Source organism: Vigna unguiculata, chromosome 7 (assembly GCF_037176805.1).
Source record: "Vigna unguiculata cultivar grain cowpea cultivar isolate G323 ecotype 2 chromosome 7, ASM3717680v1, whole genome shotgun sequence".
In the NCBI taxonomy this organism is placed as follows: Eukaryota; Viridiplantae; Streptophyta; class Magnoliopsida; order Fabales; family Fabaceae; genus Vigna; species Vigna unguiculata.
In genome coordinates, this window is record NC_140798.1 from 7,449,062 (window position 1) to 7,521,150 (window position 72,089).

Genomic DNA, 72,089 nt, shown 5'->3' on the forward strand with positions numbered 1-72,089 from the left:
AATATTGCTGATTTTGGAGTCTTTGAAATACATGATTAAGCTCTTGATAATTTCAAGTAACTTCTAATGAAGCATTATTGGGTTATGTGGTAAGTCTATATCAATTTTAATGTTCCTTTGGATTAGTCACATGTGGAGAATTGGTTATTGATGAAGGCATGTTTGTCAATATTAATTGCATTGATGCATAGGATCATGTGCTTAAATCGTTAAAGTGCTGCTGCTTATATTTGTTTGAGCATGCGTTATTCATAAGTTAGAATTGAATGTTAGCATGGATTTAAAAGGGGAATATATATCTATATCTATATATATATATATATATATATATATATATGAAATGTGAATGGATTGATTTTACTTGTTCTGGGTGCTTAAAAACCAGTATTGCGCAAGTACTGGTGTAGCGCTTGGCAGTGGTGTTTGACCGCCAGGCGATTGCTACAAAACCAGTAGAGAATTGAAGTGTGTAGCGCTTAGCGATAAGGGTTGTCCCACCATGTGATACTTGTAGAAACAAGAGCATCAAAGGCGCTTGGCGCTTGGCAACACGTGTCCCCCGCCAGGCGGTCTGGAAGCCTTTGCGCTTGGCGACTCGTGTGGTGCGCCAAGTGATTTTTGATGAAGCAGACATTGTGTTTTGCTTGCTTTGGTTGTGCGTGGTCTACGAGACTTTGGGCGAGATCTCAAGGGTCAGATGCTGGAGTATTCCTGGAGTTGTGGCTCAGGATGGAGGGTAATACGAGCATTCTTTGAGTTATGGCTCGGAATAGCGAGTGTTCCCGCATGTGTTCTACAAGTGGTGGCTTGTAGGTTAGACAACAACGATAGCTTAAGATTATCAACCAAAGACGTAGAACATGGATTACATGGTGGTCACCATGTGTGATGAGACCAACAGATGAAGTTCCTTTAATGTGTGTGTTTTGTTATATAAATTGTTGCATATGTTTATATTCCTTTAACTCACCCTATCTGCGTGTGTTTGGCGATGATCGTGTACGCGGTACATGGAAGCAGATGATGTTGCAGGTGGTACTGGTGGAGCGTAGAGCCGGAGCGTGGGTTAGTTGGGAAACTTTATGGCAGCATTTTATCATTTTTATGAGTTTTAAGGATTTTCTTGTAATCATTTGAATTACAGAACTTGGCTTTATAATGAGACTGAGTTGATAACGTATTGTGTTTAATAAATATTTGGATTGGATTTGGTTTTATCAGTGTAATAAAGTCTTAAATTCTCGCGGGTTTTGGGAAACGATTTATAATAAATGAAGTATTATTATTATTATGTTTTTATTTTATTATTTAAATTCGTAATATCTGGACGAGATGTTACAGTTTGCATCTATTCTACAAGATGAAATACTTCATTTTTTGAGATCTAATGCTTATGAAATCATGTTTTTTACTTTATTGTTAAACATATAATTAGAACTAAATATAGGGTTCGTTGAACTTTGTTCTAACACTACCTTCACATAGCTTATAGTCCTTGTGGGTCAAAGTGTAAAATGACCTACTTCATCCTATGACCCGTATTTTTTTTATCTCATTTTATTGTTTTGTATAATTATTTGTATGTTAAGTTTGACTAAATATATTTGTTTCATGATTTTATCACATTGTTTCCATTATTTCCATTAAATATGAATAAAATAAAGAGATAAAATAGTGAAATGAGTTATCTTAGATTGTGTTCTATTGGATGGAATTACTATTCACACGTAATAGGAACTTATGATTTGAGGGATTTTTTTTGTTCTTTAGTATTGAATGAAAAGCAATGCAAATAGTGGATTTGGGAGATTCAACACATTATGACATCTCTCTTCTACAAAAAGATTTACGAGTGTGATTTCAATAATTTTAGTAAAATAACCTCATTTTATTTTATTGAAATAAGGTTTATGGCAACACTCTCAACAAGTAAATGGAATCGTTTTCGTTTTCGATGGATCTAATTCCAATCTCATGCATATTATTTTTAATCGGTTATTTTTCCATTTAATCTATTCCAAAGTTCTGAAATTCACATATTTGTGTGGCAAGAAGTGGTGATCACTTCAAATATACTATATTCTTTGTTTATTCCTATTAATAATTATTTTTAAAAATTTTATTCATCAGAAAAACAAATTTGTAAAATAATTATAACTCATAAAAATATCATTTCATATTATTTTTAATATCAAAGACAAATTTCAACAAACTTTTCTGTCTACTTTATTTCCAAATCCATTTCATTATTACTTTCGAATCCTTTCAAAGAAACAACAAATATAATCATCAAATCTATTCAAATTTATCCGCTCCTCTCCCTCGGTTCAATCTTTACGAAATAAACATATCCTTACTCTGTATTTCGAGAAGAAAGGGCCAATCCCATATTGCAATGCTCATAACCCTACCCAAAGTTGAAATTTATTTTCTGGGAATTGTATCTGTAGCGGGAGAAATTGAAGGTTTAGAAGCGGTGATCCAAACCAGAAGCATGGTATATGATAGTAGTGGGTTGGTTTGGGTAGCCCATAGCTCAAAAAGCCTCCTCCTATTAGCAATTCCAAAACTTGGGACCCCTTTAGAAATGACTGTTTGATGGAGAATTTGGATGAGAAGTGGAATAATAATAAATGAGAAAGTGTAGGAAAAAAAAGAAGACACGTGAGGAGAAAATGGAGAAAGGAGGTGGGTAAGGGCATATGCTTTGGAAGATGCCATATTAGGAACCTCCATTTCACTCTTTATCACTTTAATTTATGTTCCCTTTAACAAAAAGTCACCCCAACACCACACAAGCTACTTAAGTCATCTCACTCCTTTATTGCCATCATGACCAACAACAACAACAAAAACCAGATCCTATAACACCCATTCCTCCCTTCAACTTCAAACCCTCTCTCAACTGCACCACCACCCCTTCCCAAACATGTAACACCCCTTCCATTGTTGGGTATTGGGCTCCCTTCCTATGTGGAGAAAAGGCCCAAAATTTGAGAAGCCCATGTCTCACTTAAACCTAGTGGAGAGGAGGCTATAAAATAAAGAGAGAGGCAGAACAATAGAGTCAGAATACACTGAAAGCCCTAACACATAGAGGGAGAGGTAGAGGGAAAATTCTGTTCACGTTTTTCATAGAGCTGTCGCAGTAAATTCGGCGCTGCGGATTCGTTCACCGTTGGATCGGGCTGAAATTTTTACAGCAGGTTCGGAACTCATTGCTCTTCATTCTGACCGGTCGGATCTTTGATACGAGGTCTGAGTTGGGAGATATTAATTTCGCACTGCAGCAGTGATTTGTAGAGGTTTTCCTCTCTTGTTCTTCTCTATTTGAAAGCTTTGTTGCTTTGTTATTTGGTTGGGTGTTGGCACTAATTTGTGCTATTGATTAAGACTCTTTTGTACTCTTGTTGATCATAGTGAAGCTATTTCTTTGGTCTGGACGACTCGTGGTTTTTACCCTTGATTTGAGGGGTTTTCCACGTTAAAAATCTTGGTGCCTTTATTTGTGCTTTTGGTGGTTTATTATTGCTGCTCTTTGATTATTGCTCCTCATAGATTCTTGCAAGTTAGGGGAAATTATATCCGCTGCATTCTCTGGTATATTGTTTGTTATTGTTTTCCCCATCAGAGTGGCATCAGAGCTCTTGGTTGGGCTATATTTACTTGCTTGAATGATGGAGGCAAATGCAAAGATGGTTGCTTTGAATGGTACAAATTATCATTTGTGGAAGGGCAAGATGAAAGATTTATTATTTGTCAAGAAATTGCATCTTCCGGTCTTTGCTACACAGAAGCCAGATTCTATGTCTAAAGAAGAATGGGACTTTGAGCACCAACAGATGGCAAAGAGCGGTGCTCTTAATGAAGAGATGAGAAGGAAGGCACATGGTTCTTCATCTCAGTCTGAGATGCTTGTTACAGAAGCTAGGGGGAGAAGTCAGAAAAAGGAACATAAAGGTGGTAGAGAGAAGAGTAGGAGCAAGTCCAAGTCAAGATACAAGAATTTAGAGTGCCATTTTTGTCATAAAACTGGACACATTCAGAAATACTGTTTTAAGTGGAAAAAGGAGAACAAAGACAAGAAGGGCAAACAGAGAGAGAATGATCATGATGATGATGATCGTGTCACTACTGCTACAGATGGTGATCTTGTTCTTCTTCGTGACTTTGAGTCCGTTAATCTTGTATCTGATGAGAGCATGTGGATTATTGATAGTGGTGCTACACTGCATGTTACACCTAGGAAGGAGTTCTTCACATCTTACACTTCTGGTGATTTTGGAGTGTTGAAGATGGGTAATGATGGTGAGTCTAAAGTGATTGGTGTTGGTGATGTTTGCCTGCAAACCAACATGGGAGTGCAGTTGTTGCTTAAAGGAGTCAAACATGCTCCGGATGTCCGTTTTAATTTAATCTCTGTGCAGTTGCTTGATGATTGTGGTTATGACAATCACTTTGGTTCTAGTAAATGGAAGCTCACTAAAGGTAACTTGGTTATGGCCAGAGGGGAGAAACAATCTAAATTGTATTGGACTAAAGCTTTGGTTGCTAAAGACAGTGTGAATGCTATGTATATGGAGGCATCTTTGTGGCACCGGAGGCTTGGTCATATAAGTGAGAAAGGGCTTAACTGCTTAGCTAAAAAGGATGTGCTTATGGGATTGAGAAATGCAGAATTGGAGAAATGTTCTCATTGCATGGCTGGTAAACAAACCAGAGTATCTTTTAAGAAGCATCCACCCTCAAGGAAGTCAGAATTACTTGAATTGGTGCATTCTGACGTTTGTGGCCCATTAAAGGTAAAGTCATTTAGTGGTGCAGTTTACTTTGTTACTTTTATTGATGATTGTTCCAGGAAGCTATGGGTCTATGCTCTTCAGCGGAAAGGTCAAGTACTTGAAAAGTTCAAGGAATTTCATGCTATGGTTGAGAGGCAATCAGGCAAGAAGCTGAAATGCATCCGTAGTGATAATGGTGGTGAGTACCGTGGACCTTTTGATGTTTATTGCAGGCAGCATGGTATTAGACACGAGAAGACTCCTCCTAAAACTCCTCAGTTGAATGGTCTAGCGGAGAGGATGAACAGGACCTTGGTTGAAAGGGTTACATGTATGCTTTCAGAAGCAAAGTTGCCTAAGCACTTTTGGGGAGAGGCATTGCTTGCAGCTGTGCATGTTATTAATCTCAGTCCCGCAGTTGCTTTGAATATTGAGGTGCCAGACAAAATTTGGTTTGGTAAGAATGTTAGATATGATCATTTGCGTGTCTTTGGTTGCAGGGCATTTGTTCATGTTCCTAAGGATGAAAGATCCAAGTTAGATAAAAAGACAAGGCAATGTATCTTTATTGGCTATGGTGAGGATGAATTTGGCTACAGGTTTTATGATCCTGTTGAGAAGAAGCTTGTTAGAAGCCGTGATGTACAATTCATGGAAGATCAGACCATTGAAGACATTGATAAGGTGAAGAAGACCACACCCGAGAAAGACAGTAATCTCACTGATGGTAATCCGATGAGGTTGCCCACTCACAATTTGGAGAATGTTGAAACGGAAGCTCAAGACAATGAGCAACATGGTGATGTTGATGATCAACAGTTTGGAAGTGGAGTAGAGGTTCCAATTGATGATGCTCAAGAGGAACATGATGATGATGACGATCTTGGTGATATACCTGAATCACCTCAAGTCCAACTCAGGAGGTCTAATAGACAAAAACAACCTTCTACAAGGTATTCCTGTGATGAGTACATAACCTTGACTGACGGTGGAGAACCTGAGTGTTTTGAAGAGGCTTTGGATAGTGAAGAGAAGAAACAGTGGCTGGATGCAATGCAAGATGAGATGAAATCTTTGCATGATAATCACACTTACGACTTGGTGAAATTGCCTAAGGGCAAAAGGGCATTGGAAACTAGGTGGATTTTCAGGGTGAAACAAGATTCAAATTCTACACTTCCAAGGTACAAGGCCAGATTAGTGGTGAAAGGTTTCAGACAGAAAAAGGGTGTTGATTTCAATGAGATTTTCTCACCTGTGGTGAAAATGTCATCCATCAGAACTGTGCTAAGTTTAGCTGCTACTCTTGATTTGGAGGTTGAGCAGATGGATGTGAAGACAGCTTTCCTTCATGGTAATTTGGAGGAAGAGATATACATGAAGCAACCTGATGGTTTTCTTGTTAAAGGCAAGGAAGAATATGTGTGTAGACTAAGGAAGAGTCTATACGGTTTGAAGCAGGCTCCAAGGCAGTGGTATAAGAAGTTTGAGTCTTTTATGTGTGAGCAGGGTTACATGAAGACTACTTCTGATCATTGTGTCTTTGTTAAAAGTTTTTCTAATGATGACTTTATTATCCTGTTATTATATGTTGATGACATGCTTATTGTTGGAAAAGATATTTCCAAAATTGACAGGTTAAAGAAGACACTTGGCGAGTCTTTTGCCATGAAAGACTTGGGAGCTGCTAAAAGGATTCTTGGCATACATATCTCACGTGATAGGAGAGAAAAGAAGATTTATCTATCACAAGAGCAATACATTAGGAAGGTGTTGCAGAGATTCCAGATGGAAAATGCTAAAGCTGTGAGTACTCCTCTTGCTACTCATTTTAAACTGAGTGTTAAACAGAGTCCTTCAAATGAAGTTGAGAAGACCAATATGAGTAGAGTTCCTTATGCATCTGCGGTGGGCAGTTTGATGTATGCGATGGTGTGTACAAGACCAGATATTGCACATGCTGTTGGTACAGTTAGTCGATTTTTGTCAAACCCAGGTAGAGAGCATTGGAATGCTGTGAAATGGATTTTGAGGTATCTTCATGGTACAGTTGATATGAAGCTTTGTTTTGGAGGTGATAAACCTACTTTGATGGGTTACTCAGACTCAGATTTGGCTGGGGATATTGATTCCAGAAAGTCCACTTCGGGCTATTTGATAAAGTTTGCAGGGGGAGCTGTGGCTTGGCAATCAAGACTACAAAGGTGTGTAGCGTTGTCTACTACAGAAGCAGAGTTCATTGCTATTACTGAAGCATGCAAGGAGGTGTTATGGTTGAAGAAATTCTTGCAGGAGCTTGGTTTTAGGCAAGATAACTATTCATTGTTTGTTGATAGCCAAAGTGCTATCCATCTTGGTAAGAATCCAACTTTTCATTCTAGATCCAAACATATTGATGTGAGGTATCATTGGATACGTGATGCTTTGGATGCTAAGTTGTTGGAGTTGAAAAAGGTTCATACAGATGATAATGGTGCTGATATGATGACTAAAGCATTGCCAAGAGGAAAGTTTGAAGTTTGTTGTGAGATCGCCGGTTTGGCGGTTATCTCCACATAGTTGTGAGGGGGAGATTTGTTGGGTATTGGGCTCCCTTCCTATGTGGAGAAAAGGCCCAAAATTTGAGAAGCCCATGTCTCACTTAAACCTAGTGGAGAGGAGGCTATAAAATAAAGAGAGAGGCAGAACAATAGAGTCAGAATACACTGAAAGCCCTAACACATAGAGGGAGAGGTAGAGGGAAAATTCTGTTCACGTTTTTCATAGAGCTGTCGCAGTAAATTCGGCGCTGCGGATTCGTTCACCGTTGGATCGGGCTGAAATTTTTACAGCAGGTTCGGAACTCATTGCTCTTCATTCTGACCGGTCGGATCTTTGATACGAGGTCTGAGTTGGGAGATATTAATTTCGCACTGCAGCAGTGATTTGTAGAGGTTTTCCTCTCTTGTTCTTCTCTATTTGAAAGCTTTGTTGCTTTGTTATTTGGTTGGGTGTTGGCACTAATTTGTGCTATTGATTAAGACTCTTTTGTACTCTTGTTGATCATAGTGAAGCTATTTCTTTGGTCTGGACGACTCGTGGTTTTTACCCTTGATTTGAGGGGTTTTCCACGTTAAAAATCTTGGTGCCTTTATTTGTGCTTTTGGTGGTTTATTATTGCTGCTCTTTGATTATTGCTCCTCATAGATTCTTGCAAGTTAGGGGAAATTATATCCGCTGCATTCTCTGGTATATTGTTTGTTATTGTTTTCCCCATCATCCATATACCCACGCCACCACCGCTGGTGGTGGTGCTGGTGCTGGACATGGATGCTCATTGGTGCTTTCTTTCAACCAAAACCACCCTTCTCCACGGTGGTTAATTACTTACTTTCTCTTGGAAAGGGCAACTTCAATCCTTTGGCATTTTTCAACACTTCACACTCTGATTTCAGCTCTCGACGAGGATCGCAATAACAGAATTTAGATACAGTTATTTTCAGACTCTGCTACTGTTTTCCGATCAGAATTAGAGTTTTTCTTGGTAATCTTCTCTAACATATTTACTGCAAAATCTTTACCAGATGTAGATTATCAAAGTTAAACTTTAACCTGATTAAGAAAATAATACAGAAACACCACTTCGAAAACTGTATGTAAGTTTTGTCGTTTTTATATAGTCCTTGTTTGTGTTGTGATGATTTCAACTGCAAACTTTGTCTATCACTATAATAATCATGCTATGCTTACTATACCATATATTGTTCAATAAATGTACGTTTGTATAGGCCTTTGGCCAACCTGTATTGTATTTGTGGTTGATATATATGTGTAAGAGTAAAAATATGTGACTTACTTTTGTAGTGCCTTTTTGACATCATTATTACGCTTATTCTTTGATAGATTATATCATGTGATTTTATTGGACATATGGCCCAAACTACAGGCATGTGGTAATGAGATGGTAGATATAAAGAATTTGCCCACTACGTAGTGTTGTAAACGTGTTCTGCAACATTTCTTAGGAGCCAAGGAGCATATATTATCTCTTCGTACGTAGTGATCTATTGGATTTTAGTGCTTCGTGTTTTCTCTATCTTCATTTTCCCTCCGAGGCTCAAGATAACGCCCACGTTTATTTGCTTTTTATTTTTGGGACCTTTTTTTTTTTCCTAATTTTCTTTCCCTTCAATATATCTTCAAAAAAGAAAAATATATTACACCTACCCGATTCAACTCATGTTCAATATACCCATAAGAACAAATATCATATGAATTTTTAGTGTTCGTCACAAGGTGACATGGTAATTAAAGATCTTTGAAGACACTCCCTTTAAATGGTGTGAATTGTCTAATTTAAAATACTTTTTTCTTTTTTGCCTTTGATGTGATCTTGATATACAATCATTTTCTAAAAACTCAAATTTATTTGTAAGCTACAATTATAGAAACAAAAACAAACCTTATACGATTACGAATATTTAGAGTATATATATATTTGAGAATGTTTTTATTTAATCTCTTATCGTAGTGAAATTTTTAAAATTGTTACTTTGTCTTTAAATGAATCTCGATTAAAGTATTTTTTTAATAACGATGACCAAGAAAAAGATAAAATATCTTAAATAAATTATATTTTTCTCTTTTTATTAGAAGACAATATGTGGTGATATGTTTGGATTATTATACTTCACTAATTTTATTTATACATGATTTTAAATATGTAAATATTGATTGCCAATTTAAACTTCATAATAATTTAATATTTAGATTTATGTATCAGTATCCTAAATTTAATAAATTACACATATCGAAATAAGAGATTGATATTTTGACAATTTTTTTTTTATAACTTGAGGTGGTATCTTTTAAATAATTTTGAAATATAAAAAAATGGAAAAAAAAAATAAAAAATCACTTAAAAAATAACACTTCATGTTACCAAAAAAATTGTCAAAATTTAGTTATTAAAATATATTTTATATCGAAATATCCAAATGCTTGAATGTCCATGTGAGGATGCATGCTCCTACATGGCCAATGATGAATTCATAAGGAAGTGTTATGAATGAAGTTGATTACATATTTCTACTAAAGCTATTGGCTGGAACTGAGACATAACAGAAACATATTTCATTAGTTATTAGTCCATTACAAAAGAAAGCGGGTCCCAAAAAATTAAGTTTTGAGTCTTTGCAATTACGTCCAACTTTGGATCTAGTCTAAATTCAATGACATAAAGTCCATATTAACTATATCATATCTTTTTATTTGAATCAATACACATGTGACTTGTAAGTAAAAGGGAGACAACATATTTATACTACACTTTTCTAAGTTTGAATACTTGAGCTTAATAATATAAATTGATGGAGAAATGAATTAGAATATTATACCCATAATAAAGATGTAATTCTTTCTATTTTGTATTTAAGAACTTAGAAATTTAAAGGCACAACTCGATTATGACTTAGTCAATGTGATTTTTTGTTACAGAACAATTTATACATCCCACGACAAAATAAGGAAATATATTACGAATTATTTATAATTATAAATTAGTACGTGAACACAAATTTGATAGTATACTTTTATACCCAATGAGAGAAAGGTAAGAGTAACACTGATATAAGTCCAAATTAATCATTCTCAGCAATTTTGCATGTGTTTAGAGAGTTTATAATTTCCAAGCAGCTAGTCTGAGTGCCTTTGAAGTGCCTTTGAAGATGCACTTTTAGTGCAAAATTAACTAAGCAGTTACCAGTAAGTTCATAATCAATTTCTTGCTGGTTCTTATCAGATAACCCAATCTCTACGCAGCTATTACTTGTGATTATAGATTATCAAAAGGAAAATAAAAGGATTAAATATATTTATAGTCTCTGAATTTTGGTGTGAAATTGATCTTTATATCAAACTTTGATATATTTTATAGTCTTCAAACTTTAAAAATGAATATAGATACAATCATTTTCACCTAATTATGTTAAATCTTTTTGCATGTCAAACGCATTTTAGATTGTTATTTAAGTTGTTTACACCATTTGATACGTTCATGTTTCAATATTAAAAAAAAAAAATTAATATATCAAGATTTGAAATATGAATAAATTTTAATTTTGTGTCCAATTTGAACTAAAAACATATTTAATCTAAAATAAAAATTTGTGTGTAGAATTGAGAACTTGTATACAAAAACTTCTATATGTTAGAATTTATTGATAAAATAAAAGTTATTGATATGTAAAAGTCTCTATTATGAATAAAAAAACTATAATTGATTTGTTAATTAGATTTTAAATTAGTCTTTAACATTAGCTATTAAAATTTTAATTATCAAAGAATTAATGTTTAAATTTTTCTCTAATTTAAAATTAGAAAATAATTTAAAATCAATAATAGTAAGTAGTTAAAATCTTGATAGGTAATGTTGTAATGTTAGAGATCAATTTAGACTAATTCATAAGTCGATTATAATATTTTACACATAATAGAGACTATTTTATATACCAATAGTTTTTAGTTTTTAAAATGGTATCTAACTTAATTACTACAGTGAGTAATTATTTTGGTTTCTAAAATTAATTATTATTTAATGATTTTATTGTATTGACAATTTACTACACTTAAAAATAGCTTCACAAAACGTATATTCTAAATTTAATTTTTAAAATATTATGGTAGTTTTATTTTGTAAAAGTAGTATATGAAGTACACGTCTATAAATCCAAATATTTTGCAGACACAAAAATTAAGCTATTAAATTAGTGAGAATTTAATTTTAAATTTTGTTGAGAAACCGTGATAATTTGTTCAAAAAGATATTTCTATTTCTAAAATTGTGAATTCAAATAGATTTTATCAGCTAATTAGATTTTTAAATTTGAAACCATACTAAACCAAAATATTTTGAATATTCTTTAATTTAAATGCAATAAATACTATTTAAATTATAATGTTGAATCATTAGTTATAATTCAAAGTTCAAGGTTTTAGATAAATATGAGAACATGCACATAGATCAACTTCAAGAACGAGATAATGAATAATCAACTTCGGTATGTTCTTCCATATCTATAATCACAAAATCTACTTGAAAGTATAATTTATCCACCTTAACCAACATGTTTTCTCCAACACCATATGGATATTTTAGTGATCTATCAACCAACGGCAATGTCATCCTTGTGGGTTGAATCTCTATATCCCCGACTTTTTTGAGTATTGGTAATGACATCATATGTATGCTTGCGCCAAGGTTTAAGATTTCCAATTGCTACAGAAAAAGTGAAATTGCTAGCACTGCATCCAGCTTCTAGTTTCACAGTTTCTTGTTTATGAATTTTCTTTTCTTGGTCAGCAGATCCTCATGAATTTAACATATGTAGTGATGGTGTTATGTGGTCAATCATTCCGAACCATTGGTTCTGATACCACTGATGGGTTTATATATATTTTATATGTTTTTGGTATGGGTTATAGGGTTATAGTCATTGAGAGATTGTGATTCTATATATTTATATGACATGAGTCTTACACATATAAGCCATTTGACACCACTTTTACTCAAAAACATTAAGATAATGGTGTTATGGGTCATCATTTTTATATATTGTTTAACTTTGTCTATTATATCCAATGTGGGACTTTTAACTCATCATTTTTATATATTGTTTAACTTTGTCTATTGACATTGCTCTTGGGGATTTATTGTTGTATTGGTAGAGAATTGGTTCTCTTTTTGATCAACCAATTGCTTGGCAAGCTGCCCTACCTGTACTTCCAAATTTTGAATGGAGGCTTCAGTATTCTTTTGACAGGTTGTGGAAACCTGCATAAATTGAGTGAGTATCCTTCAATTTGGACAACCTATCTTGGCTTCAAACCTGTTTCCAAACCTCTTACTTCACATTACAAAATGATTAATGCACAATATCTTAAGACAATGGAAGAAAAAAATTATATGGATAATATTTCATATGTAAACATTGTTGGTATTATGATGCATCCAATGTTTTGCACTTGCCTTGACATAGCTTATGTCATGAATGTTGTTAGTATGTTAGGTGAGCTCTCTTGCAAACTCATAACTGAATTCTTTTATATTTGAAAGGCTCACTAAGTAGAGTTCTAGTTTATGGTGGAGCTATGCATTATGCCAGAGATGCTATAATAGAAGGATTGTGGATATGGACTATGTTGGATGGTTGGACACCAAGAAATTTCTCACAAACTATGTATTTATTATGTAAGGTACTACTATCAATTGCAAGGTCAAAAAGGTAGAGCGTTTGTCAAGCGTTGAAGCAAAGTACATTACCATGATTATAACAATGAAGGAAGCATTATGGTTGTAGGATCTAGTTAGAGAGTTGAAGGTGCAAGACCAAGTTGTCACCATCCATTGTGACAATAATGGTGCTATACAATAATAAAAAAACAAAGTCTACCTTGAAAGAACAAAACACATTGATGTCAAGTTGCACTTCATAATGGAGGAGATTCTTGAGGATTTGTGAAGGTGATGAAAGTCTCAATAGATTACAATTCCTCTTATATGAATACAAAGGTTTTATTAGGTAAAAAGTTATTTTATTATTTGGTTTTGCTCTAACTGATTAATGATTAAGGCCATAATGGAATTAATGCAGGCAAGTGAACCTTGCTCAAAAGAATTGTGCTAAACTAAGGTAGAAATTTTTAAAAGGTTGTTTTTACAAAATTTTGTCAAGACTCTTCAAATTCGTCTAAATTCATCTAGATTGTCTAGTAATATGGTTCTTGTATAGCGAGTGGTGGATAGGCTCAGTTGTGTGTCTAATATTTAGCAAATATTAGCATCATGCGAAGTTGTTTATTTGATATGGGCCAAGGGCAAGAGGAGGAAATTGAAATGGACTCTAACCCAAATGAGGAATTAGCAGACCAATACAGTCAGCATGTGAAGCTCAAAAGGAAAGGGAAGCAGCCAAAGTGGATGAAAGATTATGTGGTCAACAATCCTAAACACAATAACAACAAATCCGGAAGAAAATAGATTCTGCTAGATTTTGCAGTAACCATATTCAATATTATGCTTTTGTATTTTCTTTTGGATTCTGCAAGTTAGTTTTCTACAACAAACTTTATATGCCTTGTTTTTGGATCGAGAGGGGCAATGAAAATAATTCCTCCATCATCTATGTTTTCTCTCTGTTTTTCTCTCTTGACCTTCTCTCTTTTCTAATTGCTATCATTTGGTGCTTTCATTGAGAAGAACATGGCAGACTCATCTTCCGGTAACGATGTCGCCACCATGCAAGCACTTATTTCTACTATTAAGGCCTTATCCACCAAACTTGATGCATTGGAAAGAAAAATTGCTGAGCCCGAACTCCAAGTCGACAACCTGTTACACTTGCCCACCACTATCAAACTAGACGTACCTAGATTCAATGGCGAGGACTTATTGGGTTGGATATTTAAAGTAAACCAGTTTTTTTATTATTGTCAACACCCAATTTCGTTTGGATTATTTTTTTTTATATTTATATTATTTTTTTTTACTCTTTTTCTTGTCTTATTTTAATTTTATTGTGTTTTTTTGTCCTTTTATTTTATTTTATTTTCATTTTTATTTTTATTTTATTTTATTTTCATTTTTAATTTTTTTACTATTTATTATTTAAAAAAAAGGAAAAAAGACAAATAAAAAAAGGGGTAAAAAGAAAAAAAACAGATTTGAAAGAAAAAAAAGTAAAGAAAAGAAAGGTGTGGAGCATTTAATTTTCTGCTACCTTCAATTGCCTAGCTCTTTCTTTATTTGGTACCCTGGACTGTGCATTGGCTGAGCTACTGCTACTTACCATACAAAAAAGGAAATTGCATCAGTGAGCCATGGTGATTGACCGTAGATGAGTGGATTGATTAAAAAGGAAAAAAGTGGCTCTGCTAGAAATAGAGCAATGAGAGGAAGCAACTGTCACTTCCCACCTTACATCTCTGGACTGTGAACAAAAATGGGGTAAGTTCTCAAGGCTTGGGGAATCTCATAGAGGAGCTAACGGGCAGGAGAGAGGAGATTTCAAAATATAGTCCATATCCAGAGCAACAAAGAAAAAAAAAAGAGTGAAAGGAAGAGCAACTAGAGGAGGAGAACACTCGGGAGAGAGGATACACGGTTTCACAATTTCACAGGAGGGTGGCAAAACAAGATAAAGAGACTACAAGAGGTAAGCGCCCAATACTTGAACGTTTGAACGGATGTGAAACTGTGCCTGATCTTTGAATGAATGATGTTGTGTTGTGTTTGCCATGCTTGTTTTCTTACTGATTCATGGTAATGATCCTGTCGTTGGTTTAGTGCTGAAAAAAATGCATTAACAGTCAATTCCATCTATCACAACACAACTTTGATAAAAAAACAACTATGGCATCATCACACATTCATCTTTGTTCTCATACAATCATCATAGCCATCTTCATACTTCATTTTCTTCGCTAATAATCATCTCCAAAAACCCATCATCATGTTGCCTTTTCCATCACTGTCACGCTCTCTTCATCTTAATCATCCACTTGCACAAAAATACGAAACAGAGACTCAAGAAAGCACTCACGTGCAAATCCCCTCCATTAACCTCTTCACTTCAACCTCAAACTCATCCTCCATTCCAATCTCGCAGTGATGGTCACAGACGTTGTGTCAATGACGTCTTCAGAAAGAAACGACCCCTGCCACGCACGCGAAGGAGAATGGAGAAGAAAAGCGATCCGAATGCCGGTAACTCCTTCCTGGTGGTCGACTCGCGGTGGTCGACGTTGTCGACGCGGGTTTTGGCCGGCCATGCGGTGGTGAGATGAAGCAATGGCGATCTACTGGACAGGAACGAGGGAAATCGCGTGAGGGAGGAAGAGGAATAATCCCTTGTAGGGTTTTTTTTCTGGTCTGAAAAGAGTGGGGGTTGATTTGGGGTTGGGCTCAGCCCACCTTTGCTCCACGCGCCCCCACTTTCAATCTTCACACTCCTCCTAGTTTGTGTTTTGGATCTATTTGAATTTACACAACGCACCTCTTTTTTACTTTACTGCACACACCCCACATCATTTTATTTCTTACACCTCTGTCTCACTTTACGCACCCCACCTGTTTACTTCGCACACCTCCCACATGTGATACTCTTGCACCCCATGTTTTTCTCTATTGCTTTTAGGTCTGTTGTTGTGTTTATTTCGTGCACCCCCACTAATCGCTCATGTATTCCTATATCTTGTTTTCTGCTATTATCCTTCTTAAATAATTATATCATTTTATTTATTTATTTATTTTATTGGAAAATGAATATATTTGAAATTTAATAAAAATTACAAAACAATAGAAAAATTTAAAAATACACTTTATTGTGTCTGTCTGGTCGCTCGCACTGCGTGACACTCATTTTCAAAAATACCAAAAATAGTTTTCTTTCTCTTTTAGTGTCTGTCCGACCGTTTGCGTCGTGTGACACATATTTTCAAGTAGTTCAAAAAATACAAAAAAAATATAAAATTTTCTTTAATATAAAATATCAATATTTCCAAACAACTACATCTTTTAAGAACTACGTGATCCTTGATTCTCTCCTATGAGATATGTAAGAGCAAGGCTAGTCCTTGTCAAGTTCACTTCCAAAAAATCAAATCATTTTCTAATTTTTTTTCCAAATATCTTTTAAAGAACTACGTAACCCTAATTTTTCATCTTGAATGAGAATACGTACGACCAAGGTCAATCCTTGTCGGGCCCAAAAAATAAAAAAAATATTTTTGTTTCTTTTTAGCATCTTTGCCTTATTATTTTTGGGAAAAATTAACATTTTAAAAACCACATCGACTTTTCATTTTTAATTAAAGGTACTACCCTCGACCGGGCGCTGTAGGGTTGTTAACACCTTCCCTACGCGTAACCGACTCCCAGATCCAAAATCTGGTTTTTTTTCGCAGACTTTCTTTATTTTATGGTTTTTCATAGTTTTCCAAAAATAATTGTGGTGGCGACTCCAAATCTCTTTTTGAAACTCGTTTTCTTTTTTGGTTCGTCGTCCCGTCGCGATTTCGGTTGCGACAATTATCATTGTACCACAGATGAACAGCGATTACGAATCGCCTCCTTCTACATGGAGGGAGAAGCCCTAAATTGATACCAATGGATGCACACTAATGGCCAACTCTCATCTTGGGCAGCATTTCTCAGATCTTTGGAATTACGATTTGCAACTTCATATTTTGATGATCCTCAAGGAGCGCTTTTCAAACTAAGCCAAACAGATTCAGTTCGAGATTACCAAGCCAAGTTCAAGAATCTCGCTAATTGTGTTCATGGGTTATCAACACCATTTTATTTGAGTTATTTTATTTTCGGGCTCAAGCCGGAGATCCAACTCGAAGTTATACCGTTCAGGCCAAACTCGCTTACGGAAGCCATCAGCCTTGCAAAGTTACAGGAGAAAAAGCTTTTTGCGACAAAACCTAAATCCGGGTATGTTGCTACAACGACCACGACTCCTTTCAATGTTACATCTTCTACAACTTCAAGAATGGTAGGACCATCAATCACAAACACAAGCACCAAAGGGTTGTTGCCAACACCTATAAATTCTCAGATACGCAAACTTAGTTTTGCGGATCTACAAGCTCGAAGGGAAAATGGGCTTTGTTATTACCGTGAAGAACGATTTACTCCAAGACATAGATGCCAAAAGTGATTTCATCTATTAATCGCAGCACCTGAATTTCCACCTGTTGATGATGAGCTCACCAAGTTGTTAAACTATTTTGAGCAAGATAAGAATTCAGGATTCGACCCAGAACCTTCTCCTGACCCACCAAATGCCCAAATCAGTATTCATTCCTTAATGGGCCACACAACCCCTCAAACACTTAGGGTTCAAGGTGTAATTGGTAAAAGCCCAGTGGTCATTCTTGTGGACATCGAGAGTACCCACAATTTTGTTCAAGATAGAGTTGTAAAAGTTTTGGGCCTACATGTGCAAGCAGCCCACTCTTTCTTAGTGATGGTAGGAAATGGTGAAGAGATCAGATGTGATTCATACTGTCCGAATGTGGGGATTAAAATTGATCCTCATCAATTTCAGGTAGACCTATTTGTTTTGCCTCTTAGTGGTGCTGACTTAGTATTGGGGATCCAATGGTTGAAATCTCTCGGGCCAGTTCTAACGGATTATGAGTTTTTGACAATGAAATTCATGAAAGATGGCAAAGTGGTACAATTAAAAGGGCAGACTAAGCCCAATCTTTTAGAGGCAACAACAGCCCAATTCAAACGAATGGCCACAATAGAATCCATGCATAAATCTTTCATTTTCAAGTTTTACCCTTAACCCCAAAATCCATTGAACCATTACCTTACCTAGAAATCATCGCCAAACTTTTGGAATCAATTAGCACCCTTTTTACACACCCAATACACTTCCCCCACAACGACCAACAGACCATCAAATACCTTTGCTTCAAGGCACCAATCCTGTTAATGTGAGACCCTACAGGTACCATACTTCCAAAAGCAAGAGATGGAAAAACTAATTAGAGAGATGATGGATTTGGGTGTGATTCAACGGAGCAATAGTGCTTTCTCTTCACCAGTTTTGTTAGTCCGCAAAAAAGATGAAAGTTGGAGATTTTGCGTTGACTATCGTGCTTTAAATGCTATAACAAGTAAGGATCATTTTCCCATTCCATCAATCGAAGAGTTGATCGATGAACTACATGGGACACAGTGGTTCAACAAACTCGATTTAAGGTCCGATTATCACCAGATCAGAATGCATGTTATGAATTTCTTGTTATGCCTTTCAGCTTATGCAACGCTCCAACTACTTTTCAAGCCACCATGAACGTATTGTTTCAACCATATTTGCAGCGGTTTGTTATAGTGTTCTTCGACGACATTTTAATATATAGTAAATCCTTAGATGATCATGTTATTCACTTAAAGGTTATGTTTGATTGTTTAATGACTAATCAGTTTTATATGAAGAAGTCCAAATGCACTTTTGCCCAACCATCCATCGAGTACTTGGGTCATATAGTGTCCAGGAAGGGTGTGGGTCCTGATCCAGTGAAAATTTGTTCGATGACGGAGTGACCAGTTCCAAGGAATCTGAAGCAATTGAGAGGATTCCTAGGTCTCATAGGATTTTACCGCAAATTCATACGTGGGTATGCTTCTATCGCGCTGCCTCTAACCAATCTACTAAAAAAAGATGCCTTCAAATGGTCAGATGAAGCACAAACAACTTTTGAACAATTGAAAACTACAATGGTAACAACTCCAGTTTTGAAGTTACTAGATTTTGAAAAGGGCTTTATTATTGAGACTGATGCCTTAGGGGTTGGTATGGGTGCAGTGCTTCAACAGGATAGTCATCCCATCAGCTTTTTTAGCAAGAAATTTTGTGCCAAGATGCTAAACTCCTCAACATACTTACGAGAACTACATGTTATTACAAAGGCTGTAAAAAAATGTCGAGCCTACTTGCTTGGGCGCAAGTTTCTGATTCACATAGATCAATGGCGTTTAAGGAAATTGATGACACAAATAATTCAAACACCTAAACAACAATATTACCTTTCCAAATTGTTGGGGTACAACTATGAAATCATTTATAAAGCAGGAGCTAATAACTATGTAGCAGATGCACTGTCTAGAGTTCCCTTCCCAACATGAATTTTGTTGTATCGAGGCAAAAATTATGTACCACCACATTCTGACTTGAAACTATTGTTGATTGAGGAGTTTCACGCAACACCCATTGGGGGACACGCTGGTATATTGAAAACATTTGGTAGATTGTCTAAAAATTTTTATTGGTCAAGAATGACGAAAGACGTGGTTGAATTTGTGTCTAAATGCTTGGCTTGCCAACAAACCAAGGTTCCTACTCACTCTCCGTATGGCTTGTTACACCCATTACCGATTCCCATTGGCATATGGGAAGCTGTATCCGCAGATTTCATTGTAGGTCTCCTTTCATTCCAAAATTATACTGTCATTTTAGTGGTGGTTGATAAACTATCCAAGGCAGCACATTTCGGGATGTTGAGATCTTCTTTTAATGCAGCTCAAGTGGCCCAATTATTTGTCGAGATGGTGTGTAAGTTACCTGGCATGCCTAAGAGCATCTTATCGAATCGTGATCCTATTTTTATGAGTCAGTTTTGGAGGGAGTTATTCAACCTTAGTGGCACAAAATTACGTATGACAATTGCTTATCACCCACAAGGAGATGGACAAGCTGAGGTTGTAAATCGCATCTTGCAACAATATCTGCGAGCTTTTGTACACCACCAACCTTCAAGATAGGGAAAGTTTATTCATTGGGCTGAATGGCAATACAATTCAGCTTACCAAACTACTGCAGGAATGAGCCCTTATCAAGCTGTGTATGGGAAGCCACCCCCTTCATTACCACAATATGTTACTAGATCCAGTAACCTTGAAGCTGTGGAACATGAATTAAGCGAGCGGAAAAATATTCTGGACAAAGTAAAAGGCAATCTGCTCAAGGCCTAGTCAACTATGAAGAAAAATGCTGATTTGCATCAGATTCCTCATTCGTTCAAGTTGGGGGACCAAGTTTTGGTGAGATTAAGACCATATAGGCAAACTTCTGTGGCGGGGCAGCGGGTGCAGAAGCTGTCTCAATGTTTTTATGGCCCTTTCCCTATTAAGAAATGCATTGGAGAAGTAGTTTTTGAGCTTGAACTCCCTAAAGAATCCAAGATACATCCAGTTTTTCATGCTTCTAAACTTAAACCCTTTCATGGTGATATAGACAATAAGGAGTTGGCTTTACCTTCTGCTTTTGTTGAAAATCAACCAAAACTTAAGCCATTGGCTATTGTTGCATCTAAGGTTGAAGGTGACCCTCTGCAAGAATTGGTATTAGTTCAATGGGATGGGTTATTTTCGGAAGATTCAACTTGGGAATCACTAGATCAGTTGCTTGCAGATTTTCTTGAATTACACCTTGTGGACAAGGTGTTTTTCCATCGGGATGGGAATGATATGGGCCAAGGGCAAGAGGAGGAAATTGAAATGGGCTCTAACCCAAATGAGGAATTAGTAGACCAATACAGTCAGCATGTGAAGCCCAAAAGAAAAGGGGAGCAGCCAAACTGGATGAAAGATTATGTGGTCAACAATCCTAAACGCAATAACAACAAATCCATAAGAAAATAGATTTTGCTAGATTTTGCAGTAACCATATTCAATATTATGCTTTTGTATTTTCTTTTGGATTCTACAAGTTAGTTTTATACAACAGACTTTATATGTCTTATTTTTGGACCGAGAGGGGCAATGAAAATAATTACTCCATCATCTCTATTTTCTCTCTTGTTTTCTCTCTTGACCTTTTCTCTTTTCTAGTTAAATATTGGCATCAAGCTAAGTTGTTTGTTCCATTGATGTTTCAACTCAGAAGTAAGAAACATTTTTCATGTGTCTTCCCACATGTTTAAACATATTTCACAAAAGCTAGTTATGACAATGGTGATATATATATATATATATATATATATATATATATATATATATATATATATATATATATATTTATAACAAAACAATTGTAACTAAAAATTGTAGTTCAAATAATGTAATGTATAGAGTGAGTTGAGCTGGAGCTCACTGAAAAAGAAAAAAAACTATATTGTAATCTTGGGTTCATAATTAATTTTTATGCGTTTTGATCCTTTAGAATTGTCTTTAATTTATCGATTGCAATTTCTTTCTTTATTATTGTAATTCTGTTTGTATTGATAGAGAAAACTTGTAGTGGATTTGTATTATAATTTCACAGTAAGAATGTTAAAAGAATTTAATTTCTAAAATCGAGTTCATAAAATTTGAACCAAACACAGTATCATAATTGTAAACTTGTGTGGCATAAGATCCGAGGAGTCAAGTGTAACTAAGCTGGGAGGCGTATGCTAGGGCCTGGTGCCTCAGAATACTTTACATTAAATTGGGCAGATATGTTAAGTAACTACGTATTTCGCTTTCAGCCATTCCAACTCAGAATAGCAATTCTTATAAATTATAATAGGACTCATATTTCACATTCTTAGTGACAAAATCGTCATTATTATTTGAGTTGCCCTCTTTTTGATAAAAAGTTTAAAAGTTTATTTCTTTGCGTAATACTTGCATTCTTCTCTGTAGAATTTATTATTTGAAGAGAATTTTGAGACCAGTCTTTATGTTTTTAATTTCAGGGTTAAAATAAACACCCTCATATTTTACATCTTCTGAAGAAAGTATCTCAATATAAGAGTGTATCGATTCTAAAGATTAGTGATCACAATTATTTTACGTCAAATTAAGAATTAATACTATTGTAAAATATGCTAACATGTGTTCTTATGATATAGAACAATAAAAAAATAAAAAACTTTAATAGGAATTTTTAGTTTTTAACGATTGTCCATGATACAGTTTGATAAGGACCTTATCTTTATTTATACATTAAGCTAGCCTCATTTCCTGTCCTAATTGTTTACTCTTCATTTTTAACTACACCAATCGAGGTAACGAAAGGGGAGAAAAAAAGCAAGTGGTATTTAAAGCCAATTATATGAGAATGTCACAGTTTGAGAGCAAAGCGTTGGTTTACCATTTCAACAATGAAGGAATTCTTTCGAAAACCAAACTACAGCTTTAGAAGAAAAAAAAAGAAACAATAGTAATAGGGAAAAGCATATGCGCCGGTTAGCATCAGTGGATGCTTTAACAACCAAAAGAAAGAATATTATTTGATGCCAAAGTGAAACAGAATGTTGCTTCTACCTGAATTGTAGTTGGAATTGTTTTTCCTAATTTTGGGTATCGAGAGAAAAAGTTGTTTCAATCATAGAATATCTTGGAAATGAGAGCCTAGACAGTCACCAGTGTCAGTGGAAGAAATCATGGACAGAATATAAGGTTTCTTTCTATAAATATGCAGAAAAAAATGTAACTATGAAAAGTGGATGCCGCAGAAAACATTCTTCGATAATATTTTATATTATTAGTGACAAATATTTGAATATGACTTGTCTGTCTAAATTAGGTACACAAGTGTCACAGAGAAAACCTAACGATTCAAATGGTTATAAATAGACTTGGTCAGTGACAGGGTATTCACTATTCACCAACGATATTCAAGGCTCGGAAGTTGTAATTTATGTATGATTGAATTTGGTTGATCAATATCCCTGGGGTTAGCACTTGTTTTGTTACTATTTGTTTCTGTTAAAATATCTTTAATATCTTATTCTTTGTTTTTATTGTTATTATTCATATGTATTTTGAACTTAGCCGATATGTTCATTATTAGAAATAAAGTCCTTATGTATATTTAGATTAATCTCAATCTCTACTCTCTCTATATTTCCAAAGATGCAAATGAAATTTTGTCCTTGGCTACTGTAACAATAGCTTAAAATCAAATTGGGTGGTTTTAAAGTGGGTCAGGTAACTGTAGAGATGTAGACCCGTACGAGGTATTTCTAAATCTAATTGCTTATTCTCCTGCTAGTGGGACGATCAGTTGGCCACCTGGTTATACGGAAGAAACATTTAATTTTGTGTGTTCCTTTATTTTTTACTGAATAATACAGCTCATATAGCAGCCCATATAATAATTTTTCGTGTGTGGAAATTGAAACATCAAACACTTGGGATACAAAAGAGTAGGATACAAGGAAAAGCAAGTGTTGACCACCCAAAACAATTACAATAGCATTTGCTAAGTGTAATTCTACATTCAAAATTTCTGATATTTACAAGTACAATGACCATTATAGTTTTATTACTATTCTCCTATTCAATGAATGATTCATTTTCAAATGGTACATCCTATAGTTGATTGAAAAAGTTAGAAAAGTTACCCGAGATTGCAGCCTCAAATCCATTAAAGGGTCATTGGATTAACCATAGTTCTATGAAAGCCATCCTTTTTTGTTCTTGGTTGCCTTGAGCTTCATCACAAGTTCTTCACGCTCAGCTTCCACCTCAGCATACTTAAGGCTCATGTGGAAGTAGCGCTCCTGAATATCTCTTAAATCTGCCTCTAGCATAGATTTTATACGTTCAAATTTTTCTTTCGTTACTACTTCTTCACCTATTGATTTTAGTGGGCCATTTGCCTGGATTTTTTGACCTCTAGATGGTGATCTGCAAAATAAATATACGAGGGGTTATTCATATATAACAATATTACTTCAAGTGAGCAATAAGGCAACTTTACAACAAAAGGCTTTCAAATTACTACTAGCAGAGTAACTGCGACATCTTTGCAACAACATTCCAATCTTTCGGCCTCCCTAAATGGACAACTTCATTTTGACTTCAACTGTTTTAAACTTGGTTTTAACCAAAAGGAACACAATATAAGCCTCAATAGGAAATCCAGTGAAAATTGGCTCCTTTGCTTACATATCAAGAACACAATTAATTGTTGAGGAATTTGACATTATGTGTAAGGTAGACTCATTCTGCATATCAGTGGAAGCAAGAAAACACTGTTTTCTTCTATTTTTCCTCTTATAATTATTAAACAATAATTATGGAATTACTTTTCTTGATCTCAAAAAGAAAATAGGTATTTAAAGGAAATAAATATCCTCCTTAATTGAAGGAAATAAATCTCCATAAATAAAAACTCTAAGTCAGGAATAAATCTACCAAATAAACTCTTAATCCCAATCCTTTAATTGTAGGGATTTCTTACAAGCAAATCAATCTATATTTACTGTAGAGTAAAAGTACAACATTTACACTTGGTTATGAGATTATGTGAGGGAAGACCCCAGGCCAACGGACCAACATCTAGGGCTTTGTAATTAAAACTATAAAAAGAAATATGAACTGCAGCATAAATCAAGGGATTCTAAAACTCTCTCATTCCCCAAGTTGGTGAGTGGACGTCATCCATTACCAACTTGCCAAAAAGAAATGTAGCACCACTTAACCCTTTTGTCAATACATCTCCAAGTTGATTTTCAGAGGATATAAATAGTGTACATAATGTACCGTTATCCAATTTCTCCTTTATGAAGTATCTGTCTACTTCAACATACTTAGTACTATCATTGTGCTGGATTATGCACAATATTTATTTTGACTTGTTATACCAATATAATCTCACAGACTTTTTCTATTCAATCTTCAACTCTTGTAAAGTTATCTTTAACCATAGTATTTCACAAATTCCTAAGGCCATGGCTCTAAACTCTACCTCTGCACTTGGTTTCGTCACAACATTTTGTTTGTTGCTCCTCCAAGTGACTAAATTTCCTCCAAGAAAAGAGCAATATACATAGGTAGATCTTTTGTTGTCTATAGAACCTGCATAGTCAGCATCTATGTAGGCTATGCAATAAACAACTCTAAGATGAGTCTCCTTTGGATTATGCATGAAGTGACTTACAATCCCAGATCTAGTGTTAGACAAGTAAATGAATTTCCCAACCAGCCTTTGATAGTATTATCTATGCAGAGTTACCTCCTAAATTGATTCACCAAGTTTTTTATTATGTTAATCAGGTGTCTCTTCTGGTCTGCATCCTAATTTCCAATTTTCAGTTAATAAATCTAGCACATAATTTTGTTGGGAGATGAAAATACCATGATGGGAATGAGCCACTTCAATGCCCAATAAATATTTCAATCTCCCTAACTCCTTAATTTCAAATTATGTTATCAAACATTTGTTAAGGTTTCCATATATGTTTGATAATTTCCTGTATACATGGACTATTAGTGCAGTCACCTGGCTTTGCTTGTACCCCATTGTCTTCATCACAATAGTGAACCTATCAAACCACACTCCAAGAGACTGTTTCAATCCATAGTGTCTTCCCTAGTTACACACCTTTACCTCCTCAACTTTAAACCCAGGTGGGACCTCCATGTAAACTTCTTCCTCAAGATTGACATGCATAAAGGCATTTGTGATATTAAATTGCTGCAAACTCCATCCATAGTTAGTGGTTAATGACAACAAAATTCTAACAATATCCATTTCTGCAACTGATGAAAACGTTTCAAGATAGTCAATCCCATATGTTTGAGTATATCCCTTAGCTACTAACCATTCCCTATACCTTTCCAATGTCCCGTCTGCCTTGTATTTAAGGGTGAATACCCACCTACATCCGACAAGACTTTATCCTTTAGCTAGATCCACCAACTTCCTAGTTTTGTTCTTTTCTAAAGTAACCATTTCAACTTACCGGAAGTCACTATCTCCAAAAAAACCTTCTTAATATCAAACTTGGTGGTCATGTTTTAATTCTTGATTTTCTTGACTTTCATTCTTCTCCCCATAAATGGTATCAATTGTGGGGTTCGCAAAAATAAGAAGTTCAAGTAAGAAAGAAAATAGAAAGAGAAATTATTATATTGAATAATAGTATTAGGCTGTACACACTAAGATCATGGTATCAAAACATACATATAATGTCAAACAAGAGTATATGTAGGCATCAAGTGTAACAGAAAACCGTTAAAACATTACACCATCTAGTGTGTATGCATCAATAAACGGTTTAGCTCAGAACACTACTAGGTGGTCTAACGAACAGTCTAGTAGACGATCTTCCTGAGCTCTTCTTTAGAAGGTCTAGTTTTGAGTCATTTGCTCAATCCTAATTTGTAGAACACTCAATGTCATGAATATATTCAATGTTGAAACAATCTTTTTAAAACAGGAATATCCTGTTCGCATAAACTACATAGTGAGAGACAACTTTTATTGTTAATGGATTGTTCTAAATAGAAGAGAAAGGTCCAAACAAATAAAAGAATCAGCATAAGGGGGTCATACAAACAAATTAAAAACTTTCCTTTAAGCTTTGAAATATGTTCCTCTAACCTGTGACATTGAGCTTCATAATTATTATTGGCTTCGTTTGCTTTTGCTAGTTCATTATCACACAATTGAGTCTTCGATAGTGGATCTACTTCAACAGCATTAACATTTTCATCAAGAAGTCCAAGTTCAGTTTCTACCTATATAAGAAGGAGACATGAAACAGAAATATGGAAAAGTAAGGTGCTATTTCCAGTGAGACTACATTTATTTGATATTATCACTAAGTGCCATCCACACAAACGTAATTATAAAATATACTTTATAAACTTTGACACGGAGGTAAATTACAATGTAGTCAAAGTTCAAAACATATCACCTCGTTATTGTGTTTGATGCTGTCATTCTTTAACGACTTTTTCCTATTAATGCGATGTTGATTGTTATTCTTCATCCCAAGATTCTGCTAAATCAAAGAAAGAATATTAATATTTCCGTCATCAGAACGTTATCACGTCATTAATGAAAAAGAGCACTAACTTTTGATGACTTCAGATCATCGTGAACAGGTGAAGATTTCCTGTTTAACTTCGAAACCTGATTTCTCTTTTGTTCCTTAATCAACTTCAATTCTTCTTCTAGGGCTTGGGCTTTTGTTTGGAACTCAGCTTTTTCCTGTTCAAGAAGTTGTATGGTCTGTTGATGCTGCCTGTTTATTCTTCTGCTGTGACTGAGCTCAGTATCCTGGACAAATCTTGTTTCTTCGAGTCTTTCTTTCTCAGATTTAAAATCATTGAGCTCGTTCTTTAGAGCTATATTCTCATTTTCAAGTTGATGGTTCTGCTGCAATTGAACCTTTAAATTTCCAGATTCGTCCATGATTTGTTGTCTTTCATATTCAGTGACTGTAAGTTTTAATTCAAGAGCATTTATAGTACTTTTGAATTTTAGCTCTCTTGATTTGCAGTCTTCCACCAGCTTCAACAATTTTTCATGTTCAGTCGTCAGCATTTCCACTTTAATTTTGTATTCAGCAACTTGAGTTGTTACGTCTTTCAGCTTTTGTTCATATTGAGACTGCAGCGCATCAACCTCATTCTGAGCCAAAATCACTTTAGATTGAGCTTCCTCAGAAGCAGATTCCAGTTTGGCTTTATCAGCGCGTAATGTGGATACTTCAAGTAAAGCGTTAGAAGCTATTTTCTCCTTTTCATCATATGCTGCCGAAAGTTTCAAACGGAGGTTCTCAACTTCTAGTTCTAGGTTTTGAGTTTCTACCATCTTCTCCATTTGCATCTGATTCAGTAAGACTTCACCCTGCTCCATCTGTTTCCTATTTTCATCAAAAAGAACATCTATATCTGAAATCAGATGTTTCACTTTTGATGCAATATCTTCCTGCATTAAAGTGAAGCTCTGTTCCAGGTGTTCAACTCTTTCAGAGCACTTAGCGAATCTTTCATCTGATTCCCTTAATCTGGCTTCCATAAGGGAGCAATTTTCCTCTTCCTTCAATTTTTCCTTCCTAAAATCTCCATTTACCTTCTTGACAAAACTGCATTCTTCTGCAAGATTTTCTATGGTATTTTGTAAATTCTGGTTTGCTACTCTTAGATATTCACATTCTTCTTGTGCTTCTGTCCAGCGAAATTGTGTAAACTTTAATTTTTGCTCTAAGTCTTCTGTTGAAGAATCTATCTGAGTCTGCATCTCCATAATCTTCTCTTGAAGCCTTGCAGCTTTAGATCTGGAGTTCTCTAGTTCTGTTAAATGAAACTCTCGTTCATTTGTCAAATCTCTCAACTGAGCTTCTAAAACAGAAATGCGCATTGACAATTGTTGCCTTTCCTGTTCTATGTCTGATATGATGAGCTCCAATTCATGCTTATTTTCTTTTTTCATGGCCGCCATTTGTTTCTCTTGTTGACTGTGTTCTTGTTCAAGATGATAAACCTTGGCTTCTATCTCATTCAGTAGCTTTTGCAGAACCCCGATCTCCTTTTCTTTGTATGATAAATTAGCCACAAGATTTCCTATCTCAGATGATTTATTAGTTAGTTCCTTATTCAAATCTGTGATTCGGACTTCTAGAGCTAATTTTGAAGTCTCGAGCTCTTGAATTGAAATGTGATCATTATCACTAATCTTGATGTTGTTTTCCCCTTGGACCATGTCTCCTGAATGGAATATTCGAAATAAATTGTTGCTTACCTCAGATCCAAAGCAAGTAGAACATTGATCTTTGACCTTGTTTGACAAAAGGTCTTGAGATGCTCCACCATCTTTCAAACTTTTGTTTGCTTCTTTTAGCTTGAATAAGAGGTCAAGGTTTTCTTCTGTCAGTTCATTGCAGTCCACCTCAAGTTCCTGAACTTTCTCTTTCAGAAATTCAATTTCTCTTAAAAGATCTGCATCACCTAAATTTTTGGACCCAGTCTCCACATTACAACTTTCTGGGACAGATTCAGATAGCTTTGCTTTCGAACTTAATATTTCTTTATCTTTAGCGGCTAATTTTCCTTCATATTCCATTTCAATATCTGGAAGGGTTTTGTTATATTGAATCTTCGAATGTTCAGTATCTCGTATTGTGTCCCCCAAGGCACCTTCCAGCTCTTGCACCTTGACTAGCAGATTTTTCTTCGACTCCTCCAGTTGTTCTAGCTGTTGCATTAACCGCTTGTTTTCTTCTGTACTTATTTGGAAAGATTTGTCCAGATCACTGAATTTTGAGGGTAATAATGAAAGGGTTTCTATCTCAATTTTCTGCTGTTCTATGGTCTCTTCCAGCTCCTGGAGAACAGAAACGAGCTCCAGATTTGCTTCTTGGCTCCTCTTCAGTTGCAAAGACAAGTTGGCATTTGATTCTTTTTCGAACTTCAATTCCTCCTTTAGAGCATTCTCAATTTCTGAAAAACATTCACCTTCAGATAGTGAATCTTCCGATGCTCGCTGTCTCGCTCTTGGATCCTCAAACGACAATTTTAACTGATCAACTTCTTTTTTCAAACTATCACGCTCTACGTGGGCCGCTGAAAGTTCCGTTTTTATACCTGCCAGATTTTCGTATTGATCTGAGAATTCTTTCCTCAACACGTCTAAATCACCCATTAGCTTTCGGGCATTCATTTCCCACATCTTCGCTTCTGCCCGTAGCTCTTCAGTTGTGTCTTCTGCAGGTTCCAGACGATTATTGGAAGCATTTGTCGATTTAGAATACAATGAACCAATCTCTTGTATATTCTGGGAAACAAATGACGAATCATTTGACTGAGAAGAATTTACAGGGTAATCGTGATGAGATACACTTTTCTGGGAGCTGGCTGAACCTTGTATTCCAGTCGGGCTCTGCCCGTCACTGATACTAGAGGAAATATTTTCCCTTCCTGTGGAACCCTCAGTTGAGTAATGGCTGCAGTTTGATACAGATCCGGAGAAGCTTGTTGCCTGCAGACAAAGTGCCAGTGCAAGACGTCATTATCATGATAATGGCAGGCCAATAGTAAATTACGCCACATCTGAAACATAAGCAAGCCGATGGCTCCACTACATAAAGACATTATTTTGCTTCCTGGACCGTGATAGAAGAGAACTCTGTACAATAGACGACTTTAACATACCCGTTAAGATGAAATGCAGTTAACATCTCCACGTAAAAATCTCACTAAATTACTATGTTAAAAACGCATTGGAATTGGTGGATATTGGCAATGTCTTTTGGTTAAAAAGTTCCATGAAAAAATCTCGTGAATAGTTCCTGGTTCCTCGTACTCCAGGATAACCTAAATTTAAACAGCTAAACTAGAGAATTATTCGAGTCTGAAAAGCTCATCCTGATAATTGATTATTAAGAACAGACTTATATTTAACCTATATGCATGTCTGGGAGGAAATCTATAACCATTTAGACAACAGAACAGATATGTTTATGGACGGAAAATAATGTAATTTTACCCTTGTCTCAATTTCTCCGGGGGATAAGGTAGAATCAAAATCTTCAACAGAGGAAGATTCAACACTCTGGATATTTGAACAATCAGATTCATTGGACTTGATAGGCAGATCATAATTATTTTCATTGATGGCCTTCAAATGGAAATTTGTCTCTTGATCCCTGGAAAAAGTCTAGGAGATAAATACTCTCTAGAATAATTGACATTATAATACACACGAAAATACTAGCCTCCACCAATACAAACCTATGTTTCGTTCTTGGTGTCAGACACTGCACAGTTACCTGCAAAATCCACAGCCACTGAATTCCCAATTCTAAGTTCAATAACTTTTTCTGTAACAGATTTATAGTAATAGGAAGAATATAATTTTACACTTTCTTTTTTTAAAATACAATAACTAAAATAACTTATTTTATTAATATATTAACAATAATAACAAAATAATTTAATTTATATATATATATATTATAAAAACAGTCGATAAGTAGTTTTTTTTTTAAAAGAAGATATCAATATAAAATTACTCATTCTCGTGACAATAGCCCACAGTTTGTCTCTATATTAGGAGAGAAGAATCACAGTGAGTTCTGCTTGGATGAGCAAAAGATGAACCAAAGAAAACGGGTCCTCGACAAGGTAGGGCAATGGGTATACTATCTTTTGTCATACTGATGGTTATAACGAAAAAGTAAACCACGTGTTTTTGAAGTGAAGAACTGGGCTGTTGTCTTGTAAGAGGAAAAAAATGAGAAAACACATGTGATAGTAGTACTCTTATGGGGCCAAAATCTTCATAAATAAGATTTAAGTCTCGTGCACCAATCAATCGATTAAGAAAAGTTGAATGAAAATTAAGTTCAAAAAACGACTCAAAAGCAATACCATCATCATCGTGTGTAAAGAAAACGAAAAGAAATTTGTCACAAAGGAATAATCCATTTGCAAGAAGAGAAGACATTATTTCCCTGTGATATACTGTTTGTCCAAAACTACATAATACGAAATAGTTAAATTAAAAAAATGTGAGAAGGACAATTTGACATATTTATAAGCAACAAAATTTTTATTTGTTTATTCAATTGCATAAACAAAATATTCCAGATTTCTAGTTCTATTTGTCCCTTTAATTTCAGAAAAATCAACTTTGAATTTAATCCAAAATGCACATAATCATTCATGAAATAAAAAAGCAGCCCTTCTTGCTTTCTACAACCAGTAACGAGATATAACTTCAGTTGTATGACTCACTTGCAAAGTTGTCCCATGGTTGCACTTATTCAGTGGGATTGAAAGTGGAATAGCAGCATCTGAACTCATATAGCTAGTCAAACTAACAGTGGCCTCCCCCAGGATGCCAGATCTTGATGACCCCTGTTAGGTGATAATGATTATTTATACAGTAATCTAATCCAAACAGAAATTTCAAGCAAATAAAAATAAAGAAACAGAATGTGCATAGCAGCAACAGTGATAATACCATTGCAACAATAAGCTTGAGGACAGAATCATCAATCTCCTTCGAGGAATTATCTCTCGAAACCCATATAGATTCTGAAAAGTTATCTGACCATTGACAACCTCCATTACGCACTGGCACTTTGCTCGACTTTGCAATTGTTTTGCCATTTTCTACGGAGACAACAGAAACAAACAGCTTGTCCCACCCTTTGGGTACCTGTTAAACATTAAATTCACCTTTCGTTACTGACCATACGCTTTTTTATGGCTCCTTAAACAACATCTGAAAATTCAAAGCTTTTGGATATATAATTCTAAAAATAATTTTTTGCAATTATTGTCGGAATGATATAATATTGATAGTACCTCCTGGACTTTAAATATTAGCACAAGTCATTTGATTTTAAGATTTGGCTCTTGATTTATCCTCGTGGTAAAACATACCTGTAGTACTGTTCTACATTCCACGAGAACAGAAACTACAAGCAAAAAATTTGGCTATACTTCTGTACATTCCCGCTACGCTGTTATCTAATTAAAATTGAAATTTCGTTTTGATAATTTACAAAAAAGTTTTAAGGTAAACTTTTATTAAGATTACTTCTGAATAAAGAACTACACAAACATTACCGAAGTAAATACATCTAAGTTTTATCAAAACCACAAACCTAATGCAGCTACCTATTCATAACAAGACAAAAGCTAGTGATACACTTTGTCATTAGCTGAAATTTACCAGAAAATACAAAACTGGGAGATCTCACTTCTTCTTAACCACCTATAGCTGGACTTCATTAACTCTCAGACATGTTCTGAATCCGCTCGGTGATTCTCTTTCCAAAACACGAAGCACTTCATATAACTAATTTCCATTTTAAAATAAAATCACATCTCTATATCAACATCTGCTAGTATTTCCTAATTAGGACCAAGGATTTTTGCATATTGCATTGCACCTACGAATTATCAAAGCGGATCAATAATTTCGAAGACGGAGCACATTAAGCAAAAGCGAAACACAGATAGACACTACACTAGTCACATTGATTGTCGTAAAACGAAACGACAGATTAAAAAGCGAAATCGAAAAAAGAGAAAATAGCGAAGACACGAACCTGCAGCGCCTTGAGGTGAGAGATTCTGAACTCAATTTTATCCCCTGATTTCGCCGCCCTGTGCTTATGCAACCTAAACATTCTCTTTTCTCTTTCTCACCTCACTATGTTTCTGTGTGCGAGTGTGTTGTGGCGCGTTCTTTCTCAATCACTAACTCACTCTCGACAACTACCAAATATCGCTATATTCATGATTTCATCAGCTTCTCCGCAACCACCATCACCAACCGGCGAAAGAGACGAAGAAAGAGAGAGAAAGAGCGTTAGCTCAGTGGTCATTGTTGTGAAAGGTGTTATTTTATTGTTCCTTCAAACCATCGCGCATAGAGAGAAACGGAAACGAAAACCACAGAAAACAAACAACCAACTGACAGAAGCGCTTTGGCTTTTTTTATCATACTGGTTTGAGTAAAATTTCCGGATACAATTAAATTTAAAAAAAAAAAATTGCATAAATTAGAATAAAAGAATCATACATGTCAAATTCAAAGCACAATTTATTCATTTATGTAAGTCTTTTAAAAATCAGCCATATCCATAAATTTATATCCTTTCATGTCCCATGTGAGTAGCATCCAGTGTAGTGAAACAGCGAGAGAAAACGGTTACGATCCAATCTTTTTCTTTTCTTTTTCTTATTCTGCCCTCTCTTTTTCTAACGATTCGATTCTATTGGCTGACGTGGCACACGGTGGTTGGCCAAGCACGAAAGGCGTTGCAACTTATATTACCGCTGCAACCACTGGAAGCAAAGACGCAGTAGCAAACAAAAATATTACAGCCTGTGTTCCCAAGGATCTTAATAATAGAATAATTTGAAATTCAAGGTATTTAAAGAAGAATTGTTATTAACAAATACTAACTATTTTTCTTGCTTATTTTTTCTTTTGTTTTTATCTCAATTATTGTTCACCGTAAAACTGTAAATTTTAAAATTAGTCTATTTTAATTTAATTTTTTATTTTCAAAATATGTGTATTTAGTCATTTTAATTAAATTTTATTAAGTTTATTTGATGTTTCGTACGTGTTTCAAGATTGTATTTGAATTGTTTATAATGTTTGACACATTTTTCTTTAATGTTAAATCAAATATTATTATAAAATACGTTTCAAATGTCAAATAAACTTAACAAAATTTGATTAAAATAACTAATCCGCGTATTTCGAAAAATAAATAACTAAATTGGTTCAAAATTTTGAAATTGACTAATTTTAAGATCCACGAAAAGTTAAGAGACAAAAATATATTTAACAATTATCCATTTAACAAATGTATTGGTCTTGTAAAGATAGTAGTATAATAAAAGGAGATTTGATTAATATATTTGAAACGTAAATTTTATATTTTTTTGCCATTGTTCTAAAAACTTGAGAAGGTTATTTTTATATTATTATTAAATTTAAAGTGGGACATGAAAGAGTTATTTTAAAAAATATATTCATGATAATTTTGATCGACAGCTAATGGTGATAAAAAGTAAAAATTTTGATTGATGAGAAAACAATGTCCAAAATTAGTAAACCTAGATGAATCAATGATCACTAGATTAGCAAAAAATTTTGATTTCCCTTATTCGCATCGTGATCTCGTGACATACATGACCATATGGCATAGGGATTAGCACTTTTTGAGGGATAGAAAAAAAGGATTGTGGAATATTTTGAATTTTTTATACCAGTTAGTCTTTGTAAGTCTCGCACGGACGGGCTTGTGGGTATATTCTTCATATTTCAATGCGTCTTCCATGATAAATTAATTTAGCTTAATTAACAAGTCATTAACATATTAATTGTTTCACTAAAAAAAATAAAAAGATCAATAATCTATTCAATTTTTTATATAAAAAAAATTATAATTTGATATAAAAGTTTTAATTTTAATAATTGTTAATAGTTGAAGAAATTGAACATATATATTTGATCTTAGTTGTCTTTAATAATTTTCATATGTTAAAACCCATTTAACTTCTTTAAGAGAATATGTTTTGATTTTTAACAATAATAACCCACGTTTATTAAAGAAAAAATTAACATTAACTAACTTGGAGAAGGACTCTTTGTACTTTTAATTTGTAAATTTGAAATGATTCATTCAAATTTATTTGCATATTAATTTTAATTTATTAAAGAAAAAATTAACATTAACTATCTCCGGATCATACTCATCCTCCTTCTATTTCTCTTCTTTACTCTTTCTCTTCCTCCACCACCTCCTCTTCCACCTCCTTATCTAACTCCTGCAACCATTACCACCGGCATCGCTACATACGCGTCACTAACAATTATCAGTGTCATCGATGCACATTACTGGTGTATGTCACCGCTGTCGCATCATCTCCTTCTCCTCTATCTCATCCTCTTCCAGCTCCTCTTCCTCCTCCTCCTCCTCATCCTCCTCTTCTTTTCTTATCTTCTTATTCCCACACATCTTCCTTAATATAAAAACTCCACTAGATTATGTAAGAAATTTGCCACTCAATTGCCAACAGATGTACCAATGAAAATATTCATCAATAATAAAAATTGAAATTTACCGACAAACAACTCTAATGACTTCTGTCATCATTAATTGTGATGATAAGTTACCAACGAAAATATTAGTCAATAATAATAATAATAATTGTAATTTACCGATAAATATTTTTGGTAGATTTTACAAACGAATTTCGTAATGATGAAAGTATCCATTGATAAATTAAAATGTGAAACTCATCGAAAAATTTGTTAGTAAATATGAGTTTATCCATATATTTGTTATCATCAACTATAATTCCATCAATAATTAAAAAAAAATCTTGCAAGGAGACATGTATTTAATTACTTCAAGTAATAATAAAATTTAAATAAAATTAAAAAAAAAATAACACTTTTATATTTAGATTGTAATTTTGTTATTAAATTATAATAAAAATATTGAACTAAAATGAATATTTATCTTTCAAATTTATATATTATATATATATATAAAATAAATTTGATGTATATTTAATAGATGTAGAATCTACATGGTATCGTAAATAATATATGTATGCATTTGTGAAATTAATAAGGAAGAGTTTACGGCACATTATGTGGTAGGTTTGCATTAGGTCAAATGGTTGGTTTTGGCAGGATACACTTACTAGTCACCGATCACCAACTCTTCCCTAAATCAGTAACAAGGAACTTTTTTATTCTCCTAACTTTTACTTACTATTAAGACACAGTTTCAGATTTTAAATTCGTTGGTTGAATTCAGTGTACTGTTTTGTGATGTGTTCACACCATTAGTCTCGTGGGAGAAGGAAGAGGGACCCAAGTGCTCAGAAAATGAAGTAAAACGCAAGCCAATTTTATGGTCTATGAATGAAGGGTACATATGAGTGGAGAAAAAAATTATCTGATAATAGCAACAAAAGAGAACAATAATTCAGATCCACCAAATATTTTAATCAAGTCCTTCATCCAACACAATTCTTGATTTTTAAAATGTCCACCAAACTAATCTGTCGTTAAATAATGATGAACTTTTCAGAAGTTTTGTTGTTCATTGAAAATTCAGTTTGTGAAATGCTCCTTGGACGTATATTATGAATTGCTTTGTAAGAAAATTAAATAAGACTCAAAGTATTGTTTTAATTTTTTATGTAATATTAATTAATTTTTCTGTTTATATTTCGTTACTAGCTACTAATTTTGTTAAGGCAAGATTATTGTTTCTTTCTTTATATTTGAAGATGGATTTGGGAAACAGAAAATTAAGAAAATAAGGAAGAAACTAAGAAAATAAAAAAGTAATATGAGGGTAACGTTTAAAATTAAATCAATTCAAAATTTAAGTGTACAATATAAACATTTATATGAAATTTAAGTAACGCTATCTTTGTAAGTTTTTTTTTTTTATTTCTTAGGCAAAAACTTATTTTAATTAAAAGTAAGAAGACAATTAAATAAAGAAAGTTGGCTATATAAAAAAAGTTACTGTTAGAGTTAGGCTACCATTTATTTGTTTATAAAATGCTTTTATTTTACGTTTCTAGAAGCTGTCCTTTAACTTTTGGAAAAAGGTATTTAAAACAATTTTAAAATTTTGTATATACTTAATTAGTGTGATATAAGGTAAACAATCACTTAAATCAACGCTTACTGCTATCATTCTTTCAATAATAGGAATAAGATTCCAATACAATTTTATACATATATCAAAGGATAAAAGAAATGTTTTGTTAATAAATAATGCATTATATTATTAAATAATTTATACATTGATTATTTTATTTTTTACTCCTTCACTTATTGACTTAGTAAATAAATAGAATTACAAAACTCTAATAAAGGCAATATATATATATATATATATATATATATATATATATATATATATATATATATATATATCACATTTTAATATTGGTAAGATAATGAGTTGAATGAAGATTTAAAATAATGATAAGTTAAGTAGCTAAAGTATGGTGAAAAAGATTAAGGGGCTAAGAAATATTACAAAAAAGAAATTTCAGTCTAATTTAAAATAATATTAGGCTCCAACTAATTCCAATTAAAATAGATAATATTATTTAAGAAAATAAATTTCTTTTTGTATCCTTTTATTTACAATTTTAACGCTGATCTACTATGTGAAATTTGATTTTATATTTTTATTCCACTGAAATAACATTAAAAAAAAAGCAAAATTAACCTATGAAAACTAAATGAAAGGTAAAAGCTCAATTTTTCTAAAAGAAAAAAAGAAGAAGATATGTTTGGACCAATGGGTATACTTAGAAACTACTTTTCGTATATAATCAGTTTTATTTATTTTTTAAATATAGAAACTAACAAGTAATAGGTATTAACAATAAATTGAATTAAATGCATTAAATCAATCCCTAGAAATGTACCCCTACTAGATTCCTTCCTATAATCGTACCGTATACCGTATTGGCATTTAGGACCCATAGCCATTCTTTATACGAACTCAGTTTTGTAACATCCGATAGAAAAAACACTTATATACGAATTCAAATGCTAAAAAAATTATGAAATACTATGAAATCATGAAAAGAGAAACTAAAAATTATAACAAAAACAGGCATTTAAATGTTTCAAAAGACATATTTTTAAAATAACATGCTTTTAAGAGATAGTGATATAATGTGTTTACATAAGTCACTTTAGGAGGGTAATTATTTTTTTTTTAAGAATTTGAAATATTTTATGATAAAATATGTTATTTGGATAAGAATTTTAAAACAAATTAAATTATAGAATTTCATTAGGAAAATTGAATTGCTTGAAATTAAAGAATTTCAAATTTCAAAAAAAAAAAAATTGAAATTCTTCATATTCAAAATATGACTCTTTCTGGTTTGAGTCAATATAAAACTGTTCTCATTTGACTTCATATGAATTTGGATAAACTTAGCATAACCTGACGTGAGATTGATCCAACTTAGTTTGACATGACCTTGATTCAATGTCATCACCAACTTGGACCAAATTTAACTTGGCCAAATCTGACCTGATTTGTCTCAATACTATCAGGACCTAACCCAATCGACCTGGACTCAACCGATTGAACGTGATCCCACTCCTGACTTAGTTTGACTATGCTCAACCAGCTCGGATCGACTTGACTTAGATCTAGGTCAACCCAACTTGACTAATCCTGAACCAACTCGGCTTGACAATGGCTAGGGTCAACTTGGGTTAACAAGTTGGTCTAAACTGACTTAACTCAACTAGCTAAGATTGACCTAACTTCAGTTAGGTCTAGGTCAACTCAACTCAGCTAATCCTAGATCAGCTAAGCTTGACCTATGCTAGCCCAACTCAACTTGACATGATTTTCATCAAGGTAGCCCAACCTGGTCTTCATCAAACTAAGACGTAACTAGGCTTAGCCCAACTTGGCTCATATGGGTTGGCCTTGACTTAGATGAATTATGGTCTACCTTCAACTTGACCTAGCCCAACTCAGTTCAACTAGGATCCGAACTCAACTCGACCTGGGCCCAAGTAAACTTAGTTCAACAATCTAGGCCTAACCTAACTTGACTAAATGTGGATCTGCCTCGAGTTTGATGAACCTAACTCACCATAGCTCAATTAAGTATATATTTGTTTTCACTCGACTCAACCTAGTCTGAAACTGACTTAACTTATCTTGAACCCGAATCAACTTGACTTAACTTAGATCTAAAGAAATTTGGCTCGATCTAAGCTTGAATCGACTCAACTCAATCGTAGTATAGACGAACTAAACTTGATCTTAGTTTAGGATAACCCAACTCGACTTGTACCCGTTCCAACTTGATTCAACTTAGACCTAAGTCAATTTGATTTAACCTATCCAAGCATAGTTAAATTTGGACTGAAGCCAATACTGCTTTGAGACATAAGCTTAAGCTAAGCCCAAACCAAATCAACTTGATTTGACTTTGACCCAATTAACTCAGTCCAATCTTTCGTAAGCACAAATTTGTTAAATTGAAATACCGTATCTAAACAAAAAAAATTAAAATTGTCATAATCCATGCGAAACTAATCCATACAAAACGTTGAAAACTGAAATAATTTAAAATAAGCTGAATTCAAAATTAATATATTTGAATGTCTTAGAAATTATAAATTTCCCTCACCAAACACAAGGTAAGTCTTTTTAAAATTCCAAGTAATTGGACTGCAGTTCAATAAATAAAGATTAATACAAAAAATTGCGAAAATTGAAAACAAAATCTGATGACCGAGACTTTTCTACACTAGTTCTTCACTTAGTAATTCAATTAAAATTCTTTACAACATTTTGAAGAATGTGAACAATTTGGCTACTGAAAATAATTGTTGTCTACTACATATTTACTTGATACGTTGTGGTATGTGAACTAGCAAAAAATGAGAAAATCATCAAAAAGAATTTTATATGCTGATAGTTATAAGAAATTTTGCAGCTAATGGAAAGATGTAAATGTTGACTATTTCAACCGTTGGCTCAGTTTCATGTACAGGCCCTGCAAAAAAGAAGAAGAAGAAGATATTAGTACTACACAATAGAAAATAGGACAGTTCTTTATGCACCCATCAATCAAGGTGCACCCTTTCATTAGGAGTGCAACTTGACTTTTACAAGGTGTAGAAAGCTGAAATCTAGAAAATATTGGTCAAATGTAAGTGAAACTTTTCCCATTTAAGTATTTAAGAAGCAAGATAATGAAAGTGAGTAAATTAAAAGATTTTCTCCCTCTTTTAAGAAAACTAGAGAAAAAAAAAATGATCTGATATAGTACAAGGTCTGGCTCCTTAGTTTCCGAAAACAAGTTCCTGATGCTTAAATAAGTCTTTGATCTTAACAAATTTTTGTCATTTTAGTTCTCAAGCATATGTTAATATTATCACTTAAATCTCATGACTTTTCAAATTTTGGACTAAAGTGATTGATAAATTGCATTTCAAATACCTTTTTCTTTTAGTTTCTTACTTTCAGGAATTAATGGGATAGATAGCCTCTACACTTTTAGCAATCTGAAGGATGCTTATACCCAAAAACAATGAAGCTTGAGATGACTACAATTTAGCATTTTGTTTTGGTCTCGTTCTCCTCTTGAAAGAGTGAGATTTGCAAAACAAAACATAAAAAGGAGTCCCTTGCAGAAACTCATGTCAAAGATAGATAACCTTACATTTGTTGTGTGTATTGTTGCTCCTGTAGTCATACTGATATTCTGATCAGGAACCAGTTCGAAGTTCATGTGCTGTATAAAGATTGCCAGAGCAACTATAGCTTCCATTAAAGCAAACTGATCACCAACACACTTGCGGGGCCCTCCACTGAATGGAATGAATCTGCAACATGTTTTGATTCATAAAATCTGAGGAACTACTGTATGATATAACAAAACAAAAAAATATTCATAGAAGATATTAACCAGAATGAATCGTCCCTTCTCCCCACTCGAGGACAAACCTAAAAATGGTAGGGCACAATACTGAATAGGTTAGGGGAGAAGGGTAGGGAATGACTAGCTAGCTACCACAGTGGAGGTGCAATTTCTGTCCACATTGACAGCAAGAATGATTATTGTAACAATAATGCACACCTGAAGTCTGTATTTGTTTCATTTGGCACCGGACCATTCAAATCAAATCTTTCGGGCATAAACTCTTCAGCCCTATCCCAAACCTTGCAAAGTTATGAAGTTTACAGAATAGATCAAAATAGTGAATTTAGAAAGTCAGCAATAACATTCAGACAGTGCAACAACTTGCATATTAGATTTAATCTGCCAAATAACAACACATCAACTCCAGTCACCGTAGCAAATGCATGATAATAGGACAGGAAATATAATATTTGAATAAAGAATCAATAATTTAAACAAAGCAACAACGAGGGGTGAGAGGGTTAGAATATCATGCACAAATTCATAAAAGCAAGTTGCTTTCTATTTCTATACTGAAAACTGAAAATGAAATAGACAACCTTTTTATGCTCTCTCAAAATCAAACTTGTCATTCACAGTAGTATTTCTCTCTCTCTCTCTCTCTCTCTCTTCCTGTTAACAAAAATAGTCAGGGAAAAAACAGAGAAGGAAATTCATTTTGAAATGGAACCGAACAGGTTCAAACCATTATAAATTATTCAATTAAAAATAAATGAATAATATTCAGGATCAAAAATATGTTATAATCCATGGAAAATGAATACGTTTTTATTTTACTCCCAGTAAAAACAATATTTATTTTTTATCTCTCAAATTTGAGATCACCGTTTTTGGTACTACTTATAGAAGGAGCAAGTTTTTGTTTTGGTTGTTGTAATTACAACTTTTGGTCCCTAACATTAATTTTAAAATAAATCAATAAATAATAATTATTTTATGGATATAACAAAAAGATTAAGGATGTCACATGTTGACATTATATTGCAGACACTAGTGGAAGCTACTTGAAATAGTCAATTGACCTTTAGTTTAATATATAAACAATATGTATCACATCATATTAAGGAGTAAAAGACAACGATTTTCAAGTTAAGTATGAAAAACAAAGAAAAGGTCTTACAAGGACCAAAATGAAAGCTAAATCATTTTACAATAACTAAAAACATAAAGTCTAATACTAATGGCTCTACGCTGCCATCATAGGTCTCCTAACCCTGATTGCAATTGAAATAGGCATAATATTGGTTACCATAACAACGCACACAGATGGTAGACCATGGCAAATTCAGCTGCTTCAGGGAGGGATCATATATAGAATGAAAGTGAATAAAAGAAGAATAGTAAAGAGGCATTCGTTTAAGAGGTTTGTCTCACAATAGGCCATAGTGAATTAAACTTAGACAGCTTGAGATAAAGGATCTCATCTGCTGATTATTCAGCTAAGCAGTACTACTGGAAAAGACTAATTAAAGTGATTTAAAATTCCATAACCAAATTTTATAACAAAAGTATACAGATTTGGATACAGAAAGTAAATACCTCAGAAGAACGATGTATATTGTATACAGAAATCATAATATCTTGACCAGCATTGACTTTATAAGAACCTGGAAGCTCATCAGGAACTTGAGCTCTTCTTATCAACACCTTAAGGATGCACAAGGTTGTTATATAAGAATAGCAGAAATTATAACTTTGGTGAAATATATCTGAAATTGGAAGCTCCACTCCAAAAGGCATATTTAAGAAAAATAATACAAAGCAATTGAACATCAAGTGTTCAGATATATCATAATGATATTTTAAAGTGATTAATTACTAAATGAGAATTCGGTTTTTCTGTTTGATTTAAGATTCTTTCCTAAATGTTGATTTCTATAGGGAAATTAAGGTAAGACACTAAATAAAATGAAAAATGACATTTTAATCCATAATATTTCCAACTTTTCGGTTACTTTAGCATTTAAACTTTATTTAGCCTCCTTCAATGTGAGACCTTAGAAAATTTGGTTGCTGAATTAAACTTGTTTTAAACACTTTTTTTTTTTAAATAATGACTCCACTACACAAGGCTACAAAGGAAACAAAGGGCTTGATTATAGACCAGAGAAGGAGCAGTGGAACAATAATTACTCTTTACAACTCTAGGAGCTGGATGCTTCTGGAAAAAGACACATCTAGAAGTTGATGCAGCTGAAGATTTGTCACAGCTGATATTGGAGAGATAGTGGCCAACCTGTGTCTGGATTAAGTTGGGGCTAAACTCGAATTGTTGGGAAGGCCCAAGCCAGACAACTCTAACCTTTACACTCCTCAATATAATGACAGAAAAAATGAAGCCCAGAAAAGGAGCCAAACGGCCATGTGACACATGTAGGTGAAAGAGAGAACTGGACAGAAACAAGCTTCACATACACACTAGAATGCTTGAAAAAGGTTCAGGTTTTCAGACTCTTAACCTAAGGTTTCACTACCAAACTCACAAATCCCAGAAGCCACTGGCTTTCAAAAATTTAAATAATGACGATTAATTTATCACCAAATTCAGTTTCCTCTCATAACACACTAGTTATATCATTAGTTTTTAGTTTCACTATCAATTTTGTCTTACCATACTAATTTTCATAACAATCATAAACTATCACAAGGGTAGACCTGGCATACACAAAAGATAAATTGTTTTTTCCATCCCAAATAGATGTTTGTACTATGAATCATTTATATTGCGAAACATTGCAACCTACCGGGGGATGTGGATAGAGACGGAGTGACTCAATAATACAGTGTGTCAAGAACTTGAGATTTTTAATATCTTCGTAGGCAGGACGCCTTCCCTGTAAAACTCTGTCTACCTCTTCTTGTGCTTTTGCCAATGAGGAAGAATCCTGCATAAATAAATCTCATAATTTGAAGGGGAAGATCATGGTGGTGCTCGGACTTTTTGCTCCATGCTAACAGTAGTACGTTATATAATATAGACAAGTAGAAAACTGAGTAAATAAAAAATAACAGTCATAAATGTTCAAAAAGTCCGTAAGTCCAGCTGAAAGCATGAGAACAAAATTAGAAGGTTGAGGTCATTGAACAATGCTTTTTATATTAATGTCTTTGAACCAAGCTAACGTAGTTTCAAAATTTCTAAATTTCCTTATTGAAAGCTAGATTAAGAAAACAAAACTGCAATGAGATGATTAATGCAAGGTTCAAAAGGAAAATTAGAAACTATGTAGTGGGATCATGAGAATCATGCACGTAATCAATTCCCACATTCTCTCATGAAAAATATGCAAAAGCAACTTGTTGCTACTGATGAGAATGGGACAGAAGCTTTGAAGTCAATTCATAAAGTTGTCAGCGAGGGTTATAAAGATGTTATAATTAAGGGAAGAAATGGGGTGAATGATACCTTGCTTAGAAGATAAAGTGTCCAGGTCAGCACTGAACCAGTGGTCTCGTGACCAGCAACTAAAAGTGACAAAAGATCATCCCTTAATTGTACACTGGAAACCTACACGTAGAACAGTCAAATGAAAATAAACATGGAGAACAGAAATCCAAAGAAAAAAGTTCTCCAAACTATAAAGGGGAATTATACAAGATTGAGATGATCGATGACCCAGAAAAATCAACAAAATGTGTCATTATCAAGTGATATGGCAAGTTTTTAAGAAGTGGTTGAAGTGCAGACCTTCATATTTGGTTGTGTAACTAAATTATGCAGATAAACTCAGATTGAGCAGTAAGCACAACAATGCCAAAGGAACATGAAAATCCAAAAGTCATCTCCTTATGGAATAAAGTCTAGAAAAGAAAATTATAAGATGGTTCAAAACTTCTCAAAAAGTAATGTAGTGAACGAGAAAAACATGGCAAGAAATAAACATTTTTAAGTAAATAACAAAGAATTACAAGAAGACAACTGCTTGAATGAGTTATGATGAATCAACATCATAGCCTAAACTACCTAGAAGAGAATGCTCAGTATTGACCAACAATGATCAACGTACCCATAAAACCAATACAATACTCATCACTTCATCTATAGCACTGCCTCTTAACCTTTCCAAAGAGTCGATATATCTATAATTAACAGGAAAAGACAGCTGAATACTTCGTCTAATTCAGGTGAACTCTCTATAAAGTCACAAGATTTATACACATTTCAAATATACAGCAACAAACACTGATGAAAACAGAATATACATCAACAATAAAATACAGTAATACAGCAAACCTCTTCTCTGCTGGCAAGCAAGAACCGGAGAATACTAGGGTCAGCATCATTTACATATTCCTCAACATCAATTCTTTCCCCCTCAGATTCTACAATTTCCCTACATCTTTCAATGAGATCCTCAACAGTTTTCCTGATAACGCTAACAGCCTCTTCAGCCTTTATTTGTCTTGGAATTAACTTACAAAGAAATTTAAACTGCAATAACAAAGAAAAAGAAAAAAAAAATGTATTTATATACATGACATGAAGAATGAAGTAAGAAAATCCAAGTCCTGATTGTAAGATTAACTCGCCTTCCAATATGGTAAAAGATCAGTTGATCGAGCCTCTGCCTCTTTCAATGCTGTGTAAACAGCCTCAATAACAGGACTGTCTGCACTGAGTGCGTCAAAGTTATAGTTAAACACAGATAAACCAATAACATCCAGAGTCAACTGTGAAAACTTCTCCTCCATGTTAACAGCAGTTCCATTGAGTGCATCAGATTGTAGCTTCTCCACTAATCTCTCAGCACATCTACAAAACACCCTATCCACTATAATAGACAAATACCGTTTATGAAGAGATGGAACCACAGCCCTGCGCCTTGCCTAATATAGATCACAAAACAGTTGTAACAAAGAACCTGTCGCCCAAAATAAGCTATAAAATCATGACAAGAAGCACAAATAGTATCAATTTAGTCGTATATAAGTAAATCATTTATATATACTTCGATACTACGAATTGAAATGCATAACCGGGAAAGTGAGTCCACTCTCGTTATCAGACATTATTAATAGTCTTTTTTCTGTCACACTTTTCAGATACTATCCCTGCTATTATAAAAAATAATTCTACCAAAATACTTTATATTCTTAATTGCGTATTCCTTTCAATTTACTCTGAGTTATCTTTAAATATAAATTCAATTTTAATATTATTTTTGAAAAAGATGTTAATAGTTAAAAATAATCTTGTATCACAATATCTTTTTCATTGTAAAATCAAAATATAATTTAAATATTTAAAAATATTTATTTATTATAAATTTTAATTATATATAATTAATATATTCAATAATATTCATTATTTAAAAAAAATAATATATGCACCAACAATGTAAACTTTTTAAATGGTAATCTAATCACAAACTGCCGTGAATGCCAAGTTTATTACTACTAAAATAATTATTTTAAAAGTAATTTTTATTGGTTGGTTGACAATGTTTTAGAATCTTTCTAGACAAACTACTACATAAGGACTTTTAAGAGAGAAAACTAGGAAGAAAAAAAATGAAATGAGTTTCTTTATAAGCTAAAATTAGTTTCTGCATAAATTAACTTATAGAAGTTCTCTCGTAAAGCTTCTCTATATTTTTATTTTTGAACTTGTGCATAAGCTCATCTTTATCTTATAGAGAAACTCGTTTCATTCTATCTTTCTTATTATTCTCTTCTAAAAATTTATATGGAGAAGTTTGTCCAACAGGCTATAATCGTGTCTAGACAGATTGTGCTGACAAATTAGACTCTTAGTAATAAATATGTATTTAATGTAAGAGTGTGTTCAATAAACTTTTCTATAAACATATACATAATAAGAAAATAAGAAGGACAAATGAAATAAATTCGTCCACATACTAGTTTAGGCATAAGTAAAAATCATCTTTTAGAAAAACTAAAAAGGAAGTGCTTCTACAAATTATCTGTGGAGGAGAAGTTCATCTGGCTTTTCACCTAATTTGCTTTCCTAATAGAAGCTATTGTGAGAAATTTATCTAGATCAAGTCACTTCACTAACTTTAATAACTTCTAATGATATAAGAAAAAATTTCTTTTACTTTTCATATTATTTTCTTCTTTCAAAACTCCTTATGAAGAAGTTAATTTATCAATCAAGACCCAAAATGGAAGGTGCTGCTACATTGCTATATTACACAACTTAACTTTTTTTTAATTATCAAAATTCAAAACATTCTCAGTTTCTCGTAAACATAACTAAACAACAATGCTGCAAAAGCGAGCATTACCGTCCAGAGCGGGCCTTCGGCAATTGCGAAACCAGACCCGAAGAGGAATTCGGAGACCTCAGCAACGAGGCCCTTAGAATATTTGCCGTAGTTCCTGAGAACGTGTTTGGCAATGGCGGGGTCGCTAACGACGACGAAGTTTCTGGGGCCAGCGGCGAGGCGGTAAATGGGGCCATAGTCCTGCATCCACTTGAAGAGAGGGAGGAAGAGGGCGCCGCCGAGGAGGTCGGAGACGTCATCGAGCTTGGCGGTGGCGATAGGGATGCCGGAGTCGTCGTTCCCGGCGGTGAGGGAGCGAGAGAGGGAGGTGAGCCAGTCGGGGCTGACCCAGGAACCGGACTTGGTGCTGGCGTCGGGGGGTTTGTTAACGGAGGATTTGACGGCGAGGCGATGGTGTTTGGGGGAGAGAGAGGGAGAAGGACGGGTGGATGTGCGGAGAGAGAAGAGAGAGATGGGTGAGAGAGAGAGTGAGCAAGGCATTGTTTGAAGACGGTGGTGGGTAGAACCAACGGTTTCCCACGCGGAGTGAGCGAACGAACTACTTGCTTTGCCTTGCCTTTTATCTTTCTCTTTATCCGTTCTTAAAAAAACAATTTTAATATATTGTGACCCAAATGAAATTGTTTTAAAAAAATGTAATTTTTAAAACAGTTCTTACAAAAATTAATAACTTTTTTTTATAAATGAGTAAATGCTGTAAGTAATTAGACTAATTTTGGACCATAGATCGTAATATATGTTTCTTATAAAGGTTGTTTTAACTTAAATATGAATGCTTACAAAAAGTAAAATAAAATTGTAATAAAACATTATTGTGTTATAAGCAAGGTTGATACTTTTTACAAAGATTAATGTAGTGTTCGCTTAAAGGAATTAACTATTTCCAATGAATGGTAAAGATGATTAAGAGGTAAGATGTGTATTAGTTTAAGTGGACATGAGAACAACAAAAGGGGAATTGATTGATTTTTTAATCTTACATACATGACTCTGATTCGAGGGAATACGTGTTATAAATACCATTTTACTCTCAAATAAAGTTATGTTTTCTTTGTTTGTAGCATTGCTTTTTCTTTTATGCATGGTTAATATAATGAATGTCAAGTGCTACGAGAAGAAACCATGATGGTGAAAAATGGAGGGATCATCCATGGAAGTTGTGGTTGATGGTCGAAGATGAAGAGAAGAAAATAATGAGGTTGTGCATCTTGTGATTGAAGGAGAAGCAAAAGGATCCGATCCCAATTAGGTGGAACCAATCCATTGAGAGTATGGGAGAGGGATTCATTCCCATGACCTTAGAATTGATCCACTCAAAGTATGGGAGAGAGGGATCCGATCCCACTTGTGTTGGAATCAATTCATGAGTTTGGAAAGTCAAAACATCATGCACGAGAGGGAAATAATGGTGAATAAGTAGTTCATCCCTATAAATCTCTTCAAAGTGGTGAGATGGGTTAAATAGAGTATCCTGCAAATCCACGCTCTTCCTCTCTCGCAAGTCCATTAAAGCGAACGTATAAATACTCACAAATCCATTTCTTCTTATCGCTTAATATAATAAATCAATACAAGCGAACACAACCTAAAATAACTTTTACAATATTAAGATTTCTTTATGATTGAAATGTGTGTTTCTTTTTGAAGTAATAGTTGTAGTCTTTTTCAAGTTGCTTGAAGCAATTAGAAATTTACCTATAAATAACCTTGACACTTAAATGAGTTGGAAAATAAATGAAGTGTAATAACAAATAATCTATACTATTTTTAGGGGACTTTTACTTACATTAGTGCTAATGATGTGCATGATGGTTTCCATGATAGTCATATAATATAATGAGTTTGGACTTTACTAAGACTTAGATCTGTCAACTTGACCCATGATCCATGGATTAGCCCTAGTCCACCCTTAACTGTCAACTTAAGGTTTGTTTAACTAAAATTCGGCTGAACTCGACTGAGTCTGTTGTGGTCAAAATCTGGTCGAGTTGTCCTTAGCCAAAATTTGGTCAAATTCAACGCCTTGACCAAAATTTGGCTGAATTTAACCTAGTCGATATTGACTAAAATTTAATAGTTGTAAAATTGATAATTTTCATTAAAATTGTAGAGTATTTGCAAAAATAACCTAATTAGTTGATTAAGAGTCAAATTCCAATTATAAAAAAAAAATAGTGTGGGACTAAATTATAGTTATTAAAAATATTCAAAGATTAAGTTGCAGATAATAAAATAATAATTAAGAACCAATTTGTAATAATTACGAAAAAATATATGTTAAATTTGTAATTTAAAGAAATTTGGAGACTTATATGTAATTATGAAAAATTATGAAAAATAATTTTGAAGTTAATAGAAAACACTAAATTTTATCTTTGAAGGATGTCAATTAAATTTGTAAGTCAATAAAAAAGTCAAACATAAGTAATAATTAATATTAACTTCTCTACTATGTTAAAAGAAAAATAAGGTATTATATGGCATGTTCTTCTCCATTTTCTTCCTTCAATCTACTTTCTTCTTCTTTTTAAAACTAGTTGTTAGTCTCATTTTTGTTTTGCAAAAAATGAAATATGACCATGATATATTTTAGTCTACATGCTTCTTCCACTAGTGAACCTTCCTCTATGAGTTTTGAGTTCTCTAACACCTTAGTTGATTGTTATTAGATTGACAAATGTATTAAATCGCACAAGTAATAAAGTGAAAAGTTCAAATATCGTTTCTAAGAGATTTGAACAACACTTGACAACTCTTTCAATTCATAACTCAATTAGACAACATATTTCACAAAAACAAACATAAAACTCTTTTTGTGTTTTTGTCAAACATATGATGTTCAACAATATATGATAAAGGCTTTATGAGGATTAGGTTTCACGATTCAATTTAAAGCAAAACCACCAAACAATATACTTCTAATTTCTTCTTTAACATTCATACTTTTGTAACAAGCTGTAATGTCTTACCGACAAGTCTAAACCTGAATAATAAAAACTCTATATCTATCAATTTTTATTATACATTTGGATTAATAATCAAGATTATGATGTTATGAATAACTAAATGTTCCACATCTAAGACTAGCATGTGAAATCTATTAGTTGTTCTATCCTAATCAAGTTTCCCAAACTATCTTTCAAATTTCATCACCATTCTCAATAAACTGAGCATTTCTAATTTCAACGATTCTTGTACTATAGATAAGACAGTAAAACATATACTCTTTTGATTTTTCTAGATAACAAATGAAATATCCACTAATTCATCCAATTTCTTTTCTTGCAGATTATAAATTCTTACTTTTGCTTGACAGAATAAAGAAACGTATAATCCCTGCAAGCATAAAATCAACAATGTTTATAGTTTGACATTATTATATGCTTATGGTTTGTTTCTATAAGATGAAGTATACCTATTGTTTGTTCAAGAAAAAACTTATTTGACTAAGTAATTTGGCTTGTTAAGTTCAAGCAAAAGTTTATCAAACAACACGTATGCACAACACTTGCATTTATTACACAAAGCATCCTTTTAACTAATTATCTTTTCACTTACACAACCTGTGTTTGTTGGGTTAGAATGAATACTTTATGTCAGACATGATCTGATACACATAAATGTTTTATTTTTAGTTGTTTTAATGATAAAATCATAGCTATACAAAGAGCTTAATGAACATGGATTTAATAAAAGGAGATTGATAAGATTGATAACTTCTTTGACAAAAAGTTTTACATAGATCATATATGAGAAGACCATTGGGAAGTCTCTCTTAGTGAGCATGCGTTCTTGTGAGATACACATTTATTTCCTTGGCGTAGGAAGGGCTCCCAAGTCAAAAGAAGCTGCCTCCTAAATTTATTGGATTTTATTTGATTCTCATGAACTTGCTTTACATCCTTCCTTTGCCAACACTCATAATATATTCCATATTTGTCGCAATTAGGAATACATAATCTAGACTACATTTTGTAATTAGACAAAGTTCAAATTATGAGATTTCACTTGGGAATTGGTAAAAAATGAAAGAGCTCTATTATATATTATCTCTTTCTGGATTAGTGAACTTTTAAGGTTGATTTTTGTGTTGTTGGGAAGAACTTAAACTCCTAGTGTCGTATCAATTTTACATTCTTTTCTTTTCTTTTGATCTTTTTAACTTTTTGGCGTCAATATTCTCACCCTTTCTTTGATCAGATAGTACCAATGGAATGATGACCGAATGAATATAATTCTGACCAATTAGAATTTCTTTTGGAACAAGTTATTTTTTCTCTGAAATCTTTCATTTATTTGAGTTTTTTAGTTCAATCCTTGTCCTTATAATTCAATTTGAAGCAACTACAATTGTACTCTAACATCTTTCAAACTACTATTCTTTTATCCTATTTTTCAAGTATTTGACATCTGCTCTTGTTCTAACAAGTGATTATTTGAAAAATTTTATTCCTTGATTGAAGTTTTGAGTTGTTTGGTAACGCTTTAGTAGGATTTTAGGGTTTCGGTGTCACCTAACTCTTATATAGTTATTACTCGGCCTGCAAGAAATTGTTAAGTAAAGGAATCTAACTCAAGTTGTAATAAATTACTATTGAGAGTAATAATAACTGTTGTTGAATTTGATGTGTATAGATTAAATTTAGTGACTTTAATATATACATTGATTTTGGACAAGACAATCAGAGGAGTGAAAAATAAGTGCTGTAGATTAAGTGAGAGAAAGGCAAAAATAATTCTCTCTCATATGTAAGTTGGGTTAGATTTCGTTATCTAAGTTGTAATTATATGTAAGTACAAATTCTTATGGTTAATAGAGTTACCTTCACTTTACTAATTGCCCAAATCATGTAAATTAAGATATTAATTGGTGAGAAGTCGAAAAAGAATATTGTACATCAGAAAATTTGTAGATAGTAACTTTGGATGCAACGAACTTACTATAATCAAAGATTATATGATATGTGTATTAAAGTTTTGTATTGGATTAGTATTAATCTCTAATAAAATATGTTTAATATGAGTATTCCTCAAGACATTTGTTTATTATGAATTATCTTGTATCTATTTCACTAATTAAGGACCAACAATGATTTGAAATGAACCAGATAAAATTAATTGGATTAGTTAATTAAATTAGGGTTTAATATGTTTTTGGTCCCTTAAATTTTAGTAAAAATTAGAATTAGTTTCTTTTCGAAATTTTGATCAAATTTAGTCTCTCAATTTTAGAAATACGTAAATTCAGTCATTTTAACTCAATTTTGTTAAGTTTATTTAACGTTCGAACATGTCTCATGATGGTATTTGAGTTATTTATACCATTTGACAAAATTCCACCCCAATGTTAGTTGAATGTTAGCTAAGAAATGTATTTGAAATGTCAAATAAATTTAACAAAATTTAGTTAAAATGACTAAATTCACACATTTCTAAAGTTGAAGGACTGAATTGGGTCCAAGTTTCGGAGAGAAACTAATTTCAATTTTGACCGAAAGTTGAGAGACAAAAACATATTTAACTGATTAAATTATATATTTACTTGTATAAATTTGTGTAGTGATATAAATTATTGATGATTTACCCTTCTTTTATTTGTTATGTGATTTCCACTCTGACAGAATTTGGTACATGGGCACAAGACATTGGTATTAGAAATAGTTCTAGAATTCACACTTTTCGAAAAACCTAGAGAGTGTGAATTAGAAGAAAATCTCCAAAGATATATCTAATTATTTTCCTTAATTAATTGAAGAACCATACTAGCATCTTTGTTCACGCTCACGAGATTGATCGCATGGTACCAACATATATAATAATGGAGATAAACAGAAGGAGACTGCATGTCTGTGATCAGTGGCAATCAAAGTGTCCTACAATATCAAAATTAATACTAATAATATGTTACACAGATCTTCGTGTGCCATGGCACTTCAATTTATATATATAATTCCAATAATAATCTAATGACAAAAATTATTTTATTTCTTTATCTTCTCCTTCTACGCATGGTGAAGTCAATTTCCTGGAGTCAAGAAAATCCTTTCTCTTGGGCTCTCTGGTGGTAACGTATGCAAGAAAAGTATGAAAATTGGTGTCTGCGTAACGTTTGGGATTGTCATGGTCAATGAGTTTTGGTGACGGTCTCACAGTACAGTTGAAAGGAAGGCTATGGAGAGAAGCCACTGATGTTCTATTCTTCTCTGCATTAGCCATGACCCTGTGCAACACGCTCTTGTACTTTCCATTGCTGTATATCTGATAATCAACTCAACAAAAAGGGATTTCAGGACCACAAAATTTGACTTTTTCATTCATAATGAAATTTCCAATTTTTTAACAGACAAAACCTAAAACATTTTTCTTAAACCAAGACACACATGGTCGGTGAAAAAGTGTGGCAAAAGAATCTGTAATGTAATCTATGAAGGAAGGAACATGTATGTTTACCTCTAGGTGATCACCAACATTGACAACAAAAGCGTTGTTGATAGGTTGAACAGTTAACCATTGATCTTGGAAGTGTACCTGCAAACCCTCCACCTGGTCTTGAAGAAGGAGTGTAAGGAATCCATAATCAGAGTGAGGGGGCATCCCCAAGGTTAGGTCAGGTTGAGGGCATGGTGGATAGAAGTTGAACACCATCATCTGGCTCCCATCTTCCAACTCTCTTCGAATGTTGTCTTTTCCTTCGATGATTCCTAAACTCTCTTCAATGGCTTCCATCAACATCAGGAACAAGTGTCTGGTTTTTTCTGCGTATGTAGCCACCACTTTCCTACATTATAAGCAAAGGATAATTAAGTTTGTCCTTACTCATAATAATTATGACTCATTATTGTGTCCAAGCCAGCAAAGATGGTATCATAGAATCTGTACTTTATAAGTTTATAATATTGATAGTGAAGAACACAGAGGAAATTGACTTTTTTCCTTTGTCTGATTTCTTATTTTTTATTTTTTAGTTGTCCATTTTAAACGTTGTAAAAGTATTTTTTTTTCAAGTTTTGTGATAACTATAATTGACTTTAACTATTTTTTTTCAAGTTTTAAATGATGACCGTGACTGCTATAACTGACTTTATCAACTAGCCCTATTTTATACTCAAGACAATCTCGTTTGAACCGAAAAGACTATTACTGATGTCCAAATTGACACTAATTTTTCACCATATTATAAAATCCGCAATGAAACTACAACCAACTTACTTCAATTTTTATATCTGCAAGAAGCGGAAGCAATATTTTATTTAGTTGAAAAATATTTAGGAATAGAGAGATTATTTCATGTTATGGTATAAGATCATGTCACGAGACTTTTTTAAGAGCTTTGGTAACGTTGTTTAATCCTACCACTTGCATCAATCTCGTTGCCATTAATTGTAGACTGTGATATACAGATGGATACTAGGAATTAAGATTTAAATTGCTGAGAATAGATTAACTATTAATTAATATTTAATTTAGGTTATATCTAAATTAATTAAGGTGAGAAGTGTACACACCTGAAGTCTAAGGGGGAATGAGGCCAATGGGGGAGGAAATCAGGTAAAGGATGACAGAGAAGTTTCAAGAAGTCCCTCCAACATAACACACTGTCTTTGGTTTGGCTGAAACTAGTTCCACATCGAACAGGTGCACTCATATCAGTTGTCATGTACTTTTCTCTTTCCTCAAAAGGAAGATCAAAGAACTTTCCACTCACATCCCTCATGCTGCTGATAACATCATCTGAGATACCATGGTTTATCAGCTGCATCAATCAAACAAAATGAAACTCATTCTATTTTCACACTCATAGAAGAGTCATATATATACACACAAGCTCAACTGTTTAGAGATGAAGTCCAAATTGTTCAACAAATATATGTAGGTTTCACTAATATATTTCATCAAGTTCAGGAAAATTATGTGGTTTCTCACCTGAAAAAAACCGTACCCTTCACAAGCATTGGCCAGGGATTGAAGGACTTGTTGCCTCTTTGGACCAAGAAGTTCAGAGTAATCAATGATAGGTAGCTCAAGGTTTTGCTTGGCAACATTAGAGTCTTCTGAGTTTGTACCAGGTCGATCAGAGGGTGGAAGTATGTACTTTTTAGGTATACTGTGAAGGCCATTCTCAACAAGGTGCTTCACTCCTTTCTGATATTCATCACTCTCTCCAGTTCCTACCATTGCTGGAGTCATGTGTGCAAGCTTCTCAATATAAAATGTCCTGCACATAGCAGGAAAAGTGTTTACATGGTTGAAAAATTAAAAGTGGAGCACATTAATTAGAGTTATATATTCATTCCCCATTACCTGGATTGAGAAATATACAAAGAATGTTGTATAAGGCTATAAGGGGTAGGATATGAAAAGCAAAGTGTTTGATGGATGATGATGTTGTGTTCATTTTGATGTGTATATATAGTGAAGATAAGAGAAGTGTGAGGTGAGAAACAGTAGCAAGTTTTGGAGAAACCAGCTTCAGGTTTGTGAACACATGGTGGAAAAATTCTAATATTAAAAAATGGTTGACAAAAGTTGAGTCAGAGAGTGGGGAAAGGAGAGTAGGGTCGCCACAGTTGCAGAAGAAGCCATGGAGATGCTGCTGAATGCTGCAATTATTATTTCAACTGTTATGCATTAATTGGAGATTAATTGTGCCTTTCATAGGACCTACCTCTATATCTCTGTATACATGTATTCCTTGGACTATTTTCATATAGCTGACTTTTTGTGTTACAAATAAAAAAATCTTTTAGGTTTTGACATAGACTTATCTCACCGTATATGCTTCATTCAGGTCCATGTTCAAAGCATTAGTACATGTAATTATCTAATTTATAGATCATGCACAATTGTTTTAGTTTAACAAATACTTTTGAGTTCAAGTTCTACATAGAAACTTTATTAAATACGTAGAAGAAAAGTTCTCCTTTTGAGAAATTTTATTTTATTCAAGCAAGATTATCTTACATTTTAAACAAACAGTGTTTTTTAAGCAGTTAATAGTAAGAGAACAAAGAATTTCATGAATTATTGTTGATTAAAGTTTACATTATTAATTAAGTGGGGTTATTATAACTAAAATCTTTTAGATATTCATAATTGATAAATTTTTATTTTAGTTTTTATCAATGGTTTGTTTTTTGTGCATGTTTTGAAAAGAAATACAAAAATATATATAATACAATTAATGTTGGAACAAATTGTGAATATGATCTATCTCAGCCTTGTAAGAAGCTTGTTTCTGGAGAATGATATCCTGCAGTTGACTATTGACTGTAGGTTTCTACTCACATAGCATATGCTGATTCAATATTTTTTATCTCATTTATTATTTTTTAATAATAATAATATAATTATTATTATTATTATAATATGTGTTTTATGTATTAGATGGAGAATTCTATAATTTGTTAAAATTTTTAAATATATCAAATTTAGATTGTTTTTATTTTAAATTATTTAAATTTTAAAATGTTGTATTTAGAGAAAATAATTTAAATTTATTAAATTTAATTTTCTTTATTTAAATAGATCACTAAATACAAAAGTATTGATTAGAGGTTCTATACTTCTGATCCAACTTTTCTATTATTTAGCTTTGATTATAATATATATATATATATATATATATATATATATATATATATATATATTATTGTATGTGTAAAAAATCTTATGTTTAGATAAAAAAATTTATAATTTAAAAAAATTAAATATATTCAATTTAAATTACTTAACTTTTATTTTTAATGTTGTGTTAGATAAGACAATTCAAATGTGTTGACTTTTAATTTTTTTTATTGGGATGGTATTCATTTCAAGATTTGTGATTCCATACAACCTTTAACATAGTGGATAGAAATTTATTGATTACCTTTATCCATTAAATAGTATGTGGAGGTTAGGTAGAGGAAAAAATAAGCTATGTTTTTTTTTTATATACAAATTTTTCCTCCTTTTTTAAACAAATACTCCTTAGATATAGTAAATATTTACTTAAATCCGCATTTTGATCTTGGAAGTTTGATGCAAACTTAATTAGGATACAAACTTATAAAATTTTAAGAGTTATATTACAATATAAAATATTATGGGTCATATAATTATAATATGCAATGTTATGAGTGTTGAAAATTTTTGGAGATTGTAAAAATATGAGAGTTATAAGATATATGATAGATATAAGATATATATTACAAGATGAACTTGTTATTTTATTTTATTCATATAATTTATTTATTTATCTATCTATCTATATATATATATATATATATAATAATAATAATAATAATAATAATAAAAATGTAACAGAATATAAAGTCAAATGACTTTACTTGATTTTTTTTAAAAATAAAGTCACAAAACTATTGATATGAGAATTTTCTCTTTCCAAATGTGGATTTAGACGAGATACAGACTTAAATGAGTGCAGACTTAAGCGAATATTTACTATACATATATAGAACCCTTTTTACGCATTCTGTTTTTGGAAACTACCAAAGATGGGAGAGGAATCAAAATAATTAGCATAAGGATGTAATTGTTAGAATAAAGTCCAAATAGACTATTGATTTTGATTAGGTGCTTTTACAATAAAGTATAAATCATAAACGTGTTTGTTTGATACACATATGTTTTCTAAAATAACAAAATTTGTAAGATGCGAGTATTTTGTTTGATAGACGCAATATCGTCGTGTTCTTTATGTCTTCTAATAAAAGAAGTCTTCATAAGTTCACAATTGTAAACTATTGTTGTATAGAAATTCAAAATATTCATCCCTCATTTAGTGTGATGTGGAGAATGTCTTCATCCCTCATTTACCATAAGATCTTGTAAAACTCATGTCTACATCAACAATACCTTGAAAGACACATTAAAGTTGTTCTATACCAACAACCATATTGACATGCCTTATGTCAACTATGAAAAGCTTATTTCTGATGTATATGATGTCTTGTTTTACTCCATTTAGGATAAAAACACTCTAATCTAGATATGATAAACTATGTTTGCTATCACGATGTTGTTTGAAAAGGAAATAAGCATCAAGCACATTATGTGTCTCTACATCTTTTCATGGTTAGACGCAAGCTTGAAGATGAAAACCTGAGTTGAAGCTTTACAATGAACAAAAGGGATTTGCAATGAATAATTTCTCAAAGCTCTACGTAAAGAATCTCTCAAGTTGAAGATTAGCAAGAAGTGAACTATAGTTGTCGAATTGCTACCAATCTTAATGCTCAAGTCTTCAGTCCTTTTGTGCTTGAAGCTTTGAAAGAACATTGTTTATGTTCAATAACTATATAGAAGAGTGTATAACCTTTATATCCATTGAAATTAGTAACCTCTCTTTTTAGGGAGCAACCTTATGATGTTCTTGATTACTCTCTTTGTAGACCTTTATGTTTTAGGCAAGAGTAGTTATGTGTCCAAAAATACTCGAGTTATATTAGTTAGAAAAAGTTGAGGTCCAAACATTACTTACCTTTATCTTTGTAATGTTAGTATGTTAAGTGAGACTTGATCAATTGGTCAAAAATTAAATGTAGTTTACCTTTATAGATGAACCAATATAAAAACATAAAGTGTAAATATTTTATCTCTTTGAGCTTCATTATAGTGAATGTTATCAACTTTGATCTAACAAAAGGAGAGTTTTTATAAGCTAGGTGTTTGATCTAACAAAAGGAGAGTTTTTATAAGCTAGGTGTTTGACAGATTGTCTATTAAGACAAAACTTGCATCTAATTACATATCATTGGATGAAACAATGTGAACATTGCCAAAAGGTTCTCATACACAATTTGATTCTCCTTTATTGTGTACTTGTTTTCTTAGTTATCAAATCCTAGAATTTGGACTTCAAGAGATAAAATCAATGCATGCTTTCTAGAGAACTCCACCTACTTTCCAAGTCACTTATTGAGCTTTCCTAAATCCTTCAAATATTCAAGTGACCCATGGTCACCATGGAGTCTTTCATTGAAGTAAGAAAATGGATGTCTTTCATAAAAAAAATTGCACCTATTCCAACCTTTGTGCATCACACTCTAGCTTAAAGGTTTTGAAAAAGTTTGGTAGAGCTAGAACATGTGCACGGGTGGGTTGATCTTTAAGCTTCTAAAAAGCTTTATCATGTTTGTCCTTCCAACAAAATGTGACATCCTTCTTCATTAACTCATTGAATGGTGAAGTAAGGCTAGAAAAGTTAGGAACAAATCTTTTATAAAAACTTGTTAATTTATGGAAGTTCCTACCCTTTCTCACATTTTATGGAGTTGATCGTTTTTGGATGACTTTAATTTTCTCGAGATTCACATTAATACCATTTTTTCTAACTAGAAAAACTAAAAAGGTAACACTATCTAAACAAAAGGTACATTTATCTTCATTAGAAAAAAAAAAAGTGGTTATTCTTATCCACTTATCACCTTTAATTTTGATTTGGTGATAATAACTCTTAAGTTCAATTTTTGGAGTTACAAATCTAAAGAGAAACTTATATATATATATATATATATATATATATATATATATATATATATATATATATATATATATATATATAATTATATAATTGAGAGTATATGATTTTTATTTTTAGGAAGGTGCAAAATTAAAGCAAAAAATATTTACATTGTGAATTATATGTGGAACGTTACCATTTTATATATTTTTTAGATTTAACTATATACGTATCCTATTGATGCATCATAACTTCTAATCTTATAAAATGAGTTCTTATCTTGAGCTTTTTAAATTTATATTTATTTTCTCCTTTAAATTATAGAATATTATTTTTATTTATGTGAAATGAGATAATTTTTATTTTAGTTACTATAAATAACTTTTCCTTGATTTTAATTTATTATTTAACACTCTTAAGATAAGTGAATGCAATTTATTTAAAAAATTAAAATTGTCACAGCGTAGTAAAGCGACTACTAAGTATTAAATAGAACGCTTAAACAATTAATTGTTGTCGGAAAAAATGACAAAAGAATGATGATTTCACATTTTAAAGGTAGAAAAATTAAATAATATTTTTTAAAGTACAAAATAAAAATTTATTTATTTTATTTAAACTAAAATTATATTTAACTTTAATTTTAAAAGAGTTTTTTAATAGAGTTTTTATATATATTATTTCCGTTGCTGAAAGAAAAAAAAAATCAAAACTTACGGTTTTCCCTTTTAATCCACTCCTATACAAAAAATTTACTTACCAAACAAATTAAATAGCTGTGAGACCTAATAATTTTGGAAATGTGGAATTTCGCATCATGATAAATGCATGAAAGAATGGTGTCATATTGAGTCCCTGTCTTCAAAGAAAAGAAAGTCCTTAATCCAATTTTGAAGGAGTTGTAGTAATAAATGATATAGTTGATTTGTGCAAAAAGTTTGAAAATACTTATTTCATTATAAAGGTGATTCTTGGAAGGCATATATTGCCTGCAGTCCACAAGGTTTTATGGAAAATAAAAATTTATTGATGTTTTGTTTGATTGGTTGTGTCTTTCTCCTTCTTAATTATAATCCTATTTAGTAAGTTAAAATCCATAAGGTCTCAAAGGAGACATGTTATTTATATTCATAATTTATATTAGACAAGAACAAGTTGATAACGGTTTGCTTAATTATTTATTAAAATATTATTCAGTAATTTAGATGTTATTATTATTAAATTATTATTATTATTAATATTATTATTATAAAAAAGTCATCGATTAGTTTTATTTAAAAATAAATAAATATTGTTTTCTCTTTTTTCTTTGATCCTAAAGTTCACTCCGCGGACAAACGAGGAGATGGAGAACATATATCAGTTTTATTTATTTGGTGCTGCTTAAAAAGAAAAGATAAATAGACTTCGAAAAGAGGTCTTACAAAATTTAATTTAACTTTTAGACAAAAAAGTGAAATTTAACTAAAAAAGCATAGGAATTTGTTTTTGCTTAATAATTTTAATTATCTCTTTGCTTGTCCTAAACAATTGAGTAAGGGAAAATAGTGAAATGTGTTTGTGTTTAAAGATATTAAAAATTACACTATATCTAAATAGAAGTATATTCGTAGATAAAACAAAAATAAAAGTATATAATAAATTTAAGTTAGTTTAACATCTCAATTTCTATATTCATGATTATTCAATAAAAATATTATTACTGTAATTTTTCTATAATTTTTTTTAGGAAAAATTGCATACTTTTCATATAATTTTTCTTACAAAAAGTATAAACATTCCTATACTATATTTCTAGACAAAGTTGTGAATCCCGCCGTGCAACACAATTACTAAATTTCCCTAATAATGTGTTTGGACGAGGTATTTTAATGAAGAAATTCATTTGTTTTTGAAGAATTTAAATTTTTTTGTAATAAAATATTTTGTTTGGATAAAAAAATTAAAAAAACATCTCAAATGCAAGCATTTATTTGAAGTATTTCAATTAGCTAAATTAATAGAAATTCAAATATCTCAAAATAGGTGGAATTTGAATTTCTTTTCACTCAACCTTACCCTCAAAATGACCCAAATGAGTTGGACAGGCCTAACGACCAAGGCGGGCCCGACGACCAAGATGGATCGGGCGAACCAAACGACCTAGAGGTGTCGGTGGGTCGACGACCCAGACGTGTTAGGCAGGCCTAACGACCCGTACAGGCTAGACTGGCCCAACGACCCATATGGGCCTGATCGACCCAATGACCCATATGGGCCCGACAGACCCAATGACCCATATGGGCTCGACCGACCCAACGACACGTACGTGCCCAACTAGCCCGACAACTCATACGGACACGATCGACCCGACGACTTAAGCTGTATTGACTGACCCGATGACCTAACCGGATCGGGCTGGCCCAATGACATAGACTGGTCAGGCGAGCCCGATGATACAAACAAGCCCAACAACCCAAATGGGTCGGACGCCCCGACAACCTAGTAGTGCCAAGTCGAGCCAACGACCTAAATGGACTGGGTGGGGCCAGACGTACGTACTTGATGAGCACGATAGGCCCATATGGGCCGTTGGGTTGGTCCAGCCCGTTTGGGTTTCTCGACCAGCCCACTTGTCTAGGTCGTCGGGTCAGACCGACCTGGCTGGGTCGTCGGATTCGTCCGACCCATCTAGGTTGTTGAGCCTTTTTCCAAATTTATCATGAACTCAAAAAATAATTAAGCCTAGAATAAATATTGTTAAAATTATATTTTATCTCACAAAAAAATCAATTGTTTTATCCAAACAATAAATTGAAATGTAAGGTATTTTAATTTCTTTATCCAAACAAGTTATTTAGAAAATGAAGGGAATTTAATTGCAAGTAATTCAAATACAATGCATTTCAATTTCTCAACATTGTTAAAATGCTCCATCCAAACACAAGGTAAAGAACTTACTAAGTTGTGATACAACTCTCAAATCAATTCTTCATTCTTATAGAAATTTGTTATTACTTTCTACTTCATATTACTTAAATGAGACTTTGATAAATACTCACTATATAACAACAAAAGAAACTTTTAAATAATATCAAATATTTTTTACGTTATTCTCAAACAAAAGAAACATTTAAATAATATCAAATAATTTGTACACTATTCTCATAAATGTTATTTTGAGCTTTAACTTTAAATTAATTTTTAAGCATAAAAATATAAATTAATGTATGATGATGATGCCCAATTGGTACATGAAATAAATGAACTCCATATGAACTTAAAAAAAGACAAATTTGAGAAGTTTTGAAAAATGGTAGGATCGAAGGTTAACTTAAGTTTCGCAGGGAACATGGAGATTAGTTTATTGAAAAATATTTGAAATTTAGTTCCCATTCCTACCACTTCCAATTGTCCCACATCACATAGTTGAAGCTTAATGCAGTGTAAATACTTCTTCTTTCTTCTATTATCTGAAATGCTTTTTAAGGACAAAATCGTAATGAACATGTGCTTCAACGTGGATAATATCTCAGATGCATGGTGATTGACCCTTACGATGTCACTCAGTGGACTTAGGATCGGAACTGACTTGAGCATAAAAGAAGAGTCTTTTGCAACTAGATCTTCCTCTTTCAGACAATGAGGGATTTGATTCGAGTCATAAGGAGCATTCAAACCACCACTTCGATCTTGTCACCTGTACAAAGATCCACGCTCTGAATCCCGATAAGAACAACTCCTAACTTGTAAGATTAGTTTATTCCCGTCAAATACTCTTATCCTAATATTTCTAACTTGAGGAAGATAGAAATTTGGACATTATAATTGAATGTGAGGTATAAGTTATTTTCTTAATTGTATAGAAATTATTACTATACAGAGGCTTGATGACTCTATATAAACTTAGTTCCATTCCTCTATATTATTAGTTTCCAACAAAAGCATTGGAAATCTTTATTTATTTACAATTTTATTATATATATATATAGTCTTAATATATAAATATATATATATATATATATATATATATATATATATATATATATATATATATATATATATATATAAAATTATGTGAAGAAGGACTTAATAAAATATTGATCAAAGGTTCCCAGATTATTTGACTAGTACTAGATTATCTAGTGTTATGTGACAAATGGTCTCAATAAATCATCTAGTCTATTAACATTTATTGGGCCTTGGACCACCTGATGAAATCGTTTATTGTTAGTGATAGAAAACATGTTAGCATGTATTTTTTGTTTGTTTATAAGTTTCTTTCATGTGTGTCAGTTCTAACAATATTTACCCTTTAAATAGGACCATGTAGCTTCGATAAAAGGCTAACATTTGAGTTATATATGAGTGATAGTTTATTAAGAGAGAAATTGTTAAGTTGTAATCTTTGTGTTATAGTGAATTCTCATGAGAACATAGATTGAAGTTTGTTAACACTTCAATCAAACTACGTTATCATTTGTGTGTATGTGTGTGTGTATGTTCCTCTATTTACATTTTATCATTTAACATTGCAATTCTTTCTCTATAAGCATATTTGTTTGTATGATAGACATCTTGCAATGAATTCTAAGCTATTTCCTAACAAACTGGTGGTGAACATGTATTTCAACTTCATGACTTTCACAAAGTATGATGTTGAGAAATTTAGTGGTCTGAATGACTTTAGATTATGGAAGTTGAAGATGTGTGGTCTTCTAATTCAAAAAGGCCTCCTTAAAGCTTTCGATATTGAATCCATGTTTGATGTTGTAACATCCCTAGGGAATATTACTTAAAAATAAATATTAAAAGAAATAATTACATTAAAAGTCATCTCGATAAAAATCCCAACGCGGGAAAATTTCAATTTATCACAATAGCGCGCCAAAACTCATGACTAAATCCATAAAAGGTTACATGTTTCCAAGATCAGTATTTAAAACATAAAATACAAATGAGCAAAACCCTAGCTCTAATCCCATGCTAGCCCTCACTCCGCCATCGGAACATCCTCAGCATCACCTGTATCAACATCTGCTCCCGTGTAACGAGTTACACGATCATCGCCACACACAAACAGAAAGGGTGAGCTAAGAAAATAAAATAACAATCATATAAAACACAAGATAAATCATATACCCATTTTATTCTTTATATATATCTCTTGGCCAAGACCTTAACCCCAAGACTTATCAGTCTTCAAATCATACAATCGGTTAGCCTTGGACTCGGGAATCTGATGCTCACACGAACCTACCCGCTCATGGTCCTGCCTCTACGAACCTCCCCGCTCGTAGTCCTACTCTACGAACCTCCCCGCTCGTAGTCCTACTCTACGGACCTGTCCGCCCGTAGTCCAACACATGTGATCCACCAGCCTCCGTAACTCCCCGCACGTGGCATCTCTCAACGTGAGCACGAAACATACGAACCTACCTCGCTCGTATCCCCACGTAAGAGTAACTGAATATGAACCTCCCCGTTCATATCATCACATGTCAAACACCATCCATGAACCTACCCGCTCATGGCACAACATCTCCCGATCCAAGCAAAGCATCATTGTCAGTTAAAAACAACACACTAGAAAGCAAAGAACAACAGCCTTTCCGCCTGGCTCGGCCCACACGCCGCCAGGCGAAACTGTTCCAGACCGCCTGGCGGTATCTACTCACCGCCAGGCGCCAGCGACCCCAGGGCCACTGTTTTCTCGTCACCGCCTGGCGGACCTCACCGTGCCGCCAGGCGCTATCCCATACAGGGACCCCTGACGCTAGTCGCACCGCCCGGCGCACCTACCCGTGCCGCCAGGTGCTGTATCAGCAGCGAAACCCCTCTGGTTTCCTTTTAGCAACTCAGTTAGTCTAATCTGATAAGTGGCTTCATTCCAGGGCCCCGAATAAACTCTTCTGTAGAATGTACATTATGGTTAGTCTACAACTAACATAAGTATCTACACCTAACTTTACCTTGGTCCCCCTTTATACAAGTTTTTACTATATGTGAGCTTTGTTATAGTAAGGCAATTCATCCCTATCTAAGGACACAGTCCACAATTTAATACCCTCAATTACATTCCAAGGTATATCCCACTGCATTAAGCCAACCTTCCCTCTCATCCGGCTTAGAATCCTTTTCCCATAATTCCTGATGCAATATAACATAACCAATTATCACCACTACTGATTATACCCCCCAATCCTTAACTAAAATCTGTTAGTCATAATCAGCCCTGGCTAGTCACAATTTCACAAATACCATGCTTCCAGAAACCTGATCTAGTAATCACAATTCTCCCCTCTCCCTTTTCTCCCTTATGCACAACCCAACACCATGATTAGTTATACATCTACTCTTTACCATCCCTTTAATTAATCCTCACAGTATTTTATTCCCCTATTTTTCTATGTTGCCAAATTATCAATACCCTCACCTACTCCAAATCTCTACTCTCAATTCCGCCACCAAGACCTCACAAAATAGCCCCCTGCCCGTGTCATCGCCTGGCGGCACTTTGCTTGCCGCCAGGCGGAGTAACAGTGCCTGCACGAACCAGGCTTCTTCCACACATGTGACAGACTCCACCCCTTTTTCCAGTACTCAGTTCCACCATATCCATTCACCCAGAAATGACCATACCTATTTTAAGGACTAGTTTCCCGTTCTTAATTCAATGCATATAGACTCCTCGATCTTTACCCTCTAGAATCCCCCAAATCAGTTCATTCACGAATATACCTAGAACATTGCCATACTCTGAATTCCAATTGGTTTCCGCCCAACCAAATATTCAATAGAAACTAAACATACCAATTTCAATAATCCAATTGATTAACACGCAAACAACATTACAACTCACCAAAATAGAACGCAACAGGGTCGCGTCGCCTGGCAGAAATTCATCGCCGCCAGGCAGTTCATGCCAAATTAAGAACAACACACTAATCTGATGTGCCGCCTGGCGGTACGGGATGAACCGTCAGGCGGTTTCTGGAAAAATCCAGAAACTTCAATACAACAGTGCAGAAAATGACGCAGTGATCATGCTATGATTCAAGGCATTGCACAGTTATTCAATTGCAATCAAAAAGACAAGAAGACAACTCCCCTAACCTGAAATTTGCTTCAAATTTCGAATTAGTATGAGTGTGCTCCAATCAAAATCTCCTTGCCCTTGCTCACACTCTCACGCTAATTTCTTCTCCTTACTCTCCCTCTGCTTTCAGTCCCAAATCACCAAAACCTTCTGTCCAAGTCTCCCACGTACCACAACACCTCTCCTTTCACTAATTCGCTCTCTCTCTTGGCTTGTGAGTAATCTATTCACTCATTCACTTTCCAAAACGAGAATTACTTTAGATGGGTTTAATAGCTATTGAGTGGATCATCCCTCTGATTTTTCAGCCCCCTTAGACAACTAGGTTAAGCTGATCCTTTCAAATTCCATGCAAAAATAAAATTTGGCAAAAAGAAATTATTTAGTTCTCACCAAGGTTTGAACCCACACTCATGCACATACCCAACCAAGACCAAACCATTCAACCAATCCAGTTTTCATTATAACTTCTACAATTCTAAGAGTTTATCATGACACCACACATTCAATATATAATTACCTAAAAATACATAATTTAATAACATCAAAGTGACACATATAGGACTCGAACCCAAGTCCTCACACACAATCAAAGTACTCTCAACCATTTAAGCTAGTACTTTTCCACGTCATAGTCCCTCACATTTATTGCTTTAAATGTTCTCGCTACTTGTCCTAATTAAATAATTAATTAAATAACTATTTAATTTTCCCGGGTCTTACATTACACCTACCTTTAAAGATTTTCGTCCTCGAAAATAAGACTTACCAGGAAATAAGTACGGATAGGATTGCTTCATGCGATCTTCCATCTCCCAGGTCATCTCCTGGGTAGTCTCATCCCACAGCACCTTCACAGTCTTAATTTCCTTCCCCCGCGGCTGTTTCACCTGTGAATCTAGAATTCGCACTGGCCCAGTGCTCACCGTCAAATCCTCCCGAATCTGAATATCGTCTGACTCCAATACGTGCGACGGATCTGCAACATATTTCCTCAACTGGGAAACGTGGAACACGTTATGCAGATTCGTCAAGTGTGGTGGTAGGGCGATCTCATAAGCTGCAACGCCAATTCTCCTTAGAATTTGATAAGGCTCAACAAATCTCGGGGTTAGCTTCCTCGATTTGATGGCCCTCCCAATACCAGCTGTCGGTGTTACCCTGAGGAATACATGATCCCCAGCCTCGAACTCTAGAGGTCGTCTCCTCCTATCTGCATAGGACTTCTGTCTGCTCTGTGTAGCCCTCATTCTCTCCTGGATTGCCCTAACCTTCTCAGAGGTTTGCTGTAAAAACTCAGGACCCAACACTAATGATTCCCCATCCTGGTTCCAACACAATGGCGTCCTACACCGCCGCCCATACAACGCCTCATATGGAGCCATACCAATGCTAGTGTGATAACTGTTGTTGTATATGAATTTCACTAAGGGAAGCATCTCACTCCAACTACCCATATGATCTAATACACAAGCTGTCAACAGATCCTCCAAGGACTGAATAGTACGCTCCGACTGCCCATCAGTCTGAGGATGGTATGCAAAACTCATCCTCAACTGAGTTCCCAACGCTGCCTGTAAGGACTGCCAGAAACGAGAAGTGAATCTCGGGTCCCTATCTGACACTATACTGGACGGCACACCGTGCAACCTGACCACTTCCCTCACGTACAACTCAGCCAATCTGTCCATTGACCACTTCTGATTGATAGCAAGGAAATAAGCACACTTTGTCAACCTGTCCACTATTACCCAGATTGAGTCGTGCCCCTTCACAGACTTCGGTAAGTGAGTGACGAAGTCCATGGCTACACTATCCCATTTCCATTGAGGAATATCCAACGACTCAAGTGTACCCCCTGGTCGCTAGTGTTCAATCTTGGCCTTCTGACATACCAAGCACGATGCCATGAAGTCAGCAATGTCAGTCTTCATCCCATTCCACCAAAAAGACTGTTTCAAATCGTGATACATCTTAGTCATACCTGGATGTATGCTAAGACGACTTTTATGGCCCTCCTCCAGAATCTGTTTCCTCAGTCTCCAATTCCCAGGCACACAAACTCGGTCTCTGAACCTTAGGATACCATCTGTCCCGATCCTGTAGTCTTTCCCCTTCTCGGTCCCTATCCAACTCACGAATTGCTGTAACTCAGTATCATCCTTCTGTTGATCACGGATTGTTCCCAATACGTCACTAGTCAATGTAAGAACACCGCATTTAATACAATCCCCACTCAGCTGCATGCCCAGGTTCATATCCCTGAGCTTCTCAATTAACTCTAGCTCTTTCACCATCATAGTTGAGATGTGCATCCGTTTTCGACTCAAGGCATCCGCAACCACATTAACTTTACCAGGGTGGTAAAGCAACTCAAAATCGTAATCCTTGAGATACTCCATCCAACGCCGCTGTCTCATATTTAGCTCCTTCTGATCGAACAGATATTTCAGACTTTTATGATCACTAAACACCTGAAATTGGGAGCCATACAAATAGTGTCTCCATGTTTTAAGAGCGAACACTACAGCAGCCAACTCCAAATCGTGGGTAGGGTAATTTTTCTCGTGCACCTTTAACTGCCTAGAGGCATAAGCTACCGGCCTCTTCTCCTGCATTAGTACACAACCCAAACCCTGGTAGGATGCATCGTAGTATACCTCAAACACCTTACTGGTATCTGGAATAATTAGGATCGGTGCTGTAGTCAGCCTCCTCTTCATCTCTTCGAAGCATTCCTCACATTTATCAGTCCATGAGAAGGGTTGATCTTTCCTAGTGAGTTGAGTTAATGGACTCACCATTTTAGAAAACCCTTCCACAAACCTCCTGTAGTACCCAGCCAATCCCAAGAAACTTCTGACTTCTGTTACAGTTTGAGGTTTCAATACTGTCTCAATCTTACTCGGGTCCACTGATATACCATGCGAAGAAATTACATGCCCCAGAAACTGCACCTCGTCCAGCCAGAATTCACATTTGGACAGTTTACCGTATAGTTGGTGTTCCCTCAATACCTCTAGTACGATTCTCAGATGGCCTGCATGCTCCTCCCTAGTTTGAGAGTAGATGAGAATATCATATATAAACACTACCACAAATTTGTCCAGATATGGTTTGAAGATGCGGTTCATATAATCCATGAAGACAGCTGGAGCGTTGGTCACTCCAAAGGGCATCACGACATATTCGTAATGTCCATATCTCGATCTGAAAGCTGTCTTCTGGACGTCCTCCGACTTGACTAAGATCTGATGATAGCCAGACCTCAAGTCAATCTTGGAGAATACTCCTGCCCCTCTGAGCTGGTCAAGCAAATCATCAATTCTAGGCAGTGGGTACTTGTTCTTTATCGTTAATTTGTTCAACTGCCGATAATCGACACACAGTCGAGAACTACCGTCTTTCTTCTTCACTAACAACACCGGGGCCCCCCATGGTGAAGCACTGGGTCGAATGAATTTCTTCTCTAGCAGGTCTTCTATCTGATTCTTCAACTCTGCTAGTTCAGCCGGTGCCATTCTGTATGGCGCTGCCGACACTGGACCCGCTCCAGGGATTAGATCAATTGAGAAATCTATATCCCGGCTGGGCGGTAACTCAGGTATCTCGTCTGGAAATACGTCGACATATTCATCTACTACCGGTATCTTACTGATCTGCTCTTCTGTACTCATCTTCTTCTCTTGGGCCACTATCACAAAACAAGTCGACCCCCTATTCATCTCTTTCACCGCTTCTCAAGATGTCACCAACTCTATCCCCTCTGTTTCTGGAAACACAATTCTGCGCCGTCCACAATCAAGCACTACGTGGTTGATAGACAGCCAGTCCATTCCCAGTATGACCTCCAATCCCTCCAAGGGCAAGCAAACTAGATTCACCTTGAAGCGTCTGCCCTCTACCTCCATCAAGCATCCAACACAGGCTACGTTTGTTGAAACCTGTCCAGATGCGGGTGTCGAGACTATCAACTCGCATCCAAGGTCACGAGTGGACAACCCCAATTTCTTCACACAATCATGGGATATGAAAGAGTGCGAAGCTCCTGAATCGAATAGCACTAACACACTGTTATCAAAGAGTAAACACTGATCCAGAATCAGATTACCTGACCGGGTGGCCTCTGTGCTGGTCATGGCAAAAACCCGGCCTGCGGCTCTCGGCCTGTCAGATGAGGATGGCTGAGGTCGTGATGCTGGAACAGTCTTCCTATTAGGACATCTGTTGGCGAAGTGTCCTGGCTTATCACAGGCATAGCACTTACGAGTGCCCATGCCACTGCCTCCGCTGCTAGCGGGTCTAGTACAATCTCGCTGCAGATGTTCACCCTCACAGTTATAGCACCTCGGTTTCCACGAAGACGCAACTGGTCTACTATAGGGCTTCTTCTGGAGTCTGCCCTCAGCACTGTTCCTCTGTGTACGGTTAACCAGGCTGGGTCCCTTCTCTAGCTGCTCTACACTCTTGGCTTGCTCAACCAAGATTGGAAACTCTCGCACCCTCAGTGGCACAATGAAACGCCTTAGCTCATGTTTGAGCCCGCCTTCAAACTTTCTACAGCGTCATTCCTTCGTCACTGTCTGTGAGTAAAATCTCGAGAGGTATTCAAACCTCTCCACATAGTCCTGCACTGACAAACTTCCTTGTTGTAGGGTGAGAAACTCTGCCTCGCGCTCATGTTTAACGCTATCAGGGAAATACTTCTCCAGGAACCTCGTCCTGAAATTAGCCCAAGTCACCTCTTTAGCTCTATTCATCATCTGTTGCTGCATGCTCATCCACCAATACTCAGCCTCGGTCACCAGTAGAAAGGTGGCGAAGTTAAGCTTCTGAACCTCCGAGCACTCTATCACCCTGAATATTTTCTCGCACTCTCGGAGCCATGCATCTGCCTCATCTAAGGTGGCTTTCCCAGTGAATTTAGCCGGCTTGTGACGCATGAAGTCCTCCATCGTCACTGGTCTGACAGATGGGATCATAGCCCACGGGGGTGCTGCCACAGGCTGCATAGCATCCACCTTCCTGTGGATTGCGTTAGCAATCTCATCAGCTCCGGCGGTGTTTCTACGCCTCCTGTTTGCCATTGCCTGTGGACGCCACATATTTCAGCTGTTAAAATCAAACAGCTAAGGATCAAGATATACTCTAGCAAGTTTAACAATCACATACATCAACTAATTTTCACATAATAAGCGTCAGCTCACTCCCCAGTTTCCCAAAAGCATCAAAACGTTAGCTCTGATACCAAATGTAA

General features: G+C 34.2%; 4 protein-coding genes across 8 annotated transcripts; all 4 read right to left on the reverse strand.

The window, feature by feature from the left end:
* Window positions 1–23,483: 23,483 nt before the first annotated feature.
* LOC114191850 (uncharacterized) lies at window positions 23,484–33,624 on the reverse strand. 2 transcript variants are annotated; one of them, XM_028081276.2, is made up of 9 exons: window positions 33,123–33,607; window positions 32,027–32,224; window positions 31,798–31,920; window positions 30,793–30,830; window positions 30,548–30,707; window positions 27,134–30,040; window positions 26,973–27,056; window positions 26,657–26,793; window positions 23,484–23,955 (listed from the first exon to the last, which is right to left on the reverse strand). In XM_028081276.2, the coding sequence occupies exons 1-9, from the start codon at window positions 33,201–33,203 to the stop codon at window positions 23,721–23,723; spliced, it is 3,963 nt and encodes a 1,320-aa protein (XP_027937077.1). In that variant the 5' UTR covers window positions 33,204–33,607; the 3' UTR covers window positions 23,484–23,720. The 2 variants fall into 2 exon arrangements, with proteins under 2 accessions (XP_027937077.1, XP_027937078.1); XM_028081277.2 differs by lacking the exon at window positions 26,657–26,793 and having other exon boundaries at window positions 33,123–33,624.
* A 6,218-nt stretch (window positions 33,625–39,842) lies between these two features.
* On the reverse strand, window positions 39,843–47,838 carry LUT1 (Cytochrome P450 superfamily protein). 3 transcript variants are annotated; one of them, XR_003606150.2, is made up of 10 exons: window positions 47,292–47,838; window positions 45,574–45,870; window positions 45,278–45,475; window positions 44,450–44,551; window positions 43,788–43,928; window positions 42,583–42,690; window positions 41,200–41,282; window positions 41,029–41,066; window positions 40,783–40,945; window positions 39,843–40,113 (listed from the first exon to the last, which is right to left on the reverse strand). XR_003606150.2 is itself a non-coding variant. In XM_028082646.2 (9 exons), exons 1-9 carry the CDS (start codon window positions 47,769–47,771, stop codon window positions 40,078–40,080), a joined length of 1,608 nt encoding a protein of 535 aa, XP_027938447.1. In that variant the 5' UTR covers window positions 47,772–47,837; the 3' UTR covers window positions 39,843–40,077. The 3 variants fall into 3 exon arrangements, 2 of the variants coding, with proteins under 2 accessions (XP_027938447.1, XP_027938449.1); XM_028082646.2 differs by lacking the exon at window positions 41,029–41,066 and having other exon boundaries at window positions 47,292–47,837; XM_028082648.2 differs by lacking the exons at window positions 39,843–40,113; window positions 40,783–40,945; window positions 41,029–41,066; window positions 41,200–41,282 and adding an exon at window positions 41,316–41,655.
* A 5,306-nt stretch (window positions 47,839–53,144) lies between these two features.
* Window positions 53,145–55,718, reverse strand: LOC114190564 (putative 2-oxoglutarate-dependent dioxygenase SLC1). Of its 2 annotated transcripts, XM_028079505.2 has the most exons (5): window positions 55,593–55,718; window positions 55,215–55,506; window positions 54,797–55,044; window positions 53,742–54,069; window positions 53,145–53,549 (listed from the first exon to the last, which is right to left on the reverse strand). In XM_028079505.2, exons 2-5 carry the CDS (start codon window positions 55,476–55,478, stop codon window positions 53,268–53,270), a joined length of 1,122 nt encoding a protein of 373 aa, XP_027935306.1. In that variant the 5' UTR covers window positions 55,479–55,506; window positions 55,593–55,718; the 3' UTR covers window positions 53,145–53,267. The 2 variants fall into 2 exon arrangements, with proteins under 2 accessions (XP_027935306.1, XP_085531954.1); XM_085675828.1 differs by lacking the exon at window positions 55,593–55,718 and having other exon boundaries at window positions 55,215–55,574.
* A 14,854-nt stretch (window positions 55,719–70,572) lies between these two features.
* LOC146884584 (uncharacterized) lies at window positions 70,573–71,919 on the reverse strand. The gene is made up of 2 exons (XM_085675631.1): window positions 71,447–71,919; window positions 70,573–71,389 (listed from the first exon to the last, which is right to left on the reverse strand). The coding sequence occupies exons 1-2, from the start codon at window positions 71,917–71,919 to the stop codon at window positions 70,573–70,575; spliced, it is 1,290 nt and encodes a 429-aa protein (XP_085531757.1).
* Between the last annotated feature and the right edge of the window lie 170 nt (window positions 71,920–72,089).

What these genes read in the sequence shown, in the direction of transcription:
- LOC114191850 (XM_028081276.2), bottom strand. Translation starts at nt 33,203, where the DNA reads ATGTTTAGGTTGCATAAGCACAGGGCGGCGAAATCAGGGGATAAAATT. An exon ending in ATGATCTGAAGTCATCAAAA is followed by an intron (nt 27,057 to 27,133) that starts GTTAGTGCTCTT and finishes TTGATTTAGCAG; the next exon opens with AATCTTGGGATGAAGAATAA. An exon ending in GCATCAAACACAATAACGAG is followed by an intron (nt 26,794 to 26,972) that starts GTGATATGTTTT and finishes CTTCTTATATAG; the next exon opens with GTAGAAACTGAACTTGGACT.
- LUT1 (XM_028082646.2), bottom strand. Translation starts at nt 47,771, where the DNA reads ATGCCTTGCTCACTCTCTCTCTCACCCATCTCTCTCTTCTCTCTCCGC. An exon ending in CCGAAGGCCCGCTCTGGACG is followed by an intron (nt 45,871 to 47,291) that starts GTAATGCTCGCT and finishes GATCTATATTAG; the next exon opens with GCAAGGCGCAGGGCTGTGGT. An exon ending in TGCTTGCCAGCAGAGAAGAG is followed by an intron (nt 44,552 to 45,277) that starts GTTTGCTGTATT and finishes TTCTACGTGTAG; the next exon opens with GTTTCCAGTGTACAATTAAG.
- LOC114190564 (XM_085675828.1), bottom strand. Translation starts at nt 55,514, where the DNA reads ATGTGCAGGACATTTTATATTGAGAAGCTTGCACACATGACTCCAGCA. An exon ending in CATTCCCCCTTAGACTTCAG is followed by an intron (nt 54,070 to 54,796) that starts GTGTGTACACTT and finishes CTTATAATGTAG; the next exon opens with GAAAGTGGTGGCTACATACG. An exon ending in ATGTTGGTGATCACCTAGAG is followed by an intron (nt 53,550 to 53,741) that starts GTAAACATACAT and finishes GTTGATTATCAG; the next exon opens with ATATACAGCAATGGAAAGTA.
- LOC146884584 (XM_085675631.1), bottom strand. Translation starts at nt 71,919, where the DNA reads ATGGCAAACAGGAGGCGTAGAAACACCGCCGGAGCTGATGAGATTGCT. An exon ending in GTGCAGGACTATGTGGAGAG is followed by an intron (nt 71,390 to 71,446) that starts GTTTGAATACCT and finishes ATGACGCTGTAG; the next exon opens with AAAGTTTGAAGGCGGGCTCA.